Genomic DNA, 72,089 nt, shown 5'->3' with positions numbered 1-72,089 from the left:
TGTCTCTCAATAATAGGTCTGAGTATGCCCACCACACTTGGGCATCAGAGAGGTTACCTCTGCGAAAATGCACAGTTGGCTGGGCCCTCAGTCAGTCAGCTTCCTCTAGTAGGAAGTTCTCAAGGTGCAATTCTCATGGCTGCCACAGATAATCACGTATCAAGACAATTGTTATGAAAAGAAAACCATATTTGAATAGCTAGATGAACTAGTTTTTAATGAGCATTTTAACAAACAAAAATCAAAACTTTTATTCCAAAAATATTTGCACAGTTTTCATAAACATTTCAAAAACCAGTGGCTTAGAGACTGATTTCTAACCTAAATAAATCAGCATTTTTTACAATTTACTGAAACATGCCCTGGATTTCCCTGCTACCATGTTTAATTCAAACAAGACTCTAAAAAAAGTTAACAGAGAAAAGAACCTTGGTTTTTGATTGACTTGCGGTTTCGGGGCATTTCCACAACCTGATACTTCTCTTATATCCGTTATTCCCATACAAGCCTTTCTCTCCAGGGAAATAGCTTTCTCTTCCTAGGACACCATCAACTGCATCCTTGGCAATGCTTTTCTCTCTGACTGTTAGTCTGTGACCAATTTTCTCTCTCCAACATTTTGGAGAAACCTGCTATGGATTGAAATTGGAGGTCACAGTTTCTTTCCAAATGTTAGTCTCAGAGCCCATGGTCAAGCTGAAAAGCCAGCTGTGAAAGCTTTCAAGACTTAATCTCTTCACCCTGTCATCAACTCCTCTGGTGTCCAAATTTGTCAGGTGCCATTTGGCGTCAGGAATAGCAGAGAATGTTTAAATCCAGATTTATTCCTCCATTATGTGAAGCTTTATTTCTGAAATGCTGTTTTGTTTCATTTTATTTTTTAAGACATTGCTTATTGGTTTATTCACTTCAATTGCCACATACATACTGGGTGCTTTCATGAAGTAGTAAATTTTTGGTGGGGGAGTGCTTAGATTATTAAAATTATTATTATTAGTTTGTCCCTATGTGTTTGTGTCTTTAAAAATATTGAATATATAAGCATCTGCTAGAAAAATAGCTCAGATGAGGAGTTTGATATTCAGACTTTAAAAGCGTTCACTAGTTTGATATTTTTACTCTCATTTTTCTCACGCTTGATCTCAGACATTACCAAAGGTTCTCAAACTGTAATGTGCATAAAAATAACTCAGGGGACTTCCCTGGTGGCGCAGTGGTTAAGAATCCACCTGCCAATGCAGGGAACACGGGTTCGAGCCCTCGTCCGGGAAGATCCCACATGCCGCGGAGCAACTGGGCCCGCACGCCATAACTACTGAGCCTGAGCTCTAGAGCCCGCGAGCTACAACTACTGAAGCCCGTGCTCCTAGAGCCCATGTTCTGCAGCGAGAGAAGCCACTGCAATGAGAAGCCCGTGCACCGCAATGAGGAGTAGCCCCTGCTCGCTGCAACTAGAGAAAGCCTACGCACAGCGACAAAGACCCAACACAGCCAAAAATAAATAAATAAATAAACGTTAATTAAAAACACACAAAAACAAAAAAGCAAACTCAGGGAGCTAGTTAAAAATGTAAATTCCAGAACACTATTCCCAAAATTTTAGATTCATTGAGCCTGGGAAAAAGACCAAGAAGTTGCATTTTTAACAAACCAGTGTAAAGTGGTCTGTAAACCACAATTTGAAAATATTGTTTTAGACATTCAAATCTAAAAGTCATTAAAATTTAAATCAAAGAATCATAACCATATTCAGTGCTATTACTCATAAATGGCAAAACTGGGCACCTAAACAGTGAATTCATAGACCCCGCCCAAATGCCATCACCTCCAGGGAAAACATATGAGGTAGCCACAACCAGGAGAAGGGGAGAGAGAGAGAGGGAGCAAGAGCGCTGGGCAAGCTCTGAATGGCTTGGACAGTGGACTGCAGGGGAGCATCGGGTACTGATTACGGCAAAGGAGTTGCTTTACCAACCCTTCTGTTAATGTTTAGTTTTGTTGTTTTCCAATTTCTGAGGTAATACATGATTAGCGCAACCTTTCTGAAAACACTATAAGAAAGCTGACTGTTAATAATAACTTTAATTTATGGATGTATATAAATATCCTTATTTTTCATATTTGTATATTGTTATTTCTTAAAAATATCATGGTATATATAATGCAATGTAATTTTTTTTCCACTGATCAGTATCCTTATTTCCCATGTCAAAAAAAATTATCTAAAAGGTGATTTTAAGTGGCTAACCAGCATTCCATCGTGTAGATATTCCACAATTTAATTAAATATTATTTTGTTATTGAACATTCAGTCCCACTGTGTGGTGGACATGGGATGTGCCACCACCATCCCCTTCAACACATAGATATTTTAAATATTTGAGATAAGTCTTTTAATTTTTTCCTTTATTGTTTCTGCCTTTTGCATTGAACTCAGAAAGGACTCCTACACTGGATACACTGTGATGTTGAAATGCACTGTGTAATCAGCCTCTGTACTTTTGATTGAACAGTTTCTCATTTTCTACCCACCACATTGATTTGAGATCACCAAATGTAGGGGACACGGGTTCGAGCCTAGGTCTGGGAAGATCTCACATGCCGCCGAGCAACTAAGCCCGTGCGCCACAACTACTGAGCCTGTGCTCTAGAGCCCATGAGCCACAACTACTGAGCCCGGGTGCCACAACTACTGAAGCCTGCACGCCTAAAGCCCGTGCTCCAAGAGAAGCCACCTCAATGAGAAGCCCGCCCACCGCAATGAAGAGTAGCCCCCACTTGCTGCAACTAGAGAAAGCCTGCGTGCAGCAACGAAGACCCAACACAGCCAAAAATGAATAAATAAATAGAGAGACAGAAAAAAATAAAAATGAGAAACATTTGGAGGGCAGAAGAAAACATTGTAAGGTTATTACATTTTAAAATACATGTGAATTCAAATATATATAATTTATTCAAGTGAAACATGAATATTTATACAATAGTATGATATATGAGTTTTATAACTTTTTAAAATTAATGTTATAAATCAGAATTTCTCAAATACTATTCCAAAGAATATTACTTCTTCAGGTTGTTAAAGACATTAATTGCCCAAACAAAGGGAGTCATTGTCCAATCAATTGTTTGGAAAATGCTGTTTTAAAGTTAAGTGGCTCTAATCACCAAGGGACTGCTCAGAGACTTCAGTATGTTAACATGCACTTTGTCCAGGGTGGGATGTACTGTCTAACCTGTTTTTTCACAGAGCTTTTCTTTACCCCCACAGAACATCTCTTATGAAACTGTCGACTGAAAAGAAAACACACACACACACAACTTAAGAGCAGTAAGTTTCAGTTTTATTTTATTTTAGTTTTTAGTTTTTTCATGTTTGAGAGGCAAAGCTCTCTTCATTTATTTGTCATGAGGATGGGGAAGAGGACCGTGAGGTCACAGGCATGTCTGCACATGGGGGTGCCAGAAGCTAGTATCCACCAGGCCCTCACTCTGTCAGGAGGCCTCCCTGGAAGGGGCCAGCTCACAGATGCCTTGGACACCCTCCATGCCAATCACAAAAAAGTCACGACTGTCCCATTCTTGCCAATCTGCCTGGGATCCAGGGGACGAAAGCGGATAATGATCCTTCAGGGAACAGAGAAAAAGATGTCATCAGCTCCTGGGCTAATGCCTCACATTCCAAGACCCCGAGACAGGCACTCCCATCACGGGCTCCCAGGCCAGCCTGCCTTAGCCCCCGGGCATTTTGCAAGCCTGCCTCACTCCATTAATGTCAGGGATGGGATGGTGACTGCACATCATCATTGCCCTCCCAGGACAGACTCGCAACACGGCAGCCTCCGTGGTCACTGTATGCTGTCTGTGGGTTCACAGAGAAACCCTCGCTCTTCCAAACTGCAGGCCCCCTGGGGACATACTCAGTGCTCCAGCCGCCTGTTTTCGCAAAGTCTGGCTCAAGAAGGCCAAGCACAGGGTGACTCCCACTCCCACCCCCACCCCCGTAATGTCTGTGGAGTGAGTGTGCCTCTCTCACAGAAGTGATAGGAAGTTCTTTGTGAAGAAACAGGATACTTGGGATAGCCTGGGGCCAAGGAGGTATATGTGACAACCTCAGTTTTCCCATCTGTAAATAGGCATAATGGAGGTATCTACCTCATGGGGATGGCATGTCCACATGAGGGGTGTGGACACGGGAACAAAACTTCTAAGGATCAAATGGAATCATGCATGTGAGTTACCTATCGAGTATCTGGCTCACGGTAAATTATGCATTACTTATCATTGTTAGAATTATTATCGCTCCCCAGCTTGAGGACCAGGCCTGAGCACCTCCCAGAAGTGACCATTCTTCACCAGCCTTTCTGGACCAACGAAGGCTCCATTCTGGAAGGTTCTTTCAAGCTTCTCATGCACTTAGTACTTCATAGGCATGGACTTGGCTCAGGAATATTTTTCACCCGGGAAGAAATGTTAACCTTGCCACAGAATCCCAGGTTTGGGAGCTGTAGGTGTTCTTGGGAATCATTTAATCCATGCCTCTCTAGTCACAGAAGAGAAGGCCACAAACCAGAGATGGTTCATTTCCAGGTTTGTCTGGATCCCCCAGCTGCTCGGGACCCAGAACCCAGGTCTCCAGACATTCAGGCCAAAGCTCTTTCCACTACTCCGTGGCCCTCCTGGGAACCTTACCTGGGACCCAAAGGTCCCAGCCTCAGAACATACCCAGAATTCCTCCTGACCTGCTTGGAGAAGTTCTAGAAAATTACTCCTGTTTTCCTAAGATGTGGAAAAGTCTGAAGGCAGATGATAAGTGGCTTTGGTTTTGTCAGGGTAACAACATCCCACCCTGCCAGGTGCCAAGGCAGGTACGGTATAGTGCCGTGTCATGCAGTGCCCCCAGGGAGTGGTTAAAGGACAGCCTTCCCACTTCACAGATGGAAACACTGAGGTCCAAGAGGCCACACCTTACCCAGGTGTCACAGGAACCACTGCAGAGCCAGGAATTCATTCAATTCCACTACCACTCTCAAGGTGGCTCCACCACGTGGTGGGGGGCGGGCAAGGGGTCAATGGGCCCTGGGGCACCAGATCCTTCTTGCACAGGGTGAGAAATTTATTTTTTCCCCAAACTTAGGAGGGGCCTGAGGTGGGATCCCTGCTCCCGGCCGCACAGCAGTCCCAAGAGGGTCCTCTCCCTGCCCCTACGCACCAGTCCTGGGCCAGCTCCAGCTCCTTGGTGAGGAACTCGAAGAGGTGGGATGCCCATCACACCGATGGAGGAGACGAGCGGCTGCGCGCCGGGATCCGCTAAGTCGTTCACCGCTGTGGCCAGGCCGGACCACACCGTCCCGTTCACGCGCTGCGGGGACACGAAAGCTTAAACTGAAGCCGGTGTAGGTCGGGATCGTGCTGAGGACCGGGGCGCGCGGAGTGCGGGAGCGCGGGGTGGAGATGCGCGGGCCCCAAGGGATTAGAGCTGGGGGCACCGGCCGGGGTTACTGGAGGTCACGTCGGGCTCCTGACTGGGCAAGGCGACACGGAGCGGATGTGGGGGACGGGGCCGCGAGGTCACAGAGAGCTGGAGGTCAGACTCGGCGGGCAGCGGGGCGGGCGGGCGCGGAAGGGTCGGGCTCACGGTGGGGGAGCCGGGGCGGGGACAGAGCCCGACCCAGGTCAGCCAACTTCCTCCCACACCGTGCTCCCCTGCCCATGTGCAAGTCCTCAGGCTTGCCCAGGGTGGCGGCAGTGGCCGCGCACAGCCGCTTCTCCAGGCCCGCGGGCACGCGGCGGGCGGGCAAGTTCGTGTGCACTGCCGAGTCCAGCGGGAAGCTGTGCGAAGGGCAGCAGGGGAGAAAGCTCAGTTTTATTTGATTTGGGAACGTTATTGAGGACTATAGCCTGGAGAGAGCCTCTCAGATAGCTCTGAAGAGGTAGGGGAAGAGCCAGTATAAATATGAATTTGGGGCTGGGGAATATATGTAGTCAAGCGTACGTCTTGGTAAGAAATTATTGCTAATCACAAAAGCAGATATCTCACGTCAATGAGTTTAGCGCTTTTCTATGTATGGGAAGGTGCAAGAATCTGGGGTCATTGAAATTCTTCCTTAGATATGCATCTTAACTATCTAGGGACGGTAATCCAAAACACAGAATGCTTCATCCTGTTTTTGCCATCCTGAATTCCCTGAATTCAGAGCGTACAGTCGGTGGGTGACTGCAGTGGATTGCAACTTATCCCTTTGTGTAACTGGATGATAAATAACAGACACTCTGTTCTTTTTGTTTACAGACCCTTAAAACAAGATAAATTGCAGTGAACATGTAGGGTAAATGGAACCAGACTGTGAAATAACAGATGAAAACATTGACAAAAAAAAAATGCTATTTAGGAGGAAGAAAAGAAGTGCTTGCATTATGGTGAAGACCAGTGATGGTTTGGTGAGCCGTCAAGAGATATGGAGTAGGAGAACACCTTGACACTTAATGAGGTGTCCAAAAACATGTAACATATACAACAGGAAGTCACTTGTGTAAGCTGCAGTGCGACTTTTTTAAATGAAAAATTTATAGATAATGTATGTTAAAGAGAAAAACCACAGGCCCCAAATGGCATCACTTTTGCTAAAGCCCATGATACCACCTAGATTTCATACCTAACCTAACTGCAGTTTCAACCTGCCTCAGAAATGTAATCTTAATCACGCAGTTGGAATTTTCTAGTCAGCATGTTGGCCTTTTCCCCAACCCACCCCCACCGCCCATCCCAGAGGAAGAGGACGCAGTCTGCATGATAAAACCCTCTGGGTCTCTTCCCTCCAAAAATAAGTTGTCCTGGCCCAAAATAATCCTTTCTTTTCTTTTACTAATGACTTCCCCCCGCCGACCCTTCTTTCTATAAAAGCCTTCTGCCTGTACCACTCCTGGGAGCGCTCTTGTAGTTACCAGATGGGATGCTTCCTGGTTCATGAAATGTTGAATAAAGCCAATTATACCATCAGGTTTACTCTGTTGAATTGTTCTTTGACAGGTAAATTAAGTGAAAAGGTGCTTGCTGTAATGTTATGATGACCCCTTGTGGTTCAAAACCAAAATGACCCTTTGAAAAATTAATCCTGGCACCATGAGCAGCAAATATCTTGGAGTTTAAATAACATTCTTTTAATGTTCCCCAAACTATTGTCAGTGGTTATCTCTTCAGAGTGGTTTTAGAGGGACTTTCATCTCATATATTCCTGTAATAGTTAAAATTTTTGCAAAAAGTATGCATTGCCCTGGTAAGCAGAGCAGAAAATGATAAAGACTAAACAAAATATAAGGGAATATAATCATCTTTCTCAGGTAGATATTCATTTCTCTGCAAGCCAGAACATAGAATTTGGATTAAAGTAAATTAATGCCCTTAATCTTTTTAAATAAACAGGATTTTGAAATTTTTACCTTTGCTTTAGAGTTATACTTACATAAATATTTTATCTAAGTATTATGAGTGATGATTGGTTTTTGTACTTTTCTAATCAGATTAAAATTTTTGCCCTAGAACAGATTTTGTGATAAGAAATTAAATAGGGTCACTGAAGAACAATAAGCTATTATGAAGGAAGACACATACTGTATCAGGTCCAGGCTTAATTAACATATAAAAGCAAATATATAATTTTGATAAAGTATAAAAGCTGAATCATTAAGGCAAACAGCACATTACAAATCACTGACAAAACAGATTTCATCACCAGCCAACATGTGAAGTACTTTTAGTATTCTCTTTAGCAAGAAGACAATATTAGGGTTTCCCTGGTGGCGCAGTGGTTGAGAATCTGCCTGCCAATGCAGGGGACACGGGTTCGAGCCCTGGTCTGGGAAGATCCCACATGCCGCGGAGCAACTAGGCCCGTGAGCCACAACTACTGAGCCTGCACGTCTGGAGCTTGCGCTCCACAACAAGAGAGGCCACGATAGTGAGAGGCCCGCGCACCACGATGAAGAGTGGCCCCCACTTGCCGCAACTAGAGAAAGCCCTCGCACAGAAATGAAGACCCAACACAGCCATAGATAAATAAAAAGTAAATAATTAAAATAGAAGACAATATTAAAACACCCTTAAAACTTTAAATTATCCAAAACCAACAAAGCATAAAGTGGCCCAGAAAGTCAGTGATGCTGATGACAGTTGGCCAATACTCCGGCTTATAAGAAAGGAGTTAACCAGGAGTACACTCTGGCTGAGCACTGTGACAGCTGTTTTGAATCAATGTCAAGGGAGCAGTCTTGCTTTGCCTGCAGTGTTCTTGTCCTGAATTCAGTCACATGCTTGCTGGGTTTTCTCACTGTAGCCCACTTTAATCAAGTTGGGATTCTTGAAGAACGTACACGGAATTTAAGTTCATGTGGCTTTAAAACTCAGTTTTTCAGCATAATGTGTTTTTTTGGACTGATATGGGAGGTTTGTTCTGTTTTGACATGTTCTAATCAGAAAACTTAAGTACTGGAGAAAACAGTTAAGGAGAGGTAACCACAAACCCATCTACAAAGGCACTGTCTCTACTGGGCACATGTGCTCTTAGAAATCAGCCACCTGCATGTACTGACCTTAGCTTCCAGTGAGCAGTGCGGGGCTGTCACACCACTTATTGAACTGCCCACTCCACTGCAGAGACTTTGCCTTTCTGCGAAAACTCATTAAGAACTACAATGTTAAACCAGAGCTCCTTGGAGAAATAGCCGATTCCAGGTCAGGGTAAAAACTGAGCAAAATGAGCATGGAACAGCCTGTCTACAGAAAACAAGGAATTTGTCAAAGACTACTGGGGTTATATCAGAAAACAGGATGACTATGCTTAAATCCATATGTTAATAATAATATTTTTTATTTTGAAAAAAAAAACCCTTATTGGTCACTTTTGGAGGATGCTAAGAGCCAACTTGTTATTTGGAAAACTGGTAAGTAAATGGAACGAGTTAAGCATTTATCCTGCTTTCTTATATGAAATGTAAACTAGGGTAACCAACAGTTGTTGTTGAAAAGTCTCTTTTTATATAGTTCTCCAGCTAATAAATGAAGAAGGAATGATAAACTAAAATATAATCATTTTGTGACTAAATGAAACAGTGGACCTAAGTGGTAATCATAAATGGCATCTGACATTAAAAAAAAAAAGAGAGATATGTTACATGCATCCTGATGGAAGCATTCAATACTGCTGTGAAGTGTTCTTGCAAAAAATCTAACATGAAAGTGATCTAGTGGCCAGATTTAACTACCAACTTATAGGAATAACAGAAGATAGACCAACAGGTTCAATGACACCTCAGGATGTAATCAGCAAATTCCAAACTGTAAAAAACTCTCCAGAACCTGAGACCAAGTGTCTTAAACAAAAAGCAGGGCTAGTGGGAGGGAAGGCATACCTAAAAGAAAGTTAACAGACATGTAACCCAATTATAATGTCTCCTCATTCCAACAAGCCAAGTGTAAAAAAAATTATGCTGAGAAAATTTGAACATTAACTGGATATTTAATATTAAGGAATAACTTCAAGTACAATGGAGTCATTATATTATAATATATAATACAGTATATATAACAATATTATATTATTATTAAAGGATTTTTATCTTTTAGAGATAACTGAAATATTTATAGATAAAAAATGATATCTTGGATTTACTTGAAAATAATTAAGGGTAGGGAGGAAGTGGGCAATGTTATAGAGCAGGGCCAAAAATGATGGCCCAGACCAAATCTGGCCCACCACCTATTTGCTTGTTTGTTTGTTTGTTTAAATATTTATTTATTTATTGGGCTGATCGGGTCTTAGCTGCGACGCGTGGGCTTCTCTCTAGTTGTGGCGGGAGGGCTCTAGAGTGCGTGGTCTTAGTTGCCCTGCAGCATGTGGGATCTTAGATCCCCAGCCAGGGATCGAACCCATGTCCCCTGCATTGGAAGGCAGATTCTTAACCACTGGACCACCTGGGAAGTCCCATGTTTTTGGTAAATAAAGTTTTATTGGAACACAGTCAGGCTCATTTGTTTATGTGATCTATGACTGCTTTCTTGCTACAAAGGCAGAGTTGAGTAGTCGCAACAGAGACTGTATGGCCCACGAAGGCTAAAATATTTACTATTTGGCCCTATGGGGAAAAATCTTCCTGATCCCTGGTAAAGCTGAACTAAGATTGGCCATGAGTGAATAATTATTGAAGCAGGGTGATGGATACATGGGGGTTAATTATAAAGTATTGTTTCCATTTATATATGTTTGAAATGTCCCATAATAAAAAGGTTTAAAGTTTGTTTGTTTGTTTGAAGTGCAGATAGCTTTAGGAAAGGACTTTGACTTGGCCTTTGACTTTGTCACTGAGGATGTCATCCTGCGCCCACTCCAAGGTGTATCCTACACAACACTGCCTCTAAAGACACTCCAAGGAACTGTTTGGCTCGGAATGGCTATGAAGCTAATGACTCTTGGGAGCTCTTAAAACTGACAGAAATTTGTAATAAGTCCTATATATTCTATATAGTTAAGCATACATACACATATACATATATATGTATAGCATGCTACAAAACCGCAATACCTTCATTCTTTGGATACAATTACCAAATATAGTGTCTCCTAGAGAAATGTGGAACTAAAGACTCTGTAAGAGCAATTTTATCCAGCAAACAGCTATTTGAGTCTCTGCTCACCCTCAAGGCATGCTACTAGGCACTTGAGAGACAGAAAGATGATGATACTCTTCCTGGCTTTCAGGAACTCAGTGTAGTTAATGAATTAGGATTACAGTTTGTAGTAACAGGAGAAGAGAAGCCATTGCAGTAGCTTCTTAGCACACAAGCCCATACCTGCTAAGCATATTAAGGATTGTATCTCATTTAATATTTACAGCAAACTGAGGTGAGTGTTATTATCTTCATTTTACACATGAAAACACTGGCACTCAGAGAGAGGAAGTCATTTAAACTCATACTCTGTCACACTCCAAAGCCCACTCTCCTAAACATCATTGGTAGTTTAAACACTGAAATGAACTTTTTTTCTTTTTTTTTAAATAAATTTATTTATTTATCTATTGATTTTTGGCTGTGTTGGGTCTTCGTTTCTGTGCGAGGGCTTTCTCTAGTTGCGGCGAGCGGGGGCCACTCTTCATCGCGGTGCGCGCGCCTCTCACTGTCGCGGCCTCTCTTGTTGCGGAGCACAGGCTCCAGATGTGCAGGCTCAGTAGTTGTGGCACGCGGCTTAGTTGCTCCGCGGCATGTGGGATCTTCCCAGACCAGGGCTCGAACCCGTGTCCCCTGCATTGGCAGGCAGATTCTCAACCACTGCGCCACCAGGGAAGCCCTGAAATGAACATTTTTATTACATTTTCACCAGAAGGACCCATTTACAAAGAAGCTCCAGATTATTGTCACTGTGCTGGGTTTCCTCTCATATCCCATGAGTTTGATCTCATTTTTGATAAGTACCTTTAGCAGGAATGAGACATTTTTGCTTTTGCTAGGTTAGAAGAGTAATGTGAAGAAAAAGAAATACTTTGCCTGCTTCATCCACTAATTTCATAATAGTGGAGAAAGTAGATGCCTATCATTTTAAAGAAACATTGGAACTTGTCTGCTTATAAATATAAAATATGACAAACTGAAGTTTTTCGCACACACTCACACAAAATCCATTCTTTTTTGAGCATGTGGACATTCAGGGCTAGTTCTCAGCAAAACTATGAAGACTTTGTGTTGTGCTCTAAATATTTAACAACTGGCTCTCCCCTCAAAATATGTATATATGTTTATCATAAATTTTATGATATAAAGGATGCATATTACCCAATTTACAAATAACAATAAAATAATACTCTTTCTTACAAATCCCATATGCTCCATTGATTTTCACAGTATGCTTTCATTTATCTTTGTTCAACTCTAGAATCTGTAGCCAACCTATGGTTGCAACTGACAAACAAGTATAGTTCCAATGACTGTTGGTTGATATTTTTATTTACATTAATGAGTAGGACAAAAATGAAACAATGAAGTCATATATAATGTGCGTGGCTTCTTTGCTGAATAAAACAGTTTTTCAAATACTGAAAGACTATTTCTTCAAATTTTTTGCAATTCACAATGTAACTGTAACAGGAAGGGGGATGGGCCCCTTCCAGGGCCAGAAAGTGAGCTCTTGTCTAATACTCAGGAATGAATTGTCTGAGGAGACACACGTACTGACAAAGCAAAAGATTTTATTGGGAAGCGGCACCTGTGCAGAGAGTAGCATGGTAAGGGAACCCGGGAGAACTGCTCTGCCACGTGGATCACAGTCTTGGAAATACTGAGAAGAGACTGGAGAATTTCTGGCACCTTAACTTCAATTAAGAATTTGACACAGTATATATGAAAGTGAAATACTACATATGTAAAATAGTGTTCAGGGTATTTGATAGAATTTTAGAGCTCAGTGTAAGGGAGAACCAGCATTCCTTTTGGGAGCATGAAACAACAATTACGTCCTGGCTTAATTAAGCTGTGCATTTTGAGCTGCCTCCCAACTTCTGAGAGCTGGTTCCTTATTTGTGATTTGAGTAGTAATACTATCAGTCCAGATACTCACCTGAGTATCCTGAGATCCAAATGGGAAAAAAAAAATGCAGAGCGCCTTGTAAAGGGTCAGATTTTGCAAAGGTAGTGGCTTATTATTAAGAATCACAACACTGTGTATCAACTCCCAGGATTGTTTTCTGTTCTCTGCCCAAAGACTGGGCGCGGGGAGGGAAGCAGCTACGAACCTTTGACCAGGTTAAGGCATTACTAGTCATTGGTTTTACACACACGGTGCTGCTGAATGAGCTTCTCAGGGTTCTCCAAACTGCCTGCTCACGTTTGCTCTATTTACATATAAGTTAATTTAAAAAAAAAAAAAAGCCCTCTCTTTCTTCTTATTGATAGTCCTCAGGACACTTAGGACAAATGTAATTTACAATTGAAAGCTCAGAAGCTCAGATGGGGAAGGAATGTTTACACAACATTCTGCTGTAGCAAGGGTTCCAATAGCAAAGCAGGGAAGGGGCCAGTTGCTCTCGAAGGGAAAGAGCCCTGACCCCCCCTTCTCATGACCCTCCTCTCCCAGCAAGGGTTTGCTCCCGGGTGCACTCGGGTTATCTAGCTGATTCACTGTTGATGTAAAAACAGGGCTGGGCAGGCTATGTTGAAAGCCACTGAAAGCGGAGGAAACTAGTCACGAAACCCCGACTATCAGCTGAGAGGTCGCTTCCCGGTAACTCCGGAGAACTGCTAGCACTCGTTCCAGACCGGTGCACGTCCTCGGGGTCTGCCCGGGACGCAGAGCTGTTTCAGCCTCTCTCGGCCGCGACCGCTTCCCCCATGCTTGAGGGCGCCGAGCTGTACTTCAACGCGGACCATGGCTACCTGGAGGGCCTGGTGCGAGGATGCAAAGCCGGCCTCCTGACCCAGCAGGACTACATCAACCTGGTCCAGTGTGAGACCCTGGAGGGTAAGCGCCGCTCTTCTCGCAGTTTAAAAAGGAAAAAAGGGATTGATGCTGCCCACTGGAAGCATGGACCAGGGACCTGGGAGTCCAGGGCGGGTTCTTAGGCCCAGGGTCCAGACTTCAGGGGTCCATGAACTTGGACGAGGAAAAAAAAATTACATCTCTATTTTCAGTATTCTCTAAGTAAAATGTAGCATTTCCTTTCATTATGAATGCAGGCAACAAATCACGGCGGTTAGTACTTTGTCACCAACAGAAATTCAGTGTTTTCATATCCTCATACTGTTCTTGCAGATACATTGAGATATCATTTATGTTTTCACTATTTCAAAATTATACTAGATATTGCACTCATCCTTGATATTTAATGTCTTAACAAAGAATCACGTTATTACACATTTTAAAATAATAGCTATATTTTAAAATATTTGGTTTCCTTTGTAATACTATGTATTTTCGTTTCTACTTATTTATTTATTTATTTACTTACTTACTTACTTACTTATTTATGGCTGCCTTGGGTCTTCGTTGCTGCGTGTAGGCTTTCTCTAGCTGCAGAGAGTGGGGGCTACTCTTGGATGCTGTGCGCGGGCTTCTTATTGTGGTGGCTTCTCTTGTTACAGAGCCCCGGCTCTAGGCGCATGGGCTTCAGTAGTTGTGGCACGTGGGCTCAGTAGTTGTGGCTCACGGGCTTAGTTGCTCCACGGCATGTGGGATCATCCCGGACAAGGGCTCAAACCCATGTTACCTACATTGGCAGGCGGATTCCCAGCCACTGCACCACCAGGGAAGTCCCTCGTTCTACATATTTATAAATATTATTTGGAGAAGGATATCACCAAACTGTCCAGGGATCCATGGCCAAAAAAAAAAAAAAATACCCTAAACCTTGGTCTAGAGAATTTTATTCTATTCTACTTACCAGTATTTATTAACACGAGAGTATGTATATTTGAGGTTTGTTTTTAATGGAGCTTAAGAAAAAAAATCAAGAGACATGGTATGTGGTGAGGCCATCCTAGATTCAAAAGTCCTGACTTTGACCTCTGCCAGGAATAGGTAGGTGACTTTGGGCTGAAAGCCTCTGAGCCTGATTCCTTATTTGTAAAACTTGATGGTAACGCCTGCTTTGCTGAGTTGTTTGGAGAAATAAATAAGGCAGTACATGAGAGAATGTGTTAAGAACTGTGAAGCACTCTACAAATGGAAATTATCTCTTTTTTTTAACCACTTTATGAGGTATGATTGACATGCAAAAAGCTGTGCGTATTTAATGTATACAACTTGATGAGTTTAGAGATGGGTATACACCTGGGAAATCACCACAATCTATGCCATAAACCAATCCATCACCTCCAAAGGTTTCCTCCTGCCCTCTGTTATTACTATATGTGTGTGTGTGTGTGTAAACTATAGGCTCTATGCTCTACAGTAGATCTCTAGGACTTATTCATCTTGTATAATCAACACTTCGTACCCTTCTCCCCATTTCCCCCTCCTCTCTGGAAATTATCTTTTTCTTAAAAAAATTTATTTATTTTAAATATTTATTTATTTATTATTTTTTTGGTTGTGTGGGGTCTTAGTTGCGGTACGTGGGTTTCTCTCTAGTTGTGGTGCACAGACTCCAGAGCACATGGGCTCAGTAGTTGCAGCACAAAGGCTTAGTTGCCCCGCTGCATGTGGGACCTTAGTTCCCCAACCAGGGATTGAACAAGCGTCCCCTGCATTGAAGACGGATTCTCAACCACTGGAATACCAGGAAAGTCCCTGGAAATTATCTTTAAGCTACAGTATTTTCAAAGGCTTACCAAAGATTTCACATTTAAATATATAGTATTTTTATTATTAAAAACACTACATTTGTTTACTTTGAAACATGCTTATAAAATTAATATAATAATGTCAATAATAGGGTGCTTTAAAACTTCTAGATTATTCTAGAAAAAGCAAGAAAGCAATAAGGATCAAGACTGCCAGGAAGAGTATTAGAAGGCAAAATAAAACAAAAACTCGGAGGTGACTTTGCAGGCTTCTTAAGTAGGGCTGATGGTCCTGAGGTCACTTTATGGTTCTGACCAGTTAGAGTCAGAGTTAAGGCAGAACTGCCCAAGTTGAGGGAGACCCTCTCCTTTCATTAGCAATGGAAACAGCTAGACAAATCTTGTAGATGATAACTAATTCTGTTGGCTACAAATGATTACAATATAATCCCAAATCCTAAATCACTTCAGCATATTTAATTAGGAGTTTGGTGTCCGGAGAATGTTAATCATATATATAAAATCAGCATAAATTAAGGTAGAAAAAATTAGTGAACACAGAGCATAATGAATGCTTCTGAGAGAAGCCATTTGAATGAATTCTCAATAGTTTTCAGTCAAGCTTTTAAATGGGCTGAGGAATGCAAATTTAAACATAAACAATACATGAAATGTCTTCATGATACAAAGCAAGGTTTAGCCAGCTCACTAAAGAATTCAGAGAGAAACCACCCTCAGCTTCACTTTGGGGGAGAAGGAAATGTTTCAGACCCTTTTGAAGACCCGAAGAATGAACTTCTTAGAAAAATACACACAGGTGCATACATATAGAATTTTCCATATAACATCAGGCGGTCATGGACCACCTGAAGTCATCCTGCACCCCGAGTAAGAAACCCTCTTATATACACCATTGCTTTATTGTCATTGTATCTCATGGTTTCTACCTTTCTTTCCTCCCATTAATATATATATTTTTTCAACCATTTGTTTTACAACTGTGTTTGAATCTGTTGCCAATCTGTTGGAGACTCTTAGGAATATCAAATATGAGCCATCAAACTATAGGTTATAATGATGCATGAGAAAATCAATCTAAATAAAGTAAGGGTTTCATGTCCTCAGTTAACAGTTGAGGACTCTGAGGCTTAGAGTGGCTGTGACTAATCTAACCACATTGTCAGAGGTGGGGTATGCAGACATCTGCATCTGCTTTTCCACTAAAATGTCTGCCTCCTGAGCATGAATGGAAGATACATGAATAGGTCCATGTTGCTCTCAGCTCCATTTTGATATAGAAAATAATGTCTGCCCTGCCTGTTTATTTTATAAGATGTTGGGAAATAAATCACTTGTGGGGCTTCCCTGATGGCGCAGTGGTTAAGAATCCGCCTGCCAATGCAGGAGACACGGGTTCGAGCCCTGGTCCGGGAAGATCCCACATGCCACAGAGCAACTAAGCCCGTGCGCCACAACTACTGAGCCTGCGCTCTAGATCCCACGAGCCACAACTACTGAAGCCTGCACACCTAGAGCCAGTGCTCCGCAACAAAAGAAGCCGCTGCAATGAGAAGCCTGCGCACCACAACGAAGAGTAGCCCCCACTCGCCGCAACTAGAGAAAGCCCACGCGCAGCAAGGAAGACCCGACACAGCCAATACATACATACATGCATACATACATATATACATAAATAAATAAAATTCAAAAAAAAAAATAAATAAAAAATAAATCACTTGTGAAAAGCAGTGCAACTGTTGCATCTGTGAATGTACTGAGAGAAAACTTCCGGGCTGGCTTAAGACATGAAGAGAAGAACTCAAGGACACTCATTGGGACAGAAGTTAAGGATTTTAGGATTTGTTTACTTTTTCACATAATATGCACCATACAAATTATGGGTAAAGAAGAGTAGGTAAAACAGTGTCAGGATAGTACTATGTGTTGAAGCAGGCATTTTCTGTAAAGGAAAGCTAACTTGGCAAAGCTTATATTTGCCTTTAGTCTTTTGAAGTCCTCTCGTCTTTAAAAGAAAAGTGTCCTGATACCAACAAGTTGTTTTAGAACCACTTACCAGAAACATATAAGGTTTCAGGTAAATTTGGAAGAGAGAAATATGAAAATTGTCCAGAAAAGCTTTGAAAAATCCTAGTATTTATGATTGTGTGAGTGTGGTCAGAAATACTCATCCACTCCAAGGCCTGACCCTGACTAACAGTGACCCGAACCAGTCACTAGGACCCTCTGTGACTCAGTCCTTCCAGAGGACAGGAGAGGAAGCCAGTTCACATGGCCTGTGTCTCTGGTACTGCTTGGAAGCTATATTCACATAGAAAATTCTTAAAAGGTAACTTTTAAAACAAGTTCTTTAAAATTAACTTGAACCAAAATAATAATGTTAAAGGGACATAAAATAGTCTTTAGAAGAATTAACAGTGCTGATTTTTTTAATTAAAACTTTTTTTAGAGCAGTTGTAGGTTCACAACAAAATTAAGGAGGAAAGACAGAGATTTCCTATATAACCCCTACTCCCACACGTGCATAGCCTCCCCCTTATCAACATCCCGCACCAGAGTGGTGCATTTGTTATAATCAGTGAACTTACACTGATACATGGTAATCACCCGGAGTCCAGAGTTGACATTTCAGTCACTCTTGGTGTTGTACATTCTATGGGTTTGGACAAATGTATAACGTGTATCCACCACTATTGTATTATACAGAGTATTTTCACTGCCCTAAAACTCTTCTCTTCTCCCCCTCCCTGACCCCCAGCCCAGCAACCACTGATCACTTTACTGCTTCCCTAGTTTGGCCTTTTCCAGAATGTCACATAACTGGAATCATACAGTAAGTATGTAGCCTTTCCAGACTGGCTTCTTTCACTTAGTAACATACATTTGAAGCCCCTCCATGTCTTTTCATGGCACCACTGCTATTTTCATCAGATTTTTTTTTTTAATTACAAACAAGACTTTTGTAAGTATTCTTTCCTCTTCAAAAAAAGGACAAAGTGGTAAAATGAATACTTCAGAGCTTTAAAATTTAGTAAGAAATACCCTTTTCTAAAATATATGGTGAAAGTGATCTCTGGCTCTCAGGGTGTGGTAAGAGCGCTCTCGACCCAGCCTTTACCTCGTCCTCTTTGCCATGATTTATGGGAAGGGGATGAGAGGAGGTGATTATAGCTCATGAACAATTACTTCCTTTTCAAGGGGCATGACCTTCATTACTTTCCAACTGTGCCTTCACATGGGAATTAATTCATATACTAAGCACTTTCCCATTAGAGCTGAGGAAGTAAAGATGGAAAAGAAATAGTCCCTGCCCTAAAAGGGCTCCAACTCTAGAGAATAAAAATATTGAAAAAATAAGAACCCCTTAATGAGAGCAATTGGGCCTCAAAATTCCAAATGCATGTACACTTGACCTGGTACTTCATGTAGCATTGTTGGGAATAGCAGAAAATGAAAAACAAATCAAATGTCCATTGACAGGGAACTGGTTAGATAAATTGTGGAACAGTCACGTAATGGGATATTCTTCGGCTACAAAAAGAAAGAAAGAAAAGAGAAAAAGAAAGAAAGAAAGAAAAGGAAAAAAAGAAAGAAAGAAAAGAAAAAAGCATGAGGACACATACACACTCTAAGAGGACCTATATGGAAAGATAGCTGAGATGTATTAAATGAGAAACGGAAGGGGAAGAACTGTGTAGCATACGGATACTGTTTACTGAAAAAGGCAGATACATTTAAAATATATTTTCTATATGATTGTCTCCATACAAAGAAACTGTGAAAGGATTCAAATGAAACTAAAACTAGTAATTTACTGGGGCTAGTAGTGAGTGGTGGGGGGGGGTGGATAGGTAGGTGACAAGTAGGAGACGTTTCATTGTTTACCTGTATTTATACCTGCTACCTATTTTTAAATTAAAAAATTCATATAGAAGGAAGACTCTTATTTCAAAGGGCTTTCACCAAGCTCCTTTAGACATTATTTGTACCTCTAATTATAGTACTTATTTTCTCTGCCTTCTATTAAAAATGCATATACAATACCATCACTTTTCTGTTCAAAAATACTTTCATCAGGCAGGATAAACTTCACTCAGTTTAAAAGCTGGAGCAGTCTGTCCTATCTCTACCTAGTAAGCATTTCCTCAGAACCCTTCTGCCCTTCTACAGTTATTCCTTCAGCCACAAATTCCATTCTCCATCCTGCTTGCCTGGAGAACACCCATTCCTCTTTAAAGTCTCCACTTCAGAGTCAATTTCTCTATAAAACCTTTTCTACTGTATCCCTATTGGGACAGAATTGACTAATCTCAATTTTGTGCTATATTGTACCTTGTAATGGACCTAATTCTGTGTAGCATCTGTGATATTTGCGTAAGTATGTCACCCTGGGGCAGGACATTTGTCTCGTTTATCTATCTAGTCCCCTGAATTATCAGTTAAGGGCTTACCTCCTGAATGAATAAATGAATCTATCCCCTCCTAATTTTAAGCCTTAAGGGCAGAAACTATAAATATGTCTGGTGATAGAGGTGTTAATTAACTAGGTGGGAGAATCCTTTCACAATGTAAATGTATATCAGATCACCACAATGTACACTTTAAATATCTTACCATTTTATTTGTTGGTTATACTTCAATAAAACTGAATTTTTTTAAAAAAAGACTTTTTTTTTAAGGGTAGAAACCACACCTTATACTTTTTTGTCCCTAGCTTCTCTAGCCCAAGGCTATGTTTTGCACATAGTAAGAATCTGAAAATACACATTAGAAATGTCTGCATGTTTGAGTTTAAGTCCTGGCTCTTCTACTTTCTGGCTCTGGGATGTTAAGCCAGCTGCTTAACTTTTAGTCATGGTACTTTCTTATCTGATACTTAGATGGTATCTCCCTGGCCTAACTCCCAGTTACCAGGGGAATTAGAAATTTCTGAAGATGTTTTGTAAACTGTAAACCATAAGAATTCCTGGGAAGTCATAAGAACACCCCATGAACTGCAGTGTATATACAACAAGAATTAATTTACCCTTTTCTGCTGGACTTTTGAATTCCTAAAATAATCCTTCCATTTCTTGGTTATGGTTAATGGTGTTTGGTGTATGATTCTAAGTAGCTGATTCTATTCACCTTCAAAAGCACTGGTTTGTTTTGGAAATATTCATTCTATAAATAAACAAAACAATTAAAAATATAAGAAGAGTTTAAACCTATAGATAGAAAATATATTTGAAAGTGAACCAAATCTTGAAAGACAGTAAGTTGGGAAAATGCCAGTTAGATAAGGAATAGGAGGTGGGTGGAGGGGAGTTGATATGGCAAGACATTCTAGGTTCTTGGGGAGAATTAGTGAACTATAGATAGAAAACAATAAAAGCATATGGGTGAGGAGTAAAGCAGTTTGGCTGCAATACTAGCATACTTGGAGAATAAGGCAAGAATTTAATTTAGGTTGGGAAATTTTTTGAAGGCCCTTGAAAGTCTAATTATGGAGCTTCAAAATATTGGATGAGGAGGTACGTTTGAATCTTCAGTCAAATACTTGTAAGCAAAGAGAGGCCGCGACAGTGAGAGACCCGCGCACCGCGATGAAGAGTGGCCCCCGCTCGCCGCAACTAGAGAAAGCCCTCACACAGAAACGAAGACCCAGCACAGCCCTAAATAAATAAATAAATAAATAAATAATGCATTCAAGCTTTAAAAAAAAAAAAAAATACTTGTAAGCATAGAAAACATGAACAAGTTATTTCTCTGAGCATCGGTTTCTTCATCTATGAAATGGGGATTATTGTTAAGGTTGAGAGATAATGTATATTAAAATCACTGTCAGTGGTAAAATACTCTGCCAATATTATGCAAGTTGCTTTTAATCTGCCTAAAACTCAGTAGTTCCAAGCTACTTATAGGATCATTATAAGATCAAAATATTTCTTAGGAAATATTCCTTGAGGCATGGAGTACATGAAGAGAAACAAACCTGGGAGAATCTATTAAGAGATTACCACGGTGAGCTAGGTTTATGATATGGTCATTCTAAACGGGGGATATAAGGAGAGGAAATCCAGGAAGATATTAAGGAACAATGCAGGGGATTTGGAGTTAATAAAGCATCAAAGAGGACTTGAAGTTTTATCACCATGAGAATGGCAGTACATTAGCAAAAACGGAGGAAGAAGCGTCTGGTTTTATAGATCCTGATATATTTATTAAAATCTGAGTAATTATATGATGGTAGGTTCCAATATATTATTTAAGAAAATTCTGGTTTAGAGAATAAAAATCAAAGTCTTAGCCAACTAAAGCAAATTACTTTGGAAGTAGATGGGTACAAGTGAGGGAAAAAAAGGCTCTTCACCTACATCATCTTTTTAAATCCCCACAACAACCCAAAAGCATAGTTTCTATACCTATTTTGTAGATGAGGAAACTGAGTTCAGAAAGGTCAAATAACTTTCATAAGTTCAGCGCCGGCAGAGTGTGGTGAAGAGGTGGGGCGCTGCTCAAAGATAGCACCCTTCACAGGTACCTCTGAAGGTGCTTCCTTGGCATAACCTACCTGGAGTGTGAAAGGTCTGGACATTCATTTTTATAGAGTATCAACAGGAAGCTGCACAGAAAAAAAAAAAAGATCTATCCAACAAATTAATAAAGAAGAGATAGCAACCAGATAGTTGTCCTGCCTCACTGGCCAAGAGATCTCAGATAATTCCCTGAACCCAGTGACTGCAACACACAGAAGATGCATTTTTACTTTATGACCCTGTGTACACACATGCGGGCACATTGCATATACACTACTCTGGGTGATATACTCAGATATTTGTTATAATAGCTCAATCTGTTCCCTTTATGTTATTACATCTGGGACCTATAAAATTGATTTAGTTGGTAGTGATCTCACAGTTCCTCATTTGAATAAAAAAAGAAAAAATGCCACTTGACACACTACTCTGGATAAAAAAAGAGTGTAATTTTCCAAAGTGTGCTCTGTGGGTGGCTCCGTTGATTTCTGGTGGCTTGGGAGGTTCTGTACCATACTCGTTCCAAAGAAATCATTCAAATTAATGTATTAAAGGCTTTCACTTCCTACAGTTAAGAAGCCTGTTTATTCCAAACGTATTTGACCACAAAGCTCTATTCATCACATACCTATTTAGATAAGCATTTAGGGAAATGCAAGGAAAAATATGTGATCCTATTTTAAAAACTATAAGCATTATTGTCATTACTGACAGATAATGATATTATCTCAGCAAATATTTCAGGTCTTAAGATTTTCTTAGGATCTGATTGCAAGTGTCCCTTGGATCATCTTGGCGCTGGTGAGACAGGGCTCCTTCTATCTCAACTGTCTCTCCACCAAGCACAGTATTACAAGATTGCTTACAGGGTCTGAAACACTTGAGACTTTTTTTTTTTAATAAATTTATTTATTTTATTTATTTATTTTTGGCTGCATTGGGTCTTCATTGCTGCGCGCGGGCTTTCTCTAGTTGCAGGGAGTGGGGGCTACTCTGTTGTGGAGCACGGGCTCTAGGCACGCGGGCTTCAGTAGTTGTGGCACACAGGCTGAGTAGTTGTGGCTCTCGGGCTCTAGAGCGCAGGCTCAGTAGTTGTGGCACACGGGCTTAGTTGCTCTGCAGCACGTGGGATCTTCCTGGACGAGGGATTGAACCCGTGTCCTCTGCATTGGCAGGCGGATTCTTAACCACTGCGCCACCAGGGAAGCCCTGAAACACCTGAGACATTTAATTTCAGAATCTCACTGGCAGCTGAAAGGTTTGGAAGTTATTTTGCTTAAAAGAAACATATGTCACATGAGCAATATACCATGGTTCTGGAAGAAATACCATTTGTGTCACTTCTGTTGGCAAATATTCCTCAGTGCTGAGAATGCAAACTGTCAAATTGTATAAAAATCTGACTGTCAAAATAAAAGCCAAAGAAGACATGGCAAAAGAGTATGATTTTTTTAAATTAAGTTAATTAAATAGGTAATTGAGCAAATAAATTCTGCAGTCAATCAGATGAAGAGCATTTCTGGTGCATGATCTACTCCAGACACTGAGGAAGAATGCCTGTCTGCTGAATCTCAGAGACTCAAGAACCACTTGAGTGCCTAACTGCAAATCCACCCTCCCCCCAGCTTCCAGAGCAATTAGTTCATAGCCCACAGGGGCTCCCTGTTATCCTCAGGATCAAGGAAGTCACACCAAGCCTTCCTGGGGACAGCCCCTGCTTATTTCTCTGGCTTCACTTCTTACCCCTCCTTCTCTCCCATTCAGTGCTTCAAACCACACTGAACTGTTTTGAGTTTCTTGCACCCACCATACCCATACTAATTCATGGAATGCCTTCCTTGCGCTCTTACATAGCACCTTAAGGCTCACCTCTGGCTTAACCTTCTTCTGGAAACTCCCCTAGGTTTTTTGCTCTCATCCCTATGCATCTTGCTCTTATGTTCCCATAAATCAAGGTTCTTATCTTTATCACTGAACTTAGTTGTTTGCATCATCTGTTTGTCGTGCCTCTACCTCCACCAGATTGTGAGTTTCCTTGAAGATGAGGAATATGTCTTGTCCATTTTGGGCCTCCTGTGGTAACAGCACATAACAGATGCTTAATAAATGTTTGAATGAAAAATACAGTAAGCTCCAGGATGCTATATTGTCTTCGCTTGTGTGCTAGATGGTGCCAAAGACATTTTTGACATTCAGATATTTAAGAACACTTATATGTTGGATACTACACAAGGAACCAAAAGATAAAATATATAACTAAGAAAGCAGAACTGCATTTTTGGAGTTAACATATTAAGACTATAATATCCTGGGACAGGAGCTGTGCTAGAAATATTATCCAAGTACTTTGAAATTCAGCGTGAGATTGAATAATTCTGCCAGACAGAAGTAAGACTTTACAGAACAACTGATAATCTGATTTAACTGATTGGCAATAAATTACAGATTTTTAAGATATGAGACTGGCTTTGAGTCCATTTATCAACATGATTTTGAGCAAGCTATTAAGCTCTCTGAGCTTCAGGGTTCTTATCTGTAAAAGGGGCTAAAAATCATTCCTAACTCACAGGGTTGCCATGAGTAGTAAATGAGATAATACACACTTGATACAATGCCTGATACGCAATAAATGCTCAATCACTGGTAACTATTATTTTAATGTTGAAGGATACATTATAATGAGCAATCTGAAAAGGGGAGTGGGCCAATTCTATAGAGTTAGATGGGATCAGTATTAACAGAAGCGTAGGGCTGGAAAACAAATGGTTTGTTCAGGATGAAGTGACAGTAAATGAAGTTGGAAATCAATTAAATTATCTGACAACCAAAAACATTGCCATTTAAAGGACATCTAGCATGATCCCATGGAAACGATGTTGGAATTCAAGAGTAAGAAGACCCATCTCTTAGTTTAAGCTCCACTACTATATAACTCCCATTTAGACCTGCTGAAACTCAACTTCTTCATCTGTAGTCAAAGGATATTGGTGGCTGCCCTCCCATACCCGTGGTAAATATTAGTAATAAACTTTTCTTTTCCATCAAGCTGAGATGGAGGCTTAGTATCCTCAAACAGTTTTCCTAGCACTATTTTCAAATGACTAAGTTGGCTCAGGTAAAACCAATTTGCAATCTCTGGACTAGGTGATTTTTTATGTTCTTTTGAGCTGTGCTAAATAATTCTAGATTTTTTAGGTAATTAAAAATTGTTATATCGTACTAGACTATCTGTGTTAACATGAATTTTTTATTGCTTTAGAGATTGATGCTCAAATCTAAATCATATGTAGACCTTATGTTAAGGTCTAATAAGATAATAATTAAATATGCATTTGTCATAAAGTTACCAAAATTTCAATTAATGTTGTAAAGGTTATTCATGCATGTTCAAAATTTAACCTGATTTGGGGTTCCATTTAATTTCAGATCTGAAAATTCATCTCCAGACCACTGATTATGGCAACTTCTTGGCTAACCAAACAAATCCTCTTACTGTTTCCATTATTGACACGGAGATGAGAAAAAAGCTATGCAGAGAATTTGAGTATTTCCGGAATCATTCCCTGGAGCCCCTGAGCACCTTTTTCACATACATGACGTAAGTGATAGCAGGAGGCCCTACTCCTCCCCAGTGTGATTGTGCAAACAACCCCGAACAGTTAACAGGTGGGGTGTTAGGCTGACATGAGGCTTAAGACCTTCTACTGTTTGAAAGTTTGAATACATTCAAATCTGAGCAACTGATAAGCTCACAGAGCTGCATTTTCACTGTTAGAATATAGATTTCATTTATTTATAAACATGATTAGATAGGTGGCTATGGCCTCCGTGTAAAGCAGTGTTTTCAGTTTTCATTCTAAAAAATAAGTACTGCTGATGCGTGAAGGTAGATATTATGCGACATTTTCGGATCGCTTGTCAGGGTGGGGTTGAAATATCACAGATCGTTCTTAAAGCCACACCTACCCTTTCCTGATTCCTCTTCAACAGCATAAGGAGTTCCCATCACAGATATATGTGTTTTATTTTTATCCCTCTCCGTCACCAGTGGTTCCAGTCTTTCAGTGTGAAGGCCCTTCTTTTTAAAAAATGTTTGAACTTCTACACAATAGCAGATTGTATTTCTTAATTCAGTTAATAAATTATATCCAGTGCTCAAAACTTTGGGCCTCTCTAGTTGTCTTAGCTGACAAACTGGGAACAAATGCCCACAATAGATGAGATGTTTATCATGTATATACAATTTAGATGTAATATACAAAGTTATGATTACTAGATCCAGGCCCTCGACTGGTTGAGAAAGGCATAAAATAAAAATATCCCTTTATTCCACATGTCCCCTCCTTCCCCACTCAGTTCCGCTCCCTAAAAGTAGGTACTTCTCAGTGTCTTATTATTTTTCTAAAAAAAATGTACATTGTGTATGTATATTGATGCACACTCAACCCACCCTACCCCCACATTTTCAATTTATACAAACGGAATCAGTTTTTTCCCACTTAATATTTGTTAGAAATATCCTGGTCAATGTCATACTTTTTAAAATAACTGTGTAGAAGTCCATGTTTGGTACATATCATGACTCCATTTATCAGGCATCTATTAACAACGAACTAACTTTTTTTTAAGTACAAAATGTTTTGCAGCTTATTACTGTGTAGGTCTTGAATTTATTTCTAAGCTAAATTTCTAGCAGAGTGAGTAGTGAGTCAAAGGAATGTCCTGTTTTTATCTTAACAAAATTTACTAAGTTGAACCATCCCCACAACAGCGCATGAGACGGCCTGCGGCCCTAACCATTACCAACATCACATACTACATTTTTAAGTTTTGCTCTTCCAATAGGTTAAAAACCGTATCTCTTTGCTTTAATTTATATTTTTTTATTAGCAAAAGGGAACATCTTTTCACACTTAACTAGTCATGTGTATTTGCTACCCGATCAAATACTTTTATTTGCTACCTGACCAAATACTTTGTCTATTTTTTTTTTATTGGGGTATTCAGCATTTTTTGTTTATATATAAAAGCTCTTTTTAAATTAAGAAAGTTAACCTTTTATCATATGGGTTGAAAATTTATATTCTCAGTTTGATATAATCTTATTTTTATTTTTATATTGTTTGTTTGCTGTAGGAACAGTGAAAAATTTTAATTAGCTATAATCAGCAGTCTTTTCATTGTACAATCTTTTGATTATTGTGTCCTGCTTAGAAAGGCCTTCTCCACTCCAACTCATCAATAAACTCACCTGTCTTTTCTTCCATTTTTTTGCTGTTGTTGTTGATGTTTCATTTTTTACATTTAAAACTTTGATTCATCTAAAATTTATTTTGGTGTAAGGAATGAGACTAGAGATCCAGCTCAAATTGTTCTTCCCACATAGTGATCCAGTTGTTCTGTACTATTTCTGTAAATAAGCAAGTAGAAGAAATGATCATAATTCCAGGCAGGAAGTAACCACTGATGTCCCTGAGACATGTTGTTAGTGCCTATGTTCCTTGTTTGTGCAGTCAATCCTCCTATCAGCACTGTAGTATAGAATTTTATTTATAGTCAAGACACAGATGCTGACATTTTTAAAGACTCCACCAATATACAACTAGTCAGGGATGAAGATCAGATATGAACTCGGGTCTGACTCAGTCTAAAGCCCAAGCACTTTTTTTGAGAATTCTGGAAGGGCTGACATTGTTGCCAAGCCTGGAAATGGAGTAGAATTTGGAGATTCGGGAAAAGGCTGAACATCTGGGGTTGACGCATGACGAGGGAAGGATTCTGCCTGCATGAGGAATAACTGGTCAGTTTTGGCTGGAGTAGGCTGTGCAAAAAGGGAAGGAGAGAAATGGGGAAGGGAGGCTAGAGTAGTAAATTCCAACCAGATTATGGAGTCTTCAGTGGCAGGCTAATGAAGTTGGCCTTTATCACATCAGAGTACTTTTCGTGTGTGTGTGTGTATGTGTGTGTGCGTGTGTTTTGTTGGTATCTGCAAGACCTTTCCTTAAAAATAAAATCTTTAGCGGAAACCCCAAATGTAGGAGAGACAAACGAAAAGGCCAGGTTTGTTCCCAAGATTTATTCCTCTCCATAACAGTTGGGGTGAAGTAGAATGCACTTGAGCTTTGGACTGAGTCAGATCCGAGTTTATATCTAATCTTGAATGGCCACCTGTGAGAGAGGATTTGCAAGCAGGGAAGCCTCCTGCAAAAATGTCTGGCATGGGTAATTATGAAGACATTAAAAATTCCTAACCTTTAAGACAACATGGCCATAGTTGTGTAACAGTAAAAATGATAATCCAAATGCTAGACACCATTTATGAACTATTACTATATGCCAAGGCTCTGCTAAGTGCTTTACAAACATTGTCTCATTTAACCCTCATGACAAGTCTTATTCAGTTCTGATCATCACCATTTTAAGGATGAGGAAATGAAAACTTAAGTGCAGTTAACTTGCCTAAGTCACAGATCTAAAAAGTGGAGGAGTCATGATTTGAAATAAATGTTAGCAGTAGGCTTTGTAAAATTATTTTGCTCAGACTTTAGTTGAGTTTGGAAAATCTGACCTGTGATGATGACAGGGGACAGTCCAATTTTAACTGAATGAGAAAGCTGCCAGGCTTTGTACATTTTAGGTTGCAAGACGATCTCACATGATGAAAATTTTCCCCAAATACGTGAAGAGATGCTCCAGCTCTAAGAATGACTCTGAGTCATTTGGTCAGTGGTTCCTCTTACATGATGATTCCACGATTTATTGCTTCCTAATTATAGAATCTTAAAACTGGAAGGAGCCTTAGCATTAATTAGCCTTCTTATTTCACAACAAACTACCATGCCAATCTAGTTAAAATATACTATGTTTCTAAAAACAATTACTTAAAATTCCAAATATTTCTAGTCATTAGCGATCTTTAAAAACTGTATATAAGAATTCAGACAGTCACAAATACCTGGGTAGAATGTTAATAAAAAATAAGATGTGGAAATGTAGTTTTGGTAGTATCAGTATTGTTAGTAATGGACATGTTTTAATTTATCTTCTGCCTCTCTCTGTCTCTCTGTCTCTCAGCTGTAAACTCTTTGAATTAGTTCTTTTAGTATCTCTATCTGGACTTACAAGTACATAATGGGCACTGAATACTTGCTGAATCAATATATAATCCTGTATTTAGCAGTATCTTACACATACATATAGAAACATACTTTCAGACAGTTCAGGATTTTATATTTTATATAGTACTTGAGAATTGGTTATTTACTGGCCAGTATGTTAGGAGAAAAAACCAAATGTCATGCCTGCAGATACATTTTGTGTGACCAGGTCAGTCTTTACAGTAATTTTTTAAAATATGTTTAATTAAGGCTTGCATTCTCCAATTAGCCACAGTCGCCAACACTCCCTTTTGTCTTATGATCTTCAGGTATTTAGGTTACTTATCAGACATCTGACCTAGATGTTTTACCTACATCTCTACACAAAGAAGTGTTTATATCTCCAGTTTTCAGACTAGAGAAACTGATGCTCAACATATTAATGTATATTTCAAAGTCACAACATTATTAAGAGATTTGGAAGGGATTTGATTTCAGGTCCATCATTCTAGAAGACTAATGATCTTGTACTGTCCCAGTAGTTTATAAAAAGGCAAGTAAATCAGAAATATCTGTGGGCTTTTAAAAAATAAGTATATTTCTGATCCCTATCCCAGGAGATTCTGATCCAGTTGGCCTTGGAGTGGGGCCCACCTGTATTTTGGAAGGCATGCAGGTTATTCTGATGTGCACCCCTAATTAAAAATGTCCCATTATGGTGCCTCAACTTTATGACTTGGAAGTCACTTTCACAATTATTCTTATGAGTTTTTCACCACAGTTAATTACATGGATAGGATTATCTCCTTCTCAGAGACCAGAGAGCTCAACTGCACTGAAACCTAGGTCTTCTGAATCTCAATCCGTGGTTTGTTCCACCATGTCGTGTGACTTGCCAACACTGGCAGCATCCAGCTGTGCTCTGCAGAGCCTAAAGATGTGTTACCATAACAAAAGGTAACAAAGTTATGTGTGCAGGACTGGTGTCCAATAGTTCTGAAACTATTTTTCTTATTTCTCTTTTAGAACATGTTGCAAAGTCAAGTGTCTGTCTAGCGCCTGTGAACTCCCATCAAATAGGATTACTTCCTGCCCTATTAGGAAATGCCCAGGGCATCATTATGAAAATGATTAAGTCAACCCTAATAGAGATGGTCTAAATTTAAGGTGGTATGATAAATATAATCTAAGCATTGCACATGCATGTGATATAATTACTGTATAATAAAACTTGTTTTGAAAATCTGGAATGGATATTTTTAAATGCCTAACAGCAGGAAGATCTGGAGGTTTTATGTACTATAATTATACACAGTGATGTGAAACAAAGGAATGAATGCAATAACATTTTAATGAAGAGACTATGTAATATAGGCTTGGATTGTTTTATTTTTCTTCCCTCCTACTCAGCACTTTCCAGCAGCATTTCAATTTCTCCTATCTTTTGAGATTAACCATCTGACTAGAATAACATTTTAATATTCAAAATACTAATTTTATTTTAAGATTGTTTTAATCTCTTTAAATAATCAAATTTTCTCAATATAGGATGACCAAGGAAATATAATATTCAATACTTCACAGTAACATCAACCAAGAACTGTAGGTTAAGGACCACACAGTGAAGAAAGATTCATTTATGAAAGATAACCAAAGTTCTTGACTATTCCAGTGACAGTTTATAACCCTTCTGTAGGCTCTGAACTGTGCTATACATTAGGAGGTTGTATACCTTGGTTTGCCCTAAAGGTTTTCTCAGGATGAGGTCTTTTGATGCTCAAACCAGGGAAAACCTCAGCAAACTGGATGAGTTGGTTACCCCATCACTTGTTAGTCAAAACATAAATAACATAATTCTGAGTCACTAAGAACTTACATTCTAATGGAGCAGGCACATGTGTCCACAAAGGATGAAAAGATGACAGAATCAAGCAACAGCTATAATAGAGACTCGAACATTCAATTAGAGGAGTCTGGAGGATGAAATAACTAAATCTGGTTTTAAAAGATTTTGCAGAGAAAGTAGAATTTGAACCAGTATTTCAGTGGGCATCTGATTAAAGGAATACATGTACATCAGTGAGGCATGATAAGATTGTGTATCTGGAGATAAGTCATCTCAGGTGTGGCTGGAGCCCACACAAGAGCAAGAGCATGGACTGGGGAATGAGAGTCAAGAGCCTGGCCTGATTTAGGGCTCTGGCCTAAGTCTCTATAAGTAACAATCAAGGAAGGCTTTTCAGAAAGGGTGCTACCATTTCATGCTTCAAGTGCCCAAGTCCTTGTAGCTAGGAAGTAGTAGAGATGCTAAGATGCGACATCAGGGCTCTCCAAATAACATTTCAAAGGTGCTACTTTTACTCTTTTGTTTGTTTTTACTTTTCAACTCTTCTTGCCTTGAAAAGTGAGGGTTAATGATCTGATACTTATTTTAGGAAAATGATTCTGTTGGTATTGTGAAAGATGTGTTGAAGAAATGAGGCTTGAAGCAGAGAAACCATAGAGGAAGCTATTTTTAAAGTTTAGAGTGGAAATACTGATAGTAGAATTAGGAAGGAGGGGACAGTGGTTAGATGCATCTGAGAGGTAGACAACAGAATTTAGTATCTTGATTTATGACGAATGAGAGAAAACAGTCAATGATTCCTGGGAATTCTAAGCTAAGGGAAGAAAGAATTTGCAAGTCAGAAAAAGGATTTTGTTATTTCTAATCAAAAAGAATAAGCCCATTTAAGTTAGATAAAATTATATGAATAAATTAGTCATTCTTAATCTCACCATGATTTGACATATTTTTATACTCTTTCTATATATTTTAAAAGAAAATCATGTAAAAATAATTTAATTAGTTTAAAATATCTATTATCAGCATTTTTTTCAAGTCAAAAGTTTTTCTAATTTTTTTTTTACAGTATGGTACCATTTATATTTTTAAATGGGGGGGTTTTGCATGTATTTGCTTGTATATATATATATATTTGTGGGAGATATCAAAGGCACTGATGGAGTTACGCTCCTGGAAGTTTCTTTGCACCAATTTTGGTTCCAAACAATTTGTTTCTATTTATTTTCCAAGTAAGACAATTTCAATATACAGAACACTTTTCTTCATTTTGGTTGAGAAATTGTTGTTGTTGTTCTGCTTAACTAGTTATCATAGTTAGTAGGGGGTTATCACATGATTGCCTAAAAGGAGATTCTGAAATGGATTTGAGTACTCAGGGGAGAGAAGGGTAATGATGGTAACAATGTTTTATTGTTTCCTTTTTTATCTTTTAAATTCTGAATCATAGTAGTGTATTACCTAATCAAAATAATAGTTGCTAGTCCAATACCCATAGCTTATACATTACATTTTTTATAACAGTTTCCCATGTCCAAAGTATGCCTTGCTATCTTAATCAGTCTCTGAATTCAGGGAGCAAGTTCAGGGTGAGATGGATACCTGAAAATCTCTCAAAGACCTAAACATAAGAGCCAGAACTGTAAACCCTTAGAAGAAAACATAGGGGAAAATCTTCATGATGTTAGATTTGCCAGTAATATATTGACTATGACACCAAAGCACAGGCAATAGAAGAAAAAATAGACAAATTGGAGTTCATCAAAATTGAAAAAGTTTGTGCATCAGAGGACACCACTTAAAGGACAATGTTCATTCTTTTCATCTGTCATCTTCCCATATTTAAGTGCTTTTCTTGGGTGCTTGATAGTTGTTTTTATGGCAGGTCGACATACATAGTTCTCTAAGTTCCTTGGAGGTTTTTTAGTTCTCTTAGCCTGAAGACCAGTTTTCAATTTTAAATTTCCCTCTGTAAAATTTGTTTCTTTCACTGAAAACTGTTGCTGTACATCAGTCAAACCATCATCTTTCCCTGCTTCGATGTTTCTTTCCCGATTCCACTTGTGAAGGTCCTCTTCTTCCTTTGTGTTGTTCTCTAGCTCTACTTCTCTCTTGCTGACCAGTGTGCCAGTACTGATGGCAGAGGGGCTCTTTCTTGAAAAATCCTTCGGAATCAGAACCCAATCCTAACATAGCAGTATTTTTAGGGTCCATCACAAGTGTATGTTATTGCCAAGGAATCTTATGAAAATTTTACAGAACGGTGTTCCATAAAAAACAGGGATCTCCAAAACTTGCAACTAGCATCTCTTTCTCGTGTCAGAGGCCAAGGCCGAGAGAGACGAGAGTTCAGGGAAGTGCAGAATAGGGAGTGGCTGCCACCAGGCTCCTCCACTTTCCTTGGTCCGCAGCGGATCCCTTCCACTTGTCAGGAGGTGGCCAGCGAGTGAGTGGACTTCAGCAGCGCGAGTTCAAGCCTCCTCCTCCACCTCCTCTCCTCGCCTCACCCCCTTCCCCCTCTAATATTTTTAAATGTTTATATAGCCTTCCATCTGGTCATGAACATTCTAGATGTTTTGTGTCTTCCTTACCTCCAAGTCTGCATAGTATTTAATTTGTTAAATTCTGATTTCAAGAATCAAATTCCCAATAATATTATAAGACTGACTATTTGACAGCACTATGCATTTGTGATTCTGACTCTTTGGCCAGAAAAGTTCTGAAATATAAAGATTGCACCAACTTAAAGGCTTTCTATCCATGTGAATGTTCAATGGGGAACAAGTGCAGGGCAAAAATATCTCAACTCTAGCTGCTGATAAAGCCTTCCTCGTATAAAACGCTCAAGCACTTGAATGGAAAAACACTGGTGCTCTTCTGCAAAAGTGATGCTTGGTCGATCTGTAACTGAATGATACTTAATCAGCATAATGTTTATTAAGTTACTGCTATGAGTGAAGGCCTATGCTAGGTTCTAAGATTAGAGATGAATTGAATATAGACTTTGTTCTCTAAGCCAGTAGAAGAGTTACTTAAGGTGCAGATTCCAAGACCATTCCTCTAAAAATTATGTTTTAGTAGGTTCTGGACTGTGAGCTAGGAATCTGCACTTTCAATGAGCCTTTCAATCAGGTGACCCTGATGCACGTGAGAAATTCTTACAGCCAGTAGGTAGGTTCTCTGTCTACAATACACCAGTTGTGAGACCCTGAAAAGAGTTCCTGAATCGCTCTAAACCTTGGTTTCCTCCTCTAAAATAATAATTATTATATTAAATTTAGAGTTGTGAGTTTAATTGAAAATAGAACATTATTTTGTGGGCCCAGTGAAATGAAATACAGGGCCCTTGTTAAAAAATGTTTAGTTTTTTTTTTTGTTTTTTTTAAAAATGTTTAGTAATTTCAGGAGAACAACAGCAGAGAATTAAACCAAGCACAGGGTCCTACTAAGTGTGGAATCCTGTATGACTATACAAATCTCACATCCATGAAACTGGCTGATTGAAAAATATACACATATATAATACACAAATAAATCCACACATACAGCATATCCACATATACTCAAAAAATGTAGCTAACTTTATGCATTGGGGTCTAGTCACCTGTGAAAGTGAGAAAAGGTTGCATAAAGGAGGTGATGCTCAGACTGAGGCCTGGAGAATGACCCTGTTTGTACATGAGCAGGAGGCAAATCCATCAGAGAGAGCAGAAGCACAGGCTTAACCAGTATGGCTGTTGGGTTGCCAATGCCACTTGACATCAGCAAAAGTGGTGTCTGAGGGTTAACGATGTTAAGGTAATGGATGCCACAGAACATATAATATTGATACATCAGGGCCAAGGTGGACAGGTTCTTTCCTTTGCTTTGCCAACTTTCTGGCTAGGCAGCAATCAACCACCAGGGGGCATGATTGATCCCAGCAACCTGTTTTCCAGAGTATTGCTCCTTCCCCAGCAATTGTTTAGTAAAAGACTTAAGGCTGTCCCATAACCTGGAGAGATTGAAATCCACTGTGGTACTTATCCAGATAACCACTGCCTTAGTTGTCTTTTATTTTGTCTCATTTATTTTGGTTTTTTTTTAAATTGAAAATGAGGCACGTGTGCATATTTTTTTAAAGAGTTTTTATTAAAAAATTTATTTAGTGCTTACTACAAGCCAGTAATTTTATAATCACTTTACATGTATTAAATTTATTTAATTCTCACAACAATCCTATGAGATGGCTTTTTAGAAATACGGAACAGAGATTTTCTAAGCAAAGAGTATATTCCAGTACCCATTTCCCAAAGCCCAGAGGCAAACACTCATAAGTTTTATGCATGCCGTTCCAAATTTCTTTCTATGTGAAAAAAGTTTTATATATATGCATACGTTTATATCTAAACCAATAAATATAAATACACATAGTTGGTTTTATTTTTCTTAGAACAGTGAGATTATACTATGTATTGCCTACAATTTGTCTTTTTTATGTAATCTATTAAGATTTTTCTACATAAGTATATATAGATCTATATTATTTTAAAGCATATATTGTATCGCATTGTGTTGGATGTACCATAATTTAATCATCCCCCTTTTGTCCATATAGTTTATTTCTTTGCTATTTCAAGTAATGCTACAACAGACATCATTGTACATATATATTTGCTTCCTCATGCCAGAATTTCCTTACGTTGGATTCCCAGAAGTGAAATTGCTTTGTCAACAGCTGTGCAGGTTCTAGATTTTGATAGATATTAGCAGGTTGCTCTCTCATGCTCCAACAATGTATGAAAATTTTGTTCCTCTCCCTGTCCTCTCAGCTGTTTCTTTTTTCTTTCCTCATTGGAAGAATTAAGATTCTCCAAAATTTATTGTGACTGGTGTTTTGAATATAATAAATGTGAGATTTACCAGTCACTGTTCTTGACTAGGTGGAGAACAGGCTATTATAGACACAGCATGTTTAACTGCCTAATGAGCAAGAAGTATCACTCCATTTGTGTTCCTATGAATTTCTGTAATATTTACATACAGTGCTAGAGAAGGGACAACACTGGAGCAATCTCACTAATGTTATTCTCCTCAGTAGAAAAGTACAGAGAAAGCAAGGAATAAGCAGCTATGACCCCTAGAAAAAATGCCAGTTATCTTCTTGATTCTGTTTACTCAGGGAATATCAGAATTAACATATTTGTCTGAACATAGAGAAAAATTTATTCATCAATTGAAAAAAATCATCAGTGTGTGTCCCTGTTCTGTGCAAGTATGGTTCAGGCCTCAGTACAAAAAATGTACTGAACAAAGTCCTTATCTTTAAGGATATTATAAGTAATAAAGATAAGTAGGAATTGTCTGTAAATAATTACACTTGAACATGTAAAATCACTTACCCAAGAACAATTGATTAGTGGCAAAATTAGTGCAGGAATCCAGGTCTTGGCTCTTTAGATATATAATAACTGTTTGTGAATGAATGCGCTAACTGTTGCTCATGTTCACCATTGCTACTGCCAATGTATATTGAAAATTAATTTCACACCAAGATAAATATGAACACAGAAATTTAGAGAGAGAAAAAAAGATACCACTTCTAGCTAGAGACATTTTAAAAGCTTAAAATGAATATTTGAATATTGGCCTTAAAGGATGGGAAAGATCTCAGCTTTTAGCAATTGGTGGGGAAGGGATGCTTTATCCATATAGAGAAGAGTAGGAACAAAGACACTTATAGAGAAAAGGACAAATAAGTTTGAAGAATTTTTAATCCAAACAAATGGGTTAGACCAAGATTGTAGAGAATCTTAAGTACCAGAGAAAAGAGTTTTCTAAAGATTCCAGAGCTACTAAGGGTTTGGGAAATGCATAGTGATAAGCATTTTTGTTCTAAATGTGCTATTACAGCAATGCTGACTTCTTAGTAGTTTCTCAGTGTTTTATTTTCCAGGAAGGAAAAAAAAAATGAGTGCGACAGCAAAATTAATTGCTTTTAAAAATGGTTTTAATTTTCACTTCCTCTATTTAAAAAATGGGAATAAAAACATGGCCCTGTTGTCCATGTGACAGTAAATAACTGGTGGGCTTGTTAAGGGTGGATCGGCACCTTTCATTGAGGAGTTTCATTCAGGAATGAAATAACTTAAGTACACCTAATGTATTTCACACACGCCCCTATACTTTCCATGAACAATTACTCTTGATCGTGCATTTTATGTCCCTGATCTTGTATTTTCCACATGTACAAGTGTGACCTAGAATCATATCACAGTCCTGCTCACCTAAAACAGCATCGTTATCACTGAGAACACTGTGTTATGTGTTGCAGGTGAAAGGATGCTGATCCAGCCACTTAGGTAGAAGGAACCAGTCCTGACATCAGGGTGTGGCTCACGTGATGAAGCCAGACCTTAGTCACAATGCTTGGAGATGATGAATCTCTTGTCGTCTCCAAATTCGCCAAGTTATTTCCTATCCAGTCGTGCCCGAAAGGAGAATTCAGACTGAGTCATGAAGAGCTTCCATCTTAACAAAGGGGTTCAGACCTTTTTATACATAAAAGCAGCTATCATTTATGATGAGTTAACCAGCCTTGTTTTGAGATTAATTATTATATTTCCAAAGAGAAAACATTAAATATTTTGAAGTTCAGATATCGTAAAGGAAACATCATATAAAATAATGACCACACAAGGTTAATTCTAGGGTTATAAGATGTAGAACAGGATGGTAACAGATTTTATGAAAGGTATAAATCAGACCTGAGGGTGAGTATCCCAACAGGTATTATGATTTATGGTCTTGTGGATGTTCTGTCTTCCAAATGACTGTACCACTCAGCTTCTTGTCTCCACGCCATACCAGGGGTTAAACTTATCTTCTAAGAGCAATAGGTAAATTTAGAAAAGATTCTGTTAGCTAGAACTAAGTGTAAAAGTACAGAGATGTAGAAATCTCAGACTTGATGAAAGAGTATGAACATTGCAAATTTTTTACTCTAAAGATTATGTATGTGGCTTATAATTTTCTCCTCCTCTTCCTCCAAGGTCCGGTTTATAGAGAATTAACTTCCTCTAAGGATGTATGACCCTCCTTCTTTGCAGGAGGCACTGCAGTAATGCTTTCATATGTATGACTAATCCTGGTGCCAACCATTCAAGTTGAATAATTATTTCCATTTAAGATGAGGAAATGAAGCTCTTGTTAAACTGGTTTTTAAGTAACAGAGCTGGGCTTAGAATTAGGCTTATCTGTTTCAAAGATTGGGCTCCTTTTACTGTGACAATTTATGATTTCCAAACTGTTTTCATATGTGTGATTTGATTTAATTTACACAGCAACCACGTGAAGATAATGGTATTCTACCCTTTCCCACTCCTTGATGCCAAGCTTCTTAAAAAGGATAGTCTCTACTCCTATATTCTCACTTATTTACTCAGCCCACTCCAGTCTTATTTTCTACCCCACCAGGCCCTCGAAACCACTCTAGTTGCTAAGTCTAATGGATATATTTTCAGCTTTTTCATAACTCACCACAGTATTCACAGTAGATGTCCTCATCCTGTGCATTCTGTGATGACACTTTCTCTTTGGGCTCCTTTTACCATCCTGGCCTTTCCTCATTCTTCTTGCAAAGTCTTCTTCCACCCTTTAAAAGTTTTTTGGGGTCTGTTCTATTCTCTCTTCTAAAATATATACTTTCTTTTTAATGATATCATTCACATCAATAGCCAGAGAAGTAATCAGAAACCAATGAATGAAGGGCCTCGCATACAATGATGATAAACCTGTGTTTCATTCTAAAGGCAGAAGGAAGCCATTGAGAGATTTTTAGGAATAAGAGTAGTGAGGTTGCTGATAAAGATAGAGATTCCAGAAGAAGGAGAAAGATTAGGGGCAATACGATTTTTGAGATAGTGTGACTGAGGTGCCTATGAGAAAATCAGGTAGTCATATTCACAGAAAGGAAGTGAAAGAATATGGATCTGAGGCTGGAGAAAGAGGTTTTGCCTGGAGCTGAAGATTTGCAAATAGTCTGCTTCTACGTGGTAGAAGGAAGTGTGGCCATGGATAAGGTTTTTGAAGTGGGACCTACTGAGTGAGAATAATACTCTGATGGAATCCTTGCTTAGTAGGTGTGTGTATATTTCTTTGCTCTTAGCTGAGAATGCCTACAATAAAAACCACACTAGTAAATACCCCACCTAATGCCCAGATCTTGGTTTCTAATACCATTCTCCCATAAAGAGAATCAGCGTTCCTTGGAGAAAAAGCTAATTCTAGGACTGGGGCAAGAAATATACAAGATGAGCTTAAACTGTCTTGTAATGCCAGAATATGAGGACATGAAAAACGAAACAAACAAAACAAAAAACCTGCAATGGTTGGGTATGTTAAAGGAGCACACAGGAGCCAACTGCAAGAGCCCTTAGTGGCTAAAGCTGGAACAATTTGAGCAACAAAATAAAGGAAGTTGTACTGAATTGTCACCCCAAATATAAAATAAATGTAAAGTAAATATTTATGAGACCATCCTGGTCTAAATAAATGATTGGATAACTTAATAAATGAGGGAGAAGAGACAAATCTCCCTTGTAGAATAATTTGTGTAGATGCTCCATCCTCAAGGAGGGGAACCATATTCCCTACTTCTTAAGGGTAGGCTGTACATAGTGACTTCTTCCAAAGAGTACAATATGGGAAGAGGGGGCAGTACCTTCTCAGTGTGGAGAAATCTGGCAAACACTGCCTCAGCCAGGTGATCAAGATCAGCACAGTCATAAACTATGCTAATAGTATGTACCTTTGATATGATGGGATGCAAGTGGCTCCTTCTGCTTAGCTTGTGGAAGTGCAGAAGTAGTCTGCAGGGGTGACTGGGTGGGTGGGGGGGTGAGGTGGGCACAGAGCCCTTCTCCAAGCTTCTGGATCTCAAGCTTCCAGTTCTTCCTCTATATCCTTTAAGATTAAGACTCCTCCAACTCCATTCTCTCCCTCACTCCTGGAACTCAAAATACACAGCAGCAATGAGTCCCAGGAGGAGAGGAGAAAAGGGGAAAGGCTGAAAATGTATTCAAAGAAACAGTAATTAAAATTTTTCTAAATTTGGCAAAACACAAACCTACTGATTCAAGAAGCTGAGTGAACCCCAAACAAGAACAACCCAATGAAATCCAAGCCAAGACACATCATAGTCAAACTTCTGAAAGACAAAGACAAAAATGCCTGAAAGCTATGACACTTGTGGGGGAAAAGCAACGTGAACAATGGTGGATTTCTCATTAGAAACCATGGCGTTCAGAAAGAAGGGGTGTAACATTTTTTTAATGCTAAAAGGAAAGAGATGTCTACTCCGAATTCTATATACAATGAAGATATTTTTCAAGAATGAAGGGCAATTCAAAACAGTCTCAGATGAATGAAAACTAAGAATTTGTGACCCATAGACCTACCCTAAAATAATGGCTGAACAAAGTTCTTGAAACAGAAAAGAAATGATAAAAGGAGTCTGAAACAACAGGAAAAGAACAATAAAAAAGGAGGAAAATATGGGTAAATACAATAGACTTTCTCCTCTTGATTTTGTAAATTATATTTGACAGTTGAAGCAAAAATTAATACTTGTCTGATGTGGTCCTTTCTGAATGCAGAGGAAATATTTAAGACAATTCTATCATAAATAGGGAAGGTAAGGAGATTTTAAAAGAGGTAAGGTTTATACACTTCTCTAAAAGTTGTACAGCCACTCGGGAAAATAGTTTGCCAGTTTCTTAAAAAACTAAACATACCCTTACCATGCAACTCAAATTGCACTTGCAGGCATTTATCCCAGATAAATTAAAATTTATTTCCATGTAAAAACTGACACAAGTTTCCATAACAGTTTTTATTTATAATAGCCAAAAACTGGGGGAAAAAAAACCCAAAACCAAATGCCTTAAATAGGTGAGTGGTTAAACAAACAAGTATACACATACTGTGGAATACTACTCACCAATAAAGGGACAAATTATTTACATGCAGCAACTTGTATGTATTACATGTGTCTCAAGGGAATTAAGCTGAATTAAAACAGCCAGTCTCAAAATGTCACATAATATACAATTCCTGTTAAATATTATTCACAAAATGGCAAAGTTACAGGAAGAACAGATTAGTATTTGCCAGAGGTTAGGGGATGGTGGGTGGGAAGAGAAGTGTGTGACTGTGAAGGGGTAGCACACTGGAGATCTTTGGATGATACGATAGTTCTTTACCTTGACTGTTGTGGTGGTTACACAAATAGGCACATGGGATAAACTAACACAGAACTACACACACACACAGTACCAATGTCACTTGTCTAATTCTAATGTTTCACTACAGCTATATAGATGTAACCCCTGGTGGAAACTGGGTGAAGAGTACATAGGAACTCTCTGTATTATTTTTGCAACTTCCTGTCAATCTAATTATTTCAAGATAAAAAGCTTTAAAAATTTATACCATGCTACGTGTGCCCACGTAGTAGTGATTGTAATAATAACTCATAAAATTTCTTCTAACATTTGAAGCCTGTGATCACAAGAAATGAAAAATTAATATTCTATTATATGTACATAGAGTTATAGAGAGCCATAAAAGACTTTCAACATAAAGACATAAATGCTATATTAGGGTAAAATTTCATCAGAGAATTGGAATAGAAATAACATTTCCAGAAAAAAAAATAAGGAACAACATAATTTCCTTCTGTTTATGTATTTGTAATTGAATAGTGGTAGTGTCTTAGTGAGCTCGGGTTTCTGTAACAAAATGGTATAGACTGGGTGGCTTGAACAACAGGAATTGATTTCTTACAGTTTTGGAGGCATGGAAGTCCAAAATCAGGGTGCCATCCAATTTGGTTCCCCGGTGAAGGCTCTCTTCCTCATGTGTAGACACCTGCCTTCTCATTATGTCCTCACGTAGCAGAGGGAGAGAGAGCAAGCTCTCTGGTGTCTATTCCTATAAGGACACTAATCCCATCATGTAGGCCCTGTGCTTCATGGCTTCACTTAAACCTAATTAATAGCCCCAAAGGCCCCATTTCCTTATACCATCACATTGGGGGTTAGGGCTTCAACATGAATTTTAGGGGGACAAAAATCTGTCTTTAGCAAGTGGGTATTCAGATACTTCATTGGATAATTTAATTTGACTGATTTAACAGGTTCATTTTAAATACTGACATTCACAATATACCCGAAATATTTTTGCAGTATTTAAACTTATAATAAAAGTTTTTATATATCAACTTAAATGAGTTAGTGCATAGCTTCAACAGTTGTTTTATGTTGTTCCAGGGCAATGCTCTTCAAACTTGCTGCCTTACCCCACCTGGGAGGTCACTTCCCTAGAAAGTCATTGTAGTTAATTACCCTGACCCCTTGCATTTAGCCCAATCCTTATCTCTGTTCCTGAACCAATCCAAGCTTGATACTTTTCTTGATAACTTCCCAGCTCTGCGCTGCTTTATCACGTGTACATTCTGATCAGTGACTTCTTTTGCTCTAATCCATCAATAAGATTCTATTTGTTTGAGATCTTCTAGAAATTTATTGAAATCTGTTTCCCTTATGTCACTGTATTGATGAATGTTTTCCTTTTCGTATACCTTGAATATTAATATGGTTTGGGGAGGGTCAAATAGTGCAGGTATATGCTCAGCCCAAAATCTGACGAGAGAATCCTAAAAGGATTTGTAAAATTCTCTGGCTTTTACCTGTGCCCACTATCTTTGTAGCTGTGTCTTCAAAAAGGACCTGACACCTTTCTTCTGCACTTAACGTCACCTGTGTTCTCAGAAGACCTCTCTCTCTTTGTCTAACTATATCGTGCCAAAGTGCTCAGGGAATGACAGTCGTTTCTCAGCTGTTGCTAATGACACTTAAGTACTTAAAATTTTTATCCATAGAACAGTTCCTCTAACTCACCAAATTATGTCTCTACATTATCTGACCATTTAGCAACTGTTATATTAGCCCAGAATGTGGTAGTTATCAAATAAGAAATGTAATTTAGTTAGCTTCAAGATCCTTAAATAAGTTTGGGAGCAAAAGGAAAAAGGTCAGTGCTAACTCCAAAAGGAAATGTTAAAATATCTTCTGGCTGGAGCTGCTTTATCTGAATCCAACATGGAGCTGGGGCTTTGGCTGTGGGATCCCAGCCCTGCCCCTTTCCAGCAGTGTGACCTTGGATGAGGCGTGGAACCCCTCAAAGCCTCAGTTTCTTGTGTGTAAAGTGTTGGTAAAAATGGTCCTTAAAGCACTGACTTGTGGAGAGGCTTGAATGGGAACATGCATGTAATGCATATAATGTATTGCATGTATGTAATGTAATGTAGTGTAATGCATGTAATGTAATGTAGTGTAATGTATGTAATGTAATGTAGTGTAATGCATGTAATGTAATGTAGTGTAATGCATGTAATGTAATGTAGTGTAATGCATGTAATGCCTGGCACATAGCAACAACCTCAAGAAGCGTTGGCATTTTTAAAAATTATTATTTTTACAACCTAAAATTTTTGAAACAGAGTCATTTACTCTTACAATTTCAGGTGACTTCATGATTTTCACAGGTGCCAATATCAAAGTTACAGAAGAAAATATTTAGAAGGGGCTAGAAGTGAAGATGTTTGTCTAGACCATGAGTGGGAGAAAAATTAACCCAACAGAGTGGGCACTAGTTTTGGCTCTGTTGCTACTGATAAGCACAATTATTTAAAACATGAGGAGTTTGAGCTAGGTCAGCAACCAGATGTCTTTAAACTCAAACGTTACTCAAGCAACGCCAATAGAGATTTCCTCCCTAACCACTGGAGGCAGGGCCCTAGAGGTCTATCAAGATTATACTCTGGAAAGAGCAAGCTGTCTTCTGGGCACATTACCCCCCTGCCATCCCAAACAGCCAATAATAATTATATACCTGGTGCCTATGTGACAGAGATGAGGGAGGGACAGGAAAGATACCCCTCTCCCCTGCCATGGGCCAAATCCTGAGTCTCACTTCATTTTCTGAACAAAACTATGAGAGCTGCTACTGTTGTCCCATCTTAGAAACAAGGCCACTTAAATGAGTTGAAATAAAACAATTCAATCTCCATAGCCCTTACTCTTTGCAATAGAGGGCCTAGCCTCTCTATTAACTTTAAAAAAAAAAAGCACTCCAGACACACATGTGCACACATACACATGTGCACATCCCCACACACACTGTACAAGCATAGGCTTGAGTGTTATGTGTGGGCTAAATTCTCACAACATTGACTTTGGTTGCCCCCGTCAGCGCTGGTCTCATAGTCCTCTGCACATTGGGAATGTTGGCGGCTCATATGCTGTTACATTACTGGGGTGCTGTGGGGGAACAATTAAACATCTGGAGTCTGCTAAGGATTATTAAGTGCTGGCAATTCCCCTCTCAGGTAATAGCTTTTGAGCCATAAGGGGACAGTTAAATAAGCACTTCCATTTTAATATCATTTTCAAGAGATAAAAAGAGTTCTCAAATTCCATAATGTCCAAATTTGGTACTGCTGTTTGGGGGAGTGAAGAAACTTTATAGTCATGTGCTTTTTTTTTTTTTTTTAAGCGCATTGTTTACTTTGTTTATTTATTTATTTTTATTTTTGGCTGTGTTGGGTCTTCGTTTCTGTGCGAGGGCTTTCTCTAGTTGTGGCAAGCGGGGGCCACTCTTCATCGCGGTGCACGGGCCTCTCACTGTCGCGGCCTCTCTTGTTGCAGAGCACAGGCTCCAGACGCACAGGCTCAGTAATTGTGGCTCACGGGCCTAGTTGCTCCACGGCATGTGGGATCTTCCCAGACCAGGGCTCGAACCCGTGTGTCCTGCATTGGCAGGCAGATTCTCAACCACTGCGCCACCAGGGAAACCCTCATGTGCTTTTTATAAAGGGATAATTGCCTTCTTCTAAACTTCTTTAGCTAAAAATTTTATTGGGGTACATTGCAGAAGCTCAATTGCAATGCAGGAGACTCTTATCCTGCTGGAAATGCATTCTTGCACAGGAAGTCAGTAACCCTTGCAGCCAGACTCCAGTGACAGTGCTTCTAAGTGGCCAGGTTCATTTTCATCCAGTGAAAGGTGTTCTTTTCAAGCCTAAATTGTGCAGTGGTTGAGTCCCATCACTGCCAAACGTGGAGGACCTTGTCTCATCGCTTGGCTGTCCCTTCCGTCTTCTGAGCTGCCACCTCAGCCTCTTGGCCGCCTCTTTCCCCTCAGCTCTTAAACGTGTTCTCTTCTCTCCCATCTTAAAAAACAAAAAAAACCCCAAAAAACCACCAAAACTGAAAGTCCAAAGCTCCTCTGGCCCCCGGGTCTCCATACAGTTACCTTCCCCTGCTTTATAGTTTAAACTCTTTTAAAAAACAAAACAATTAAACAAACCAAAAACCTCTGTACTTCCCACTCATTTTAAATGCACAGTGGTCAGGTTTCTGGCTTCTCCCCTTTCCCTTGCACAAGCAAACTCCACTGAACATGTTTTGTGATGCCAGATGACCTCTTAGTGGCTGCATCCTGAGAACACCTTGTTTCAATGTCCACCTTGACTTTCCTGTGGCCTTTAACCCCTTCTTCCTAGAATTCTCTTACCTGGTTTTCTTCCTACCATCTGGTCATTCCTTCTCAGGTTCTATCAAGGTCCTTAAATGGTGGGGTTCCCCAGAGTTCTCAGGACAGGACTCTTGACATACACTCTAGAATGTGGTCTCAAGCATTCCCAAGACATCTGCTTCCACCTTTAAACTAGCACCCCCTGCCCCTGCTCCCTAAATGTCTCTGGTCCACAGCTGTCTCTTCAGGACTTAGATGTCCGAGGCCTATTTGGCATCTCCTCCTGGGCATCTAAACTCATTCGGTCCAAAACATCAGCTCCCACTACAACCCGTTCTTCCTCCAGTGCTCTCATCTCAATAAATGGCTCCAGCTTCTAACTGTTAAACCTAGAAACTTATGTGTCATCCTTGACAACTAAACACAGCATTATCTGAGCGTTAAGAGAAAAGTTTCAGAAGCAGACTGTCTGAGTTTGATTCTCAGCCCTCTTCATTTGTTAGCTGTGTCGTTATGGGTGAGATTTTTACCTGTCTGGGCCTCCAGTTCCTCATCTGTAAAACAGAGGTAATAATAGTACCTATCATCATCACAGTGTAATTATCATGATTAAATAAAATAACTTTTGTAAAGCACTTTACTATTTAAGTGTTGGCTTACCTCTTATCCTGTTTTAATGCATATTCTATCTACATAGATCATAATTCCCCGTGTCCTTGAAGTATTCAGCATCTCCCATTGCCCTCAATCCAAATTCCTCATCTTGTCTTTCAGGACCCTGCACGTTCAGCCTGGGCCCCACCTCCAGTGCTCAGCAGGCAAAAGAACATCCTTGTTCCTGGCCCTCTTGTCTCTGGGGCTTTTCACATGCTTTCCCTTCTGCCTGGAAGCACTCTTTCCCAGCCACCGCTTTTGCCTGGACAACTCCTTCTCATTCTGCAAGTTGCAGCCTGAATGTCACTCCCTAGGAAGTCTGATCCCAGACTGGTTTAGTGCCCAGCTCTGAATCCCCACACCACCCTGTAATCTCCTTTATGCAGCCTGTATGCTGCATTGCAATGTACCAGTACCTCCCTTAAACTGTATTTTCTGTGAAGGAAGCGACTGTGTCTCTCTTACTTCTTGACCTCATTGCTTGGAATATCCTGGGTAGAGCTTATATTGAATAGAGAAATCACGTAAAGTGTCAACCTATGGACTCTTGGGGTTCTGGGAGGGGAAAAGGCTAGAAAGTTGACTATCTGCTCTCATAGGAGGAAAAAAAACCAGAATATTTTAATTTTTAATACATAAAACATTTTAATATTAAAATTAATATTTTTATTTTATTTTTATTTATTTTTAAATATTTAAAACTTTGAATACTCAACGACGGGCTTCATCAAAGATTTAAATAGTCAGTTTTTGAAGTAGAATGAAACCCTTTAGGTCTGTGTTTCTCAACTTTTTAAGCCCATAGTCCATTATGAGAAACAAAACAATTTAACACCCTCATTACTCTCTGCCCCACCCACCACATTTGGCCATTACTGTGTAAGGGTCATCTTCTGTGTGGTCCCGCCAGTCAGGTATTATAACTGTGAACATGGTTTTTCAAACTATGGTACCCTCTGAGAGTCAGATATTTTACCTCACCTACATCTCTCAAAACCCAGAGTTTAAAATAAAAGGAGAGATATATTTCCTTAATGAAAGTGTGTGTGCCTGAAATGTGGAGGTTTTGTTTTGTTTTGTTTTTTGTTTTTTACCTGAGGGATGCTTCTTATTCTCATGCAACTGTTTTCCTAATGATTGAGCCCTCTTCTACACCAGGTGCAGTTACATGATAGACAATGTGATTCTACTGATGAATGGTGCATTGCAAAAAAAATCTGTGAAAGAAATTCTGGTGAAGTGCCACCCGTTGGGCCGTTTCACAGAAATGGAAGCAGTCAACATTGCAGAGACACCTTCTGATCTCTTTAATGCCATTCTGGTTGAAACACCATTAGGTATGAATGCATAAATAATTGCACAGCTGCTTGTGTATGTTATCACAGTATTAGAAAATGCACTTTCAATTCATAATTTTCTCCATGAATATAGTGTCATACTATACGGATTCCTAGAAGTGAAATGGACATTAAAGAATCATCTGGTCCAGCTCCCTTATTTTTCAGATCAAGACAATGAAGTATACCAGATCACATGCAAACCATTTGTAGCTGAGAAGGAGCTAGGGCTCATCTCCCAACCTCCAAACCCCTGTACTTTGTTCCTGACCATAGCAAATAAATGATAGAACTTGTAATTTTTCAAAAAATTAATTTTCTAGCTGGGTTTTACATGTTTAGTTCCTTTTCATTTTAAATTTCTGTCTTAATAAGGCTGCATATAGGAAACATTTTGTTTTAGGAAATTTAAGAATGCCATTTTTCTGAGATGCTCAGGAGTGTCTGTCTAATGACCTGAAGCAATGATGAAATAAGTAATAATTTCATTATAATTTGGCACTGACAACAGTTGGAGCATTTAAAATACTAATGGGATAATTTTATACAGTTATTGTCAGGAAACCTGGATTATAGTTATTCACTGTTGATCATTCATCAAAATAGTTGCTGTTTAAAACAAATTTTAAAAAGAAAAAAATTACATCATTATTAAGTGTCCAGTGCTAATGGAGCATAGCATGGCAGAAAGAGGGTGAGTCTGAAAGCAGATATCCCTAAGCATGACAGGCTCTGCCCACCACCAACCAGGTGACTTGTAACAATTCATTTCACTCCAGTTTGCTCATTTTAAAAACAATAATATCTTACTATAACAGAGTTTTGAAAACTAAGACGGTTTTAATACAACTCAATGCTTGGCACATAGTAAGGTTGCAAATGGTAAATATTACTGTTATCTAAAGGCGGGTGTTGGGGGGGCTTCAAAAAGTAAACCATAAAGTGAGTAGTTCCAGGTTGTGAGGCTTAAATAAGTTCAAGTATATCCAGTGTTTGATGACGGCTTGCACAGAGCAAATGCTTCCTAAATCATCACCCTTCTTGTCACCATCACTGTTAGCCTCACCGAGTCTGTGGATTGCCACTCCACAGTGTCCTAGTTAGGGGTGGGCAGAGGGTGGTGCGTTCAGGAGACATTTTCTACAGTTTATAATCATGTTTTCATTAATTTATTTTGTACAATAATTTCTGCTTTCAGCTCCGTTCTTTCAAGACTGTATGTCCGAAAATACTCTAGACGAACTGAATATTGAAATACTGCGCAATAAACTGTACAAGGTAACTGTTTCCCCCAATATTATGTTCTTCTTTATACATAATACATCATAACCAGAGTTCTTTATTAAATGTTACTTGCTTGTTAGCCAGCTGCTGAATTATGAAGCTAGGCATACTGGGGACAAAGTTCTTTTAGTCCTGGCCTGTCTTCTAGTTAAATACATGTATGTCAACTTCTCCCAGCCAGCAAGATCCTTGAGAGGATCCCATGCTTCTCTGTATCCTTAACTCTTTACATGGTGCCTGGAACATAAAAGGTGTCAATTGGATGGATGGATGGATAGATGGATGGATGGATGGATGGATGGATGGATGATGGGTGGGTGGATAGATGAGTGCAGTGAACCATATGAATCCATTTCAGAAGAACCAGCATACATAGTGAACCTTGTGTTATGTAGTGTCCATCTCTGTCCTCAATCCTGTTAACAGAGTCCCTGAATTTCACAGTTAACCTGTCCACACAATTTTAATCTACTGATAGTGTGCAGCATACCAAGATGACCATCTGTGGACACAACATCATAAGCACCACTTTGTATAACCTGACCAGCTGTCTGTCTGGACTATGCTGCCGCCATTTGAGTCGCTCTGTGTAATAAGGGCTGAGCAAAATCTATCCATTTTCGCTCACACCACTACAGCATCTTTGGACACTCTCATAGAGTACCTGAATGAATATATATATATATTCATATATGTATACATTGCCATGCTGTATATCTAGCTTCTTATGTTGACACATGTGGACCTCTCAAAAGCATTGCATTGCAGCAGTTTTCCTTTTTATATAAAGACTTACGGGCTTAGAGGAAGCATCCCTGAGATATAGCTAACAGAAGGCACTGTTTTAAGCATTTATAGGCATTAGATCACTTCATCCACCCAGCAAAACTATGTGCCATCCCCGTTCCTCAGATGAGAAAACTGAAGCATGGAGAGGTAAATTTACTTGGCAGAAGTCAGTTAGCTAGTAAGTAACAGATTTGGGATTCAAACACAGGCTGCCTCTACAGCCTAGACTCTGCCTTTCCAGTGTATCTTCCATGCTCAATGCCATCCCAAATGTGTCTCCTGAGCACTAGGAGACATTAAATATCAGCATAGGACCAAATCTAGACTTATTTGCAGAGCTCATAAGAGAGTTTGGCACTCTTGTTAGAATAGCAAGAATCAACAGTGTGAAATAATCCAAGAGGCATGCAAAAAAGTGCTTGTTGAGTAATTATAAGCTATGATAAGTCCAATTTTGTTCTTTTATGGAGTTCCTTTTTTAGGCTGTGCAATGTGCTTCAAGGTGAAAGTTTGCACCAAATTTATTATAAAATATCTCCCTAGGGGAGAAGTAATTCAATTTCCATTAAAGAGTTTAATAACCCATGAAAAGCTGATCTAGAAATTTCCAAAAGGAAAATATATTCATTTTCTTGCCTTATGATCTTTCTTCTTTTTAAGTCTTACATCGAGGCATTCTATAAATTCTGTAAGAATCATGGTGATGTCACAGCAGAAATTATGTGTCCCATTCTTGAGGTAAGAAAGAGTCCTTGAATTTTTTTATGTCAAATAATGTGCTTATACACTTTTCATTTATATAATCCTACCAATTTTTTAAATCTTAGAAGTTCTTTTATTTAGAAATAAAATAGCAGTATATTTTATTATACATATATCATTTGATGTCTTCAGTTAAAAGAGGTATTTTCTTAGTTTTCTACATAGAAGAGCTATTTTTGAATTAGAAAAGAATGCTTTTGATAGAAGTTTGATCATGATTCACTTTGATGTAGTATGAAGAAAGTAGATTATAATTAGTTAAAAATTTAGCATGCTTTGGACAATTGGTACACTATAGGTACTCTTATAATAATCACCAACTTCCCTCCCAAAATTGGGCAGCTGGGGACCCCCACAACTTGGCAACAAAGTCTACTGTGGGCATGGTTCCTTATATAAATCCTAAAATAAAGGTTGCCCCAAACAACCGTTGAGCATCCCCGCTCTTGGCAAGAAGATTCTATGGGTAGTGGTTCACAGTTACCATGCCCACTTAAACCTCACAATGTGTCAGATGCCACCATTGGTTCCAACCTCTCTAATTGATGTTATATTCTCTTTAATTCCTCTTTATCATCACAGATTTCATCTGTGCCCACAGGCCCTCTTGCTTGCAATGTCAATCTGCACATGCATGAGGGACTCAGGCCAGAGATCAGAATGGTCTGAGGGGAATTCTGGGCATAGTTTGCACTGAGTATTTGACATAGATCGCTCTTGCTGGCTTCCTATTTCACTTGGATCTTAAAAAAAAAAAAAAAAAACAAAACATTCTGGGCTTAAAAATCTCTTGCTTTGCCCTATGAAACAAAGTTTTGTCTAAAGAATATCTTTAACCATTAGATTATCTGTTACAGTGGCTTCTACACTGGTGGGTAGATATTTAAGCTGTTCAGTGACTTCTGATTTCAAGAAAAGCCTGATAAGAACTACCCTTTGGGTAAGAAGAGAAAAAAACCTGAAATAACCTCATCTGCATATATTTCAACCAAATGTTCTGAAACTGCATTTGATAAAATTAGCTCCCCTCAAATATCTAATTATTAACATTTTACAGTTAAAGATACTGTTAAAACTTTAAGGTCAAAGCAGTCCTTGAAGTAAGAACTCCTTGGAGAACTCCAAAAAATATTTTTTGTCTTTATCTATATTATACAGAGAGTGGGCATCAATAAATGACATTTTTTTCATGGCATGCTAATTGTCAGAGAGTGAGTTAGTCTCTTCCAGACATGCTGATAACATAACAACACAAGCAACCTAGTGACTCTATGAAGCTCCTCCCTTTCTTTTCATAAATTTAACTACTAGCCACACTATAAAAAGCCACATTATCTCTGGCTCAAAAATGTAGTTTCTACATGGCATAATTCCTGTGGTTTAGAAATGGTTCATGTAGTTTATATCTACAAAATATGTAGGAAAAGATTAACGTTAAAATTAATAACCTTCACACCTGTCAGAATGGCTATCACCAAAAGGAATACAAATAACAAATGTTGGCAAGGATGTAGAGAAAAGGGAACCCTGATACACTGTTGTTGGGAGTGTAAATTCGTGCAGCCACTGTGGAAAATAGTATGGAGGTTTCTCAAAAAACTGAAAATAGAACCAGCAATATAAACCAGCAATTCCACTACTGGGTATATAGCCAAAAGAAACAAAAATACTAATTTGAAAAGATACATGCACCCTAATGTGCATAGCAATATTACTTACAATTGCCAAGGTATGGAAGCAACCTAAGTGTTCATCAACAGATGAATGGGTAAAGAAGATGTGGTACACATATACAATGGAATACTACTTGGCCATAAAAAGGATGAAATTTTGCCATTTGCAGCAACATGGATGGAATTGGAGGGCATTATGCTAAGTGAAATAAGACAGAGAAAGACAAATATCGTATGATATCACTTACATGTGGAATCTAAAAAATACAACAAACCAGTGAATAAAACAAACAAACAAACAAAAAGCAGACTCACAGATATAGAGAACAAACTAGTGGTTACCAGTGGGGAGAGGGAGGGGGGGAGGGGTAATATAGGGGTAGGGGGGAAAAAAGGGTTATTCTGGGATTATATGAAATGTGAAACTTCAAAATTGTAAAGCACTTAGTATTTAAAGAATCTTTCATTCAATAAAAAAAAGAAAAAATAATAATAACCTTACAGAGGTATACAATGGCACTATTAATAGCTAACATTTATTATATACCAGATACTATCCTAAGTGCTTTATATACACAAATTCACTTGGACTTCAAAATAGCACAATGAGATGGGTAGTTTAGTACCTCATTTTCAGAAGGGACAACTGAGGCACAGAGAAGGCTTGTAAGTTGCCTGATGTCAAACAGCTAGTAAGTGGTAGTGTCAGGATTTGAATACAGGTAGTCTGGCTCCAGTTCTTATATGTTTATCTACATTAAATTACATCTACATCAAATTCACCTGCACAGTTCTTTTGTATAAAAACTGCTCTTCTGTGCTAATTCTTAAGCAAGATCATACTGCACGTGCTACAAAATTCAGAAGTAAATAAGAATTATGTCTTTGTAAATGTAAAAAGGATAGCACGGTATTAGCAGAATACTTATCACCAGGAGGATTTGGTCAAAGTACTATATACCCTGTGTTCTCTTTGTCCCTTTCCTATACCCATGATACTACTTTATTAGATTAGATTTTTTTCAAGCTGTGTTAAAAATAAAAATCCATTTAACTATCTTTGTACATTTATATAAAAATATCAGTTATGTATGTTTGCAGTTATAACATTTCTAATGATATGATTGGAAGAGGCTTGTCAGTTTTATATAAATACACCAGATCATGTAATTACTTCCCCTTTTATTTGTGCAACTATAGAGCACTTAGAGTTTCTGAAGTTCTTCCATATTCTCATTTGATCTCATTTGACAGGAGACTTTAAAAGACTGAATACAGTGGAAGAGGGCATTAACCTAGGCTTGCAGGTTAAAATGTGACCTAATCATAAGACTGTAGCTTCATATTTAAAAAAAGAAATTGACTTACGTTCCAGACAAATGTGCTGCAGTATACTGTTTGCCTCTTATTCCTGCTCTTCTGACAGTCTGTAAGGTTAATGAAGCAGTGAAAAATAAGCACAGAATATGTTTGTTTCATCTCCCTCGGTCAGTACACATGCTAATAAGGCTGGGTTTGGTCCCAGTTCACTTCACTCTCTTCCACTGCCATCGACCCCTCTATCCATTGCTCCCACCAGGGAGACCCTTCCTCCTGTAAGGAACTGGCCAGAATTTTTGACTCAATGAGCCCAACTCCATCATGAGCAATGGATAATGGTTTTGAATACATCAACACTGCATGGTTATCTTTTGCAACAACAACAAAAAATAAGTTATGGTTTTAAAATGCATGAGTGTTTGAAGGGTAGAGTGAAAGGAAAGACATCCGACGTACACTGTACCACACAGGCTGGCTGCCCTCTGAAAATGATACGGGGCTTACAGGAAGCTAGTACCACCCCATCTACTCTCCTCCATAATCAGATGTCATAGCAAACTGTCTGCTTAGGGATGGTCAAAGACAGAATAGCTCCTTTACAATTCAAAAATTATAGTTCTTTTCACTAAGAGAATACCCATACACACACACACACACACACACACACACACACACACAGCCTCTCGGCTAGAAGTAGTAAAGTAGATAGTTATAATAAAAGGGCAATTAAAGTATAATAAGGAGTCAAAGGAAATCATATCCAATTAGAGAGGAAAGAGAAGGGCTTCTTATGAAAAAGATTGCATTGGATGGAACCCTCAAATGCAGGTAGGATTTCAACCTGGAGAGTTATGGGATGGAGTATGTGCTCTGCAGGCAAAGGGAACAAGTATTAACCAGGACAAGAAGTTGGAAAGTGTGTGGCGTGTTCAGATAACCAGCCGCATCAGTCAAAGTCCTCTCTTCTTGGCATGGCTTGTGAAGCCTCTCCTATTCTCTCCCCAGCTACCTGTCAATCCTGCCTCTCCAGCTGCTTCCCCAGGGTTGGAGCTATGGCCGTTCCTCCAAAATGTCACGCTCTACTCCATGCAGCTTCCTCCTCTGCCTTGCATGCCTGCATGCTGCCTACCTGGCCCTATTTCTCTCCTTATTATTCTAACATTCTACAACTAGGAAGGACGTTGAAGATCATCTGGGACAATTAACTCCATTGTTGCTCCTCCTGCCCTATTTGTTATTTCAAGGTTTTTTTATTGCCATGAAATCTCCCTCTTGCATTTCTTCTTTTATCCCTGGAAAGTCTGAAATTACTGGAAGGACTGGTTATATTCCGTAGCCAGAGGCAGCTGCCTTTGCTTCCAGATAAGCCCACTCCTCGCTTCTGGCGCACCCATAATTTCCATGAGAGCAATCAAAAGTATCAGAAGGAACCAACTCTCACTGTACTGATAGGAAACACCTGTTCTAACAAAAGAGTTCCAGTAAAATCTGTTGCAAGTCTGGATTTGTTATTAATTAGTCAAACATAGTATTGTAGAGCAGTTCATTTCAACTTTCATGTGCATATGAATAAGCTTGGAATCTTGTTAAAATGCAGATTCTGGTTTACTAGGTCTGGACTACGGTCTAAGATTCTGAACTTCTAACGAGCTTCCAGGTGATGTCAAAGCTACTAATCCTTGAAACACACCTTGGATAGCAACACTGTAGAGAATATTAGAGAATTTTTTAAATAGTAGAAACATAGTAGCACCGTGGACCATTCCATTGGATTTAGTAAACAGTTAAGATCTTCCTGTGTCAGGCACTGGATATTCAAAAATGAACAATCAACAAGAGAGACATGATCTCTCAAAGATTTTAGAGTGTGGTGGGGTGAAAGACACATGCACAGATTTTAAAATAATGTGGTAAGCGCAGGTTGCCTTGGGTGGATGGAGAAGGCTTTCTTAGCCCAAGGACATCATGGCAAACTCCCATGGTGGGCAGAGGAGGTGCCCATGGAGGACAGACTGAGATGAAGTGGTCAGAGTAGGTAGAAGGAAAACTAAGAGAAGTCCAAAGGAAGAGAAGGCAATTTCAAGAAGGACTCCGTGGTTAGATAAGACAGAGAGGCCTGACGTGGGGCTGGGAGCTCAGGTGCCTAGTGGTGCTCAACACAGAGAAGACAAGCCGGGAGCACATGTGACCCACTTGAGAGATCGTGTAGCCAAACCCCACCATTTACAAATAAGGAAACTGAGGCCCTGAGAGGAAGATCACTTGTCCCGAGCCCTGTAATCCTTAGCTACAGACTTAAATTTATTGATATCTAACCTAGAACTTTAAAGAAGAAAAACAAAACCAGGGAAGTGCAAACAAATGGTAAGTAGCACAGTTTCATTATGTAAAAAATCCTACTGGCATCAAGCAGAAAGGGATGTTTAACATGTATGACACGCACATTTTGTGCTAAACACTCTGCTAGGCCCTTCTATTTACATTACCTTGTTCTATCTCTGAATCGACCCCAGCAAGTAGGTATTATTCCAATTATTATGGAAGACACATTTGAGACTCTAGTGGCCTACATGAGAGAGACACATGAGTAACTAATAACAGAGAGCCTGGGAACTGAAGTTTAGTGGGAGGTCCTGGGATCCTGGGCTGTTGTCACTGCTGTGTGATCCTTCTCTGGCAAGCAGAGTTACTCTGTTACAGGAAGAGATTATGGGAACATTAATAACACATGTCTGTATTATAATTAGACATAGATCAGGAAAGGAAAGCAAATCATTTTGGAAATGAATTTGTCTAGAGCATTTAATAGATGGTTCAGTTTTACCGATTTTATGTCTTGCAAATTCAGTTTGAGGCAGACAGACGTGCTTTTATCATCACTCTTAACTCCTTTGGCACCGAGTTGAGCAAAGAGGACCGCGAGACCCTCTACCCGACCTGTGGCAAGCTCTATCCCGAGGGACTGCGCCTGCTGGCCCAAGCAGAGGACTTTGAGCAAATGAAGAGAGTAGCAGACCATTATGGAGTATGTGTTTATCCCAGGTTCCTGAAAAGTCTTGTGTGATTTCATCACATGTATTTTAGAAGTCCGCACATCACATTTACACTTCTTATCTAAAACATTTATAATGTTTGTGCGATAGAAAGCAGTATCTCTTGCTGTAATGTCTCTCCCAAAGAAATATGCTGAGTTTCTAACCCAAGCTATTGGTGTTTTTTAAGGTTCCTGCCAAGCAACTACTTGTTTAAATCTCCAAGGAACGGTCATTTGAGCCCTTTTTTTTTGAAGTGCTTGATAAAGCAAGTTCCCCAAGGGACTGGTGCAGTGTTCTGGAAATGTGAGCTCATGCCACAGTTATGTAAAAGAGCCTGACCCAGCCATCCTTTCAAGTGCCCATTGGGCAAACAGTGTTAGGTAAAGACTGTCTACTTGAAGGACAGGGGAAAATATGGACATACTGTTTATACCACTCCCTTTGCTCAGTGGCCAGGATGCGGGAAAGGAAAGAGGACTGCTATGTCCTCTCCCACTCCAGCACCCAACTGCTCTTAGAGAGCCTGAAGCTTCTCAGCTCAAGGTTATAACCTCATCCCCTGGTACCGTTCCTTCTGACCTGCAGACAGTAACATACAGACCCTCCAGGTAGCTTTTCCAGAACTGGAATGACACTCCTCTTATCTTTGCCTATGGATTTCCGAAACCCTCCAGGAAAGATATGCCAGCAAACAATGCGTGAACCTTTGTGACATCTCTTGTGTCACTGCAACAGGTTCTTTAGCATAATATTAAAATTTGAGTTTCTCCCCAATTTCCACCCCTTCCTCATTTAAAATTCCATAATGAATTTTAATCAGTTGTCATCTCAAAGAACCCATGAAGCCATACTGATTAAACCACAAGCACTCATTTAGCTTCTATAATGTGTCTAACTAGCCCTAAGAATCAAATGTGGAAATCAGCTCAGTGTACACTGAAAGTAGAACTGCTTTTGCCTCTTACCTTATAGGCCTGAACAAGCCAATAGGATGGAATGCCATCTGTACTCTCGTTGTTTGGATTTTTTGGTATTTCCTCAAGAAGCCAAAGATCCTACAAAAAAAATCCAGGCCTTCTGGATAGATTTTCTAAGATGGGTGCACAGTTTCTATATTGCTGGAAAAATATAGTTTTTATATTTATAAAAAGTGAAAATTTGTTAAAAAAAACAATTTCTTGTCTTTGTTTTTCAGGTATACAAGCCTTTGTTTGAGGCTGTAGGTGATGGCAGTGGGGGAAAGACATTGGAGGATGTATTTTATGAGCGTGAGGTATGATGTAAATGGAAATGCTGCTAGCTTATATGCCCTTTTTCACATACTCTGGGTCTTAGTATTTCCTTTTTTTTACTTGGGTTTTCTTTTTACAGTTGATCAGGCCAATTGATCATGTACATTCATAGTTTGAATGTGTATTAGTTAGTATCTCTGCCTTGGAGAGTCAAGGCACTGTGGTTCACATATGATGGCTTCTTGTGGGATTGTCATATCCAGACAGATGTGCACATAGCAAAGCTCTGGAAGTAAGGCAGCCATTCTGTAAGTATCTAGAGAAACAAAGCTAGGATGTTCTCATGATCACATATTGACTGTCCCCAGGGGGCACACCCTGTTAAGTGCATCCCACTGGAATCCATCCCTTTTTCAAGAAGGATTTATCACTCCTGTGCACAATTAGAACATTTAGGAATTATTTGCATGGAAATCCATCCCATCTAGATTATTCTCTTTCCCTGAAAAGGCAGAAGAATACTTGATCCATTTATAGCCAATTCCTGAGCTACTGAAGTGTGCAACAAGAGGACTTTGTGGGAGGGTAGCCAGGTAAAGTCCCCCAAATCTGGAGACTTTTTTCTAGTGTACTTTATTCATTTCCCTAAAACCACTGGTCCTTCCATGTCAGTCTGATTGGAACTAACAGAGAACCCTGAAATTCACCCACACTTTAGGGTTAGACTGGCTTGAGAAAGCAGTATGGGGGGTCTTCCTGTAAGTCCTACTCTAGACATTTTCCAACGATTCTCTAGAAAGAAGTAAAAACAATGCAAGTATTCCCATATATTAGGGATGTTTTAAAATTCCACACTATTGCCCTTCTGCTGCAAAGACGGCTGTTAAAGGAGCTGCCCTTGGCAGGAAAAATGTGTGCCTGTTTCTAAGAGCCGGGGGCGTCCCCTTCCTGACTGCTTTGCTTGAGGTTTTCAGAATTACATGTGGGACTCAGTACCTCTTCTCCTTTCTTCTAAATGGAAAAGAATAAAGGAATTGTTCCATTTCAGACTGCATCCCAGTTAAAAAAATGTTTTTGAAAATTTTCTTTTACTGATCTGCCTTCTGCAGAAAAAAACTATTCAACTGTATGTCAAGTTGCTGCAGAGCATCCTAAGGAAACTCATAATATCACCTGGTCCAAATTCCAGAGGCCTGTGACATTACCCTGAAAGGCAGTTCAATAGCCTAAAAACCACCTTAAAATTTTAAAAATTGTGGCCAAGGAAAAATACTTCATCTAAATGAGACAAGCCTACTAGCTAGAAGCCAAATAAATATCACTACAAAGTTCACACACACACACACACACACACACACACACACTCCAAAGTCCTCCTAGGAATCTTGGTGCTAGCAGTGCTGCTGAGATTTGGAGCTTGTCTTATGATTTTACAAACTTGCTTTTTAAACTACTGTTGTCTGCCTTTCTCTGCAGAGTGACGCTCTCCCTTTAGACTTGCTGAATTTCCTACTGTTTTCCTTTCTTTGACGCAATTTAGAAATTGTCTATTTAAATACAGATAAGCACTACACAAGCACAAATCAGTCTGTAGCTTAATATTATTTCATTAAAGTAGTATGTTCCAGAAGAGTTGATGGTCCATGTTTTTTTTTTTCCTTCCCCAGGTACAGATGAACGTGCTGGCATTCAACCGGCAATTCCACTATGGTGTGTTTTATGCGTACACCAAGCTGAAGGAACAAGAAATGAGAAATGTCGTGTGGATAGCCGAATGCATTTCACAAAGACATCGAACTAAAATTAACAGTTACATTCCAATCTTATAACCCGGTGAGGGGCCTGAAATGCAGAAAATCATAAATGCTAAGAGGAAGTTACTGAGGGAAATAGGAGTCGTGTTATATTATCTAGATCACACAAAACTAAGCCACACTGCACTTCATGAATTGCAGACCGACCGGAAACGCAGCAAGCCAACCCTGAAACAAAGCATTTCTTTTTCTTCCAGAAGCCTTAAATCTTGCTTCCACATTTATGTCTCATTCTTCACCTTGCCTTAGACATTAATTTTAATTAACCCTACGGTACTTTTCCTATTCTTATTTTTGTTCTTTTAAAAATCAAATCTTTTAAAAGTGTTTTGCTTTCCCATGATTCTCCACAGGCCCAAATACTGAGTGTCTGCTTTATTTTTTAACTGTCCATCCCTTCCCTAGGTCCACAAAAATCCAAAGCTGTACGTAGCCAACATGGACCACATATGGCGGAAAATACCTTATTTTTTTCTAATACACTTTGACCTGGTAGGCTTGGGAAAGCTACATAATTCCAAATCATATTCCATAGATGCAGGTAGTGTTAAATTTGTTATTAAGGCTACCACTTACAACTAATTTTCTCACAACTTTCTTTAAATAAAAGGTATACCTCTCTTTCTTGCAGTTTCTTCATACTTTGCCTGAGAAGAAAGTAACTCCATTAGTTGTATTTTATTCATTCAGAAGCATAAATCACAGGTTCGGTTTACAGGATATGGATTCTCTATAAAACTTCAGTAGAACTGGTGCAGAGAGCTACCCAGAAAAAGAAAAAGTGACAAACACTGCTCTAGTGCTTTCTTCAAAAATAAAAAATTCCTAAATAGAAAAATCTGTATTTGCTATAGTTTAATAATTAAACATATATACATATTTGAAAGTTCTTCAAGTGAGAATATTTACAGAGAATATACATATACTGGTAACTAGAATGAGGCACAAAGACCAAGAAGTAAATCAATTTTTCTGAAAAATTTCAGAAATTTTTGTAGAACATTTTCATAATTTTAGTGATAGGAATGTTTAAGCATAAGGAAAAACAGCGGCTCATACCTCCAGAAAGAAAGCCAAGTGCCTAGCCTCTCAGCTGTGCGAGAAGCCTAGGCCACACCCCAGTTCTGATGGCAGGGAGGCCGCAGCTGGCGCAGGGCTCCGGTGCAGATCCATCAGCTGGACCCAGGGAGCCTGCTTCCCATGTACGGCCTCTGGTCTGGAAAGCATCCTCCCTGACTTGTTCCTGCCCCTGCATGCAGCTGCTGTCTTCCACTCTGAGGCCTGGATGCCGGGAGACATCTACATTTTACATTTTCACCCATGGTGTCTACAGTGGGGGTGGGTGAGTATGGGGGTAAAATCCTGGGCTTCTTTAAGGGTTGAGAGCAAAGATGTTGATAGGAAAGAGGCAGCTTAGAGAAAGTTGATTCTCAGACTAAGCCCTTCCCACCCACCTCTGCATGACATGTGTGGGGGCCCTTCATGTGCCACAAGGCCACAGGCTGATGATACTTCTCTTGTTCCCTCCATATAAGTAATGAAGCCACCAATCCCCCAAACCCTTTCCCTAGCCACCAAGTGTAACCATTGTGTGAATAGAGACGAATTTCCTATAACCTCATGAGGCAAATACTGTAGAATGTGCCCCTATTAGAGAAGGGGATACACGCTCTGCAATTTGAAGAACTTTCCTTGAACTTACAGCTTTTTTTTTTTTTTTTTTTTTTTTTTTTAATAAATTTATTTATTTATTTATTTATTTATTTATTTATTTTTGGCTGTATTGGATCTTCGTTTCTGTGCAAGGGCTTTCTCTAGTTGTGGCAAGCGGGGGCCACTCTTCATCGCTGTGCGCGGGCCTCTCACTGTCACGGCCTCTCTTGTTGCGGAGCACAGGCTTCAGACGCGCAGGCTCAGTAGATGTGGCTCACGGGCTTAGTTGCTCCGTGGCATGTGGGATCTTCCCAGACCAGGGCTCGAACCCGTGTCCCCTGCATTGGCAGGCAGATTCTCAACCACTGCGCCACCAGGGAAGCCCGAACTTACAGCTTTTAAGTGCTGCTGAGATCTGACTTCTCTGTCTTACCTCAGGCAACTGGTCCACACTGGAGAATATGGACATTTGAAAAACATTACATATGCTAGAAAACGAGGCCAACAAATCAGGTACATAAAGCAACGTAGAAAACAATGAGACAAAAATGTATTTCTTTTTCTAAGTGATCGAAGTTGAGGCTCCTTACCATCCCTTTCCCACCCTCCTCCCAGCAGTATTTCATCAATCTGTCCTATTTCCACCTGTATAATTTTCTGCAGTTGGTCTTGGAACATTGTATTCCAGTGAATTCTATACCCAAAATTGCTGTCAGTCTGCAGCCAATCCTGCCTGTGCGCTGGTGCCGACTTCCGGCCACGCCCTCCCCTTCACCCAGCTCCCTTTAGCTTCATTCTCAAAGGTTCGAAAGTACTTTATCAGTCTCTCCTTGGGCAGGAACCCGTTAAATCTCTAAGTAAGTTTTGCAGTCAGGAGAATTTGCGGTGCTAGGGGATTCAAAATTAGCAATTGCAGTTCTCAGGATATTTGGCGAATATCTGAGGAAAAAAATGCCATCCTTTTATTTGTTGCAATGCTTTAGGAATGCTGAGAGTAAATGGAAATGACCATTTTGAATCTGGGTGAGTTTGGACTAAGCCTAACTTGCTGGATAGTGGAGGAGTTGAGTTAACCATTGGCATGGCAGCAATGTAATAAGACATTGAGAAAGGGAAATACATCTTTGTGGAGTGAAGAAAGACTTGGTGATGATCAGATTTGAGGGGTTTCATTAGTAGTAACTTTTAGCCTACCACTTGAAAAATGCTGTCAGTGTCAGATCTCACAGGTAAGACATAGCTATATGAGAAGGATACGATTGCAGTTTCACCCTGTTTTGTCTTAGTTTCAGCAGCAGACAAAATTCTCCTTATTGTTTGATTCATTTCAGTCATTTTGAGTCATTTTCTCTTCCCTTCCACAAATGGAGGCATTAATACTAATATGTGGGGAATAGCATTGCTGAGGAATATATGTGACATTATCAGACCATATCATTCTTTTTTTTTTTAAATTAACCAATTCCTAACTTTATTAATATTTTGATAGATAAGAATAATAAGCACAAAATTAATATTGGTATCTTATTCCATGTCAAAATCAGAACAATGTATCAACGTGAAATAAAATTTCATAGAAAATCAGAGACCAACATATCCTCAATGTCCTATGAAATTCTCTCATTTGTTATATTTCCTTACTCTCCTTTGCCCCATGAAGTCCTCACTAAAAATATGAAATTTCATACATCATTGATAGGTCATTCAAAATCCCTAAAAATAACTCTGACAAGATAATATTCCTCTCCTGCCCATCGTTCCTAGGTTTTTCTTCTGTAAACAAGACAAGGGGCTTCATTCCTGCAAAGTCCACATCTTGCTAAATGGTGCAAATTAAAAATTTCACTGGTACTCACACCAGCGGATGTAGTGGGGACCTTGGGGAGGAAAGCCTTGGCTGTAGTGGTGTTGAGTTTCTCTCCTTTAGTTTGCCTTAATCTGCTGTTAATGGACCCAAATACCCTCTTGAAACCCCAGGCCTAGGCCAGTGCAGACATGGGCTCTGCAGTTTGCTCCCTTACTCATCCTGAGGTGCTGGTTCCGCAGACCATATCATTCTTAGTGATTTCATCCCTTATGTCTCACAAGAGCTGATGTTAGGAGTTTTAATGACATTTTGGATTGCTGCATAGTCACAAAATCTATAAGCTTTATAAATATGAAAATAGGATGCAGAAACTATCATAAAGGCCAAACCACCTGCCCTGAGCAATTTCCCATCCTGTTTTTCCTCTTTTACATCTTCATTATTCTATCTGGCCTCCCATCAATTACTTTTCCACCCTCCTCCCGCTTTCTCCTCAGTCACTTTGTGCTGCAGTTTTCCACTTCCACCACCAGCTTGATCACTAATTGAAATTCAGCTGGTCAAGTTGGAATTCTCTTTGGAAAGAAAAGAGATACATTAAGAAGATGCACATTGAAACTAGTGTCAATCAATGTATTAGAAAGGAATTGTCCCCAGAGAATTATCACTCTGACCAGATCCACAGAATGTCATTTAAAGACTAGGATCATTGACAAGCTGTAAAAGTATATCAGTAGCTCTCTGCAGACTTCTGATATCCCTGGGAATGTTGTTAACATTCCAGCCAGTGTGGCTCCTTTATTGACAAAGTTGGAAACAAGTTTTTAAAATAAATAACTAAATAAAGAAATAAGAAAGTATTAGGTCTCCATTTCAGTTAGCAAGAACTAGGCTCCCAATCAATAGAGAGGGCTATCATTGAGACTGGTTGCAGTGGCTTTACATGTCTACACATTCTTTAAAACTCCCCCACCAAGAGATAGGGTCTTTGTCCCTCCTCCTTGAATGTGAACTGGCCTTAGTGACTTAACTCACAACAAACCAAATCCAGAAAAGCAGTGCTGTATGACTTCCAAGGCAATGCAGTTTCCTTTGCTTACTGGATTTTGGAGTCCTGAGCTACACATAAGTAGTCCAGCTTCTCTGAGCTTCCCATTCTGTGAGGAAGCCAAGCCACATAGAGAGGCCAAGTTTAGACACTCAAACCACATTGAGAGGCCAGGTATAGGCAAATATGACAGTCCCAGGAGAGCTCCAACCAATAGTATCAACTAGCAGCCATGTCTGGCCCAGTCAATCCTTCAGATACTAAAGCCCAAGCCCAATACCTGACTGCAACTGCATGAGAAATCCCAGGTGAGAACTATCTAGACAAGTCCTTCTTAATTACTGACCCATGGAATCCTTGAGCTTGATAAAAGAGTTGTTTTGAACCACTGAGTCTGGGATACTTTCATGCAGTAGTACAAATGGAACAATGGTGCTCAGCAGTCATCCATTGAATGTGTCCTACAGGGTTTTGTGGCCTCTCTGAAGTCCTTTCTAAGGCCTGCCTAAGTCATCCACTCTCCAGCCATCTTTGCAGGTGGTCAGGGCAGGTGTGGTTTTCTGCACATATCACCTACAAATGAGTCTTGACTCTGGCCTGGAAGGACTACCCCTATGCCATTCGGAGACAGAAATGACATCCTCAGGGCCAGATATGAGCAAGCAACTCCAGGTGACAATGTGGCATCTTGTTTTCCAATAAGATTTGGCAGCAACAGGTTCACTGACACTGAATCTAGCTCTTCAGAGGTGACACCATTATAACATTTGTCATTTTTTGAACAAATAGCAGTTTTAGATTTTAAATCATTTATACATTCTTCTTTTGTAGGATTTTTTTTTAATTAAAGCAGTTCATTCTCTATTTAACTGTTAATGCTGAGATGCATATTTCATTGTGTAAGATGTTCACCATTTTAAAATTTTTGCTTTGTTTCAGTTTGGGCTTTATTTTTAATTTTCTGGTTTTTATTTAAATATGAGTGAAATAGTAATATATTACAGTTTATTTCTGCAACATCAGGAATTTTTATTTTTTCAGCTTCCTTTAGGTATAAATGACAAATAAAATTATAAGATATTTAAAGTGTACAATATGATGATTTGACATACATAGACATAGACATTGTGAAAGGATTCTCCCCCATCAGGTTAACACCATTTTTCTTGTGTGTGCGAGAACATTTAAGTTTTACTCTCTTAGCAAACTTCAGTTATACAATACAGTGTTATCAACTATATCCACCATGTAATGCATTAGATTCTAAGACCTTATTCATCTTACAGCTGACGGTTTGTATCTTTTTACCAACCTCTCCCTATTTGTACCACTCCCTGCACTTGGTAATCACTTTCTACTCTCTGCTTCTAATGAGATTGACTTTTTTTTTTCTTTAGATTCCAAATGTAAGTGAAAATTCAAAGGAAATGTATGGCTAATATTTTAGTGATCTTCATGATTAGATATTTTAAAAAACGGTACTGATGAACCTAGTTTCAGGGCAGGAATAAAGACATAGACATAGAGAATGGACTTGAAGACAAGGGGTGGCAGGGGGAAGCTAGGGCAAAGTGAGAGTAACATCGACATATACACTACTGAATGTAAAATAGTTAGCTAGTGGGAAGCAGCAACATAGCACAGGGAGATCAGCTCAGTGCTTTGCAATGACCTAGAGGGGTGGGATAGGGAGGGTGGGAGGGAGGCTCAAGAGGAAGGGGATATGGGGACATATGTATGCATATGGCTGATTCACTTTGGTGTACAACAGAAACTAACACAGTATTGTGAAGCTATTACACTCCAATAAAGATCTATTAAAAAATAATATATTTCTTAAGATGTGTGGAGGCATGGAAGGGTGGGTGACCATCAATTCCAGCTCCCAGGGTCCAGATCTCATTGTTGTGTGCAAGGTTTCACCCTGGTGGTGTGATGAGTGGTTTATATTGAATAAATCTTTCAGAGCCTGAAAGGATTTTCAGTAGAAAGATCAGAGGAAAGTCATGCAAGATCCACACATACAAATAAATAAACATAAATCATATCATAAGGAATTAGCAGTTCACAGTTCAACTGTTCCCTGTGCTGGAGGTAATTCTGTGAAACACCAGGATTATCTGAGCCACTGAATTTATCATGAGTTGTTAACAGTGGCTTTAATCATTTGGGTTCAAATAACCCTTTAAGAATCTGATGAACACTGTGGATACCTTCCATTAGAATAATAGACATTACACATTCACCTAAAAATTTGCATAGTATATGAAAAGACTATGGATCCTGTAAAATTCACTCATGAGCAACCTAGAAGTCTATAAACTCAGATTAGAAACCTCCATTGCATAGGCTGAGGAATGAAAATGACAGGTTAGAAAGTAATAGATGGGAAAGGATTTTAATTTGATGAATAAAATATAGATACTCATGTGCACCTCTCATCTCTTAGAAGGGCATCTTGTTCAGCTGAGCAAGTAACTTTGGGATGGAAACTGGTGCTGTGGTGGAAAGGGCTCCCCTCTTGGCCAGCAAGTTCAGTCAAGGCAATCGTGGAGATGACGGAGGGACAGGGGTCACAGTCAGTTTGCTCTCATTATAGGCTAAAGCATCTAACCCTACTTAAAACTATTGATGTTCATATCCATCAAATACATTAAATAATGCTACTGGGGTTTTTGCAAGTAAAGTAAGTGAAAACTCTGCAGGTTGGTTGAAAATAATTGCTGACCTATAAGTATAGTCAACTGAACTAGAATGGACACTAGTTTTCCAGGTAAGGAAACTGTAGTCCGAAGAGCTAAGAGTAGAGGAGCCAAAACTAGGTCTCAAGTGTCCTGTCTCTTCCATCTTATAAATATATTTTTAATATAAATATATATGTATTTCTTCATGGTGGTTTCATTTTTTATTTTCTCTTTAAGTTACAGCCTCCAGTTTAAGACTGAGGTTCCTGTTTGGTCCAAATATGTTCTGTGAAAAATGACAGAAATCCTGTCAAACTAGCTTAAAATACAAAAAGGAAACTTACCATCTCATGCCTTTGGGAATTTGAAGAGCTCATGCAACTGGACCCAGGGCTTCAAAGACTTCATTAAAAATTGTTTCTCTCTCTTCCCCATGTGGGGTCAGAGGTGACCAGCAGCAGCCCTGGGTCATATTGCACCAGCTACCCAGCCTAGCGGAAACTGTTCCTCTAGTCCAATAGCAACAAATGTTCTGGATTTGACAGCAACTGACCTGCCAAGGCATTTCACATAAACGTTTGAAATTATAATTTTTGTTATTCTATTAATATTTGAGAAAAGAGGAAGCATTTTTTAAAAATTTGTTTATTTACTTTTATAAATTATTAGAATAGTAGAAACACTACCTATTTTATCTAATCATTTAATCGTTTAAGCACTGAGCTTTTACTGAGTACCAGGCCATATCATGCCCAGGGTAATTTTGGAAATAATTTTGCCATCGTTCAACACTAAGTGCCAAATACGTAAAATTATTTGGAATGCTAGTTATGAAAGCTTTGGTTTATTAAGGTTTTAAATTTAAAATGTTAATAATTGGGACTTCTCTGGTGGTCCAGCTGTAAAGAATCTGCCTTCCAATGCAGGGGACACTGGTTCGATCCCTGGTCAGGGAACTAAGATCCCACATGTCACGGGGCAACTAAGCCCAAGTGCCACAACTACTGAGCTCACGTGCCTCAAAGAGAGAGCCTGCATACTGCAAACTACAGAGCCCATGCACTCAGGAGCCCACGCACCGCAACTAGAGAGAAGCCCACGTGCTGCAATGAAGAGCCTGTGCCACAACGGAAGATCCTGCATGCCTCAACTAAGACCCAACACAGCCAAAAAATTAAAGAAAATAAATAAAAATGTTAATAATTAAGTTATATCATGACATCTTAATCTCCCTCGCCCATCATATACAGCCCGTAAGTAAATTCTCCCAATTCTACTAAGAAAAATATTTCTTTAATCCACCACCTAAATCTAATCCCTCATCATCTTTTGTATAGATTAGGTCCATAAACCTCTAACTGTCTCTAGTCTGTCATTATCCCCACTACAACTGAGAGACCTAAGACCTTATCACCCTTTTTAAAAAACAAACAAACAAACAAACAAAAAACTCTTCCATTGTTTCTCATTGCACTTGAAATAAAATCAAAACTTTACTACGACCTACAAGGCCCAGAATGGTCAGGCGTTTGCTGCTTTACCATTCTCTTCTCCCATTGACTTCCTTCTGTCCACTATCCCATGCTCACTGGCCTTCTTTCAGATTTCCAATACCCTGAACTTGTCCTCATTTGGGGGTTACCATGTTCTTCTCTCTACATAGAATCTTTTTCCACTGGATTCTCACATGGCTTGCTCCTTTCCTTCAGGTTTTAGCATCATATTTTTCCATGTTGCCCAGCTCCAGTGGGCACCTTTCATATCTTTGGAATTGTGAAAACCACCAGTACACAACCATCATGCATATTCAGCTTCTCAAAGACTTCTTTCAATCTTAAGGAGGTACCTTGTATTGTCCCTCTGAAAACACCCTGTTCATTACCTTTAAATCTTACCACAATTTGTAACCATAAATGTATTTGTTTGTTTTGTAATGTTGGTCCCCCCCCCCACCCAACTGTGCTCTGTGAGAGCAGGATATTTATTTTTTTGATCACTGCTGTATACTCAGTATTTGGCACAGAGGCTGGCATATGGCAGCCCTTAATAGATATTTGTTTAATGAATGAATGAATGAATTCTTCCACCTGCAAAATTCATAGATTCGAAGCAAGAACTGCTAAAAGAGGAACTGAGCCATATTAAAAATTTTAAGAGTTTATTTAAGCAAAATCGATTTCACTTGGGCAGCTCCAAACTGGAAGTAATTAGGCATGCTCCACTGACAGCAGCTAAGGAGAAAGACTTATAGAGAAAAGGCTGACGCAAAGGAAGGAAATTATTCGAATGGCTATAGCTTATGTGTCTGCCTTGTTTGGGAAGGCTTATTTGGCTGTTTGTGATGCGTTGCCCTCAGGTTTTCATTTCTTAACCATGAGGCATTTACACGTCTAAATTTTGGTTTGCTTACAAAGGCTGCTAAGGTTTTAGGACCATCTCAGTCTAATGTCCTCCTTGTGTACTTAATTTAATAGTAGGAAAAGCCACAATATAACTAGGCCAGGGATCCATAAATTTCCTTTGGGGCACAGATATTTTCAGTGCCCAGGAAGATAGAAAAGCCAAAACAACGGAGTCTGAAAGACTGTCACCTCCTCAATCAGTGAAAACAGAAACACACTCGAAGGTGGTGAACCTGCTGGCTCCTCTGGACCAAAGTGAGATCTTCAGTACATAGCAGGCATCTAACACATATTTGTTGATGAATAAACCCATATGCGGGGCAGGTATTGCATCAGTATCCACCCCTGACCCTTGCAACAAAAGGGGAGAAACTGACCCAGGATCCACACCAAGCACAGCATGCGCTGAGAGCCAGAGCAGCCAGATTGCCATCTTTGCCTGCAGTCACATTTGGCGCAACCACAGCAGAAACCAATGCAGCTCAATCACAGAAATACACTTCAGCCAAGAACTGCTTAACTAAATGGAGCCTACCTCCTGTGGCTTACAAACACAGGTGTCCACAAAGGACAAACCAGAGGAACAGGGAAATTAACCAAAATTGCTCCCTGGTGTTCCCTGAACACTGAGGTAAATGTGGGTAATTACTCTCAGTCCAATTTGCCTGCCTGCTCAAACCCTTAACATCTAACTTGAAACTCACAGTGGTTTACAATACATAAAGAACTGGTTATTTCCCTCATTTATGCAGCATATTAAAAGAGAAAACAATTAGACTGAATTATCAAACGAGGTTTACTCTGCCATGCACTGTGTGTTTATTCAACTAATTATGTTATCTCTCTCCTTCAAAGATAACAGCAAAAGCATAGAATATTCCACTTTAGTGATGAAAATTAATGGGTATATTAAGAGGGAAAAAGATGAATGATATTTAGAAAAAGGAGAGGAATGGAAATTATCTCAAACAACTGCAGGTGGAATTTAAGGTTAATTGCAAAGTCCCGACATGACTGAAACGTTACTGAGTGTCTCTCTGTCCACCGGGCACCAAGCCACACCCCATTCATCCCATCAAGAACAGAAAGACACTCGGAGAAGGCTACTTTCAACTAAAGGAGTAGCTGAGATTTTGGAAATAATTGTTTTGGGGGGTTCACATTTATTACATACTCTTAGTATAGTTTCCTGATATTAGGTGGTATTTAGGCATCTGTTCCAAACAAACAATTTTCTTTCCTTAAATGTGGAACCTTTGGGGAGAGAAGGAGGGCTGTTCCACAGCAGTCTTCTTCAGGTGTAAGTTAGGTAAACGATGCCCAAACACAGACTAAAAGCCGCATGATCTCATGAAACCTTATGAAACCTCATGAAACCTCTGTCCTTATGCAATTCTTTTTCGAGGTGAGGAATGCTGAAAATGCACTCACTGAGGAATAGCATTGTGTTTCCTCAATGACACCCGCTCCTCCTAGGTGCTTAAACAATAAATCTGATCTGCCAATGTTTCTCAAATGCGTCATTCCAAAAGAGACACTCCCCAAATGAACCAGTTCAACAGTCCTAATACTTGAACTTAGTGAAACTTAGGAAGACATGAAATACAGCCCTAGTTGAAGGAAAGTAATCAAGATGAAGATATTTTGCACATCCTGTTCATTATTTAGTTGCTTTTCTGACCATCTGTCTGAAGTCCTTTCTCCGGAACTTACTTCACCGTTATGGAGAACTATTTTAAGACAAGGATACCTCAAAGAGCATTATTTGCTTTGATACTATGTAGTAGTGGGTTTTTTTTTTTTTCAAAACAAACAATTTTTTATTGGAGTATAGTTGATTTACAATATTGTGTTAGTTTCAGGTGTACAGCAAAATGATTCCGTTATACATACATATATATCTATTTTTTTCAGTTTCTTTTCCCTTATAGGTTATTATAAAATACTGAGTATAGTTTCCTGTGCTATACAGTAGGTCCTTGTTGGTTATCTATTTTATATGTAGTAGTATGTGTATGTTAACCTCAAACTCTTAATTTATCCCTCCTCCCGCCTTCCCTTTTTGTAACCATAAGCTTGTTTTTTGTCTGTGAATCTATTTCTGTTTTGTAAATAAGTTCATATGTAACATTTTTTTTTTTTAGATTCCATATATAAGTGATATCATACGATATTTGTCTTTCTCTGTTGACTTACTTCACTTAGTATGATCATCTCTAGGTCCATCCATGTTGCTGCAAATGACATCATTTCATTCTTTCTTATGGCTGGGTAATATTCCATTGTGTATATGTACCACATCTTCTTTATCCATTCCTCTGTTGATGGACATTTAGGTTGCTTCCATGTCTTGACTATTGTAAATAGTGCTGCATTGAACATTGTGGTGCATGTATCTTTTTGAATTATGGTTTTCTCCAGATACACGCCCAGGAACAGGATTGCTGGATCATATGGTAGCTCTATTTTTAGCTTTTTAAGGAACTTCCATACTGTTCTCCATAGTGGTAGTACCAATTTACATTCCCACCAACAGTGTAGGAGGGTTCCCTTTTCTCCACACCCTCGCCAGCATTTGTTATTTGTAGACTCTTTAATGATGGCCGTTCTGACCAGTGTGAGGTGATACCTCATTGCAGTTTTGATTTGCATTTTTCTAATAATTAGTGATGTTGAGTATATTTTCATGTGCTTTTTGGCCAACTATATGTCTTTTTTGGAGAAATGTCTCTTTAGATCGTCTGCCCATTTTTTGATTGTATTGTTTGCCTTTTTTGATATTGAGCTGTATGAGCTATCTGTATATTTTGGAGATCAATCCCTTGTCGGTAGCATCATTGCAAATATTTTCTCCCAGTCTGTAGCTTGTCTTTTTGTTTTGTTGATGGTTTCCTTTGCTGTGCAAAAGCTTTTAAGTTTAATTAGGTCAATTGTTTATTTTTGTTTTTATATCCATTACTCTAGGAGACAGATCCAAGAAAATATTGCTGCAATTTATGTCAGAGTGTTCTACCTATGTTTTCCTTTGGGAGTTTTATAGTATTTGTTCTTACAAGTAGATCTTTAATCCATTTTGAGGTTTTTTTTTGTACATGGTGTTAAAGAATATTTTAATTTCATTCTTTTATATGTAGCTGTCCAGTTTTCCCTGCTCCACTTGTTGAAGAGGCTGTCTTTTCTCCATTGTATAATCTTGCCTCCTTTGTCATAGATTAATTGACCATAAGTGTGTGGGTTTATTTCTGAGCTCTCTATTCTGTTCCATTGATCTATGTGTCTG

The 72,089-nt window shown here is 39.2% G+C and overlaps 1 protein-coding gene and 1 pseudogene across 1 annotated transcript; one reads left to right on the top strand and one right to left on the bottom strand.

Annotated features, from left to right (window-relative positions):
• Positions 1–3,551: 3,551 nt before the first annotated feature.
• Positions 3,552–8,384, bottom strand: LOC132351738 (D-dopachrome decarboxylase-like; annotated as a pseudogene).
• Positions 8,385–13,162: 4,778 nt separating this feature from the next.
• On the top strand, positions 13,163–59,836 carry ATP6V0D2 (ATPase H+ transporting V0 subunit d2). The gene is made up of 8 exons (XM_059901406.1): positions 13,163–13,502; positions 25,225–25,396; positions 47,128–47,306; positions 48,505–48,584; positions 50,040–50,117; positions 55,983–56,159; positions 57,365–57,442; positions 59,069–59,836. Exons 1-8 carry the CDS (start codon positions 13,373–13,375, stop codon positions 59,228–59,230), a joined length of 1,056 nt encoding a protein of 351 aa, XP_059757389.1. The 5' UTR covers positions 13,163–13,372; the 3' UTR covers positions 59,231–59,836.
• Positions 59,837–72,089: the final 12,253 nt, after the last annotated feature.

The sequence above is a fragment of the Balaenoptera ricei genome, chromosome 17 (assembly GCF_028023285.1).
Source record: "Balaenoptera ricei isolate mBalRic1 chromosome 17, mBalRic1.hap2, whole genome shotgun sequence".
NCBI classification, from domain to species: Eukaryota; Metazoa; Chordata; class Mammalia; order Artiodactyla; family Balaenopteridae; genus Balaenoptera; species Balaenoptera ricei.
Note: the sequence above shows the minus strand (reverse complement) of the source record. Positions and strands in the feature narration are given on the sequence as shown.

Bases quoted from the DNA above. Each gene is read 5' to 3' on its own strand.
- ATP6V0D2 (XM_059901406.1), top strand. From the start codon at position 13,373: ATGCTTGAGGGCGCCGAGCTGTACTTCAACGCGGACCATGGCTACCTG. The intron at 25,397-47,127 runs GTAAGTGATAGC...CTTCTACACCAG, and splicing joins ACCTTTTTCACATACATGAC to GTGCAGTTACATGATAGACA. The intron at 50,118-55,982 runs GTAAGAAAGAGT...TTGCAAATTCAG, and splicing joins TTATGTGTCCCATTCTTGAG to TTTGAGGCAGACAGACGTGC.